General features: G+C 34.9%; 8 protein-coding genes and 1 pseudogene across 9 annotated transcripts; 4 read left to right on the forward strand and 5 right to left on the reverse strand.

The window, feature by feature from the left end:
* Positions 1-4,157: 4,157 nt before the first annotated feature.
* On the forward strand, positions 4,158-5,871 carry LOC111009425 (akuammiline synthase 2-like). Its single transcript, XM_022282500.2, has one exon. The coding sequence runs from the start codon at positions 4,316-4,318 to the stop codon at positions 5,717-5,719; it is 1,404 nt and encodes a 467-aa protein (XP_022138192.1). The 5' UTR covers positions 4,158-4,315; the 3' UTR covers positions 5,720-5,871.
* An 8,186-nt stretch (positions 5,872-14,057) lies between these two features.
* Positions 14,058-15,392, reverse strand: LOC148211199 (uncharacterized). The gene is made up of 2 exons (XM_088123909.1): positions 15,081-15,392; positions 14,058-14,999 (listed from the first exon to the last, which is right to left on the reverse strand). The coding sequence occupies exons 1-2, from the start codon at positions 15,390-15,392 to the stop codon at positions 14,058-14,060; spliced, it is 1,254 nt and encodes a 417-aa protein (XP_087980035.1).
* Positions 15,393-15,573: 181 nt separating this feature from the next.
* Positions 15,574-17,561, reverse strand: LOC148211200 (uncharacterized). The gene is made up of 2 exons (XM_088123914.1): positions 17,020-17,561; positions 15,574-15,712 (listed from the first exon to the last, which is right to left on the reverse strand). The coding sequence occupies exons 1-2, from the start codon at positions 17,559-17,561 to the stop codon at positions 15,574-15,576; spliced, it is 681 nt and encodes a 226-aa protein (XP_087980040.1).
* Positions 17,562-19,987: 2,426 nt separating this feature from the next.
* LOC111009162 (akuammiline synthase 2) lies at positions 19,988-22,329 on the reverse strand. Its single transcript, XM_022282125.2, has 2 exons — positions 21,483-22,329; positions 19,988-20,727 (listed from the first exon to the last, which is right to left on the reverse strand). The coding sequence occupies exons 1-2, from the start codon at positions 22,294-22,296 to the stop codon at positions 20,168-20,170; spliced, it is 1,374 nt and encodes a 457-aa protein (XP_022137817.1). The 5' UTR covers positions 22,297-22,329; the 3' UTR covers positions 19,988-20,167.
* A 1,755-nt stretch (positions 22,330-24,084) lies between these two features.
* Positions 24,085-25,410, forward strand: LOC111009295 (uncharacterized). The gene has a single exon (XM_022282346.2). The coding sequence runs from the start codon at positions 24,085-24,087 to the stop codon at positions 25,408-25,410; it is 1,326 nt and encodes a 441-aa protein (XP_022138038.2).
* A 230-nt stretch (positions 25,411-25,640) lies between these two features.
* LOC111009294 (uncharacterized) lies at positions 25,641-26,484 on the reverse strand. The gene is made up of 2 exons (XM_022282345.1): positions 25,938-26,484; positions 25,641-25,735 (listed from the first exon to the last, which is right to left on the reverse strand). The coding sequence occupies exons 1-2, from the start codon at positions 26,482-26,484 to the stop codon at positions 25,641-25,643; spliced, it is 642 nt and encodes a 213-aa protein (XP_022138037.1).
* Positions 26,485-43,064: 16,580 nt separating this feature from the next.
* On the forward strand, positions 43,065-45,942 carry LOC111009175 (epi-neemfruitin B 7-O-acetyltransferse L7AT). The gene is made up of 2 exons (XM_022282142.2): positions 43,065-44,048; positions 45,129-45,942. The coding sequence occupies exons 1-2, from the start codon at positions 43,193-43,195 to the stop codon at positions 45,707-45,709; spliced, it is 1,437 nt and encodes a 478-aa protein (XP_022137834.1). The 5' UTR covers positions 43,065-43,192; the 3' UTR covers positions 45,710-45,942.
* A 7,658-nt stretch (positions 45,943-53,600) lies between these two features.
* Positions 53,601-58,231, reverse strand: LOC111009443 (akuammiline synthase 2-like). Of its 2 annotated transcripts, none has more exons than XM_022282523.2 (2): positions 57,406-58,231; positions 53,601-54,277 (listed from the first exon to the last, which is right to left on the reverse strand). In XM_022282523.2, exons 1-2 carry the CDS (start codon positions 58,205-58,207, stop codon positions 53,724-53,726), a joined length of 1,356 nt encoding a protein of 451 aa, XP_022138215.1. In that variant the 5' UTR covers positions 58,208-58,231; the 3' UTR covers positions 53,601-53,723. The 2 variants fall into 2 exon arrangements, with proteins under 2 accessions (XP_022138215.1, XP_022138214.1); XM_022282522.2 differs by having other exon boundaries at positions 53,601-54,280.
* Positions 58,232-65,905: 7,674 nt separating this feature from the next.
* LOC148211201 (uncharacterized) lies at positions 65,906-69,466 on the forward strand (annotated as a pseudogene).
* The last annotated feature ends 2,341 nt before the right edge of the window (positions 69,467-71,807 follow it).

The raw sequence follows: 71,807 nt of genomic DNA on the forward strand, positions 1-71,807 counted from the left end.
AATAAAATATGTAAAACTTAATTTCTTTTTTCTTTTTTCTTTTTTTACACAACTCATTTTATAAAAAATATCAAGTTAAAAGTTTAGTGACTTATTAATTACCCTGTCACTTTTCGTTAAGTAAACTAATGATTAAAGAATATTGGGACTATTTAGAACATTTTTTCAAATTATAGGAACAAAAAGTTTATATTTTGAAATTTCAATGAACAAAAAGATACCTACTCCAAACTTTAAGACCAAAAGTATATATTTTGAAACTCCAGGAACACCAAAAATGTATTTTTTTTCCTTTTATTTAAGATTGTCAACAATTTTCTCCCACCACACTGATTTCAAAAGTGACTTAAGGTAAAATATTAAATCCTATCTATTTATAAAAAATAAAGTCAATGAACTAAATTTAAAATATATAATTGACATAATATTTAATACTTTTTATTACATAGTTAATTCCAATTAAAAATAATGGATTAAAATATATGCATAAAAGAAGATTATCAAAACTTTTTTTTGAACTACGCAGAGCATAACTTAGTAGATAAAATATCTATTATCATCTTAAAAAGTAGTTGGTTCGATTTCTTAAGTTCTACCTCAAAATCATTGAACTCAGAAAATAAAAAATCCTTTTATAGTCTGTTTTCTTATTATTATAAAATTTTTGCAAAAGCCTCCTCTTTAGTATTAACTAATTTAACTTTATGTGGTACGTACTCAAAAAGAAAAAAAAAACTAATTTAACTTCAAATCCTCATGCTTGAACTAAAAAGTAAAGTTCAATGCATGCATTTAGTTGACTATGCTTTAATTGATTTTATGCCAATACCGTTGTTTAAATATCAATAAATAATATATTGGTTATATATTTAGTATATTAGCTTTATTAAATAATAGTATTTGAAACCAATCCCTTGTACATTTTCTTAATTTTTTTTAATTAAGTTTATCAATACCATGTACTTTCACTTATGTATTTTTTTTAGCTATATACTTCCTCATGTGTTTCCTAAGCCAAATTTTGGGAAAAAAAAATAAATTAAAAACTTGTTTTTATTTTCAAAATTTGGCTAAAAATTCATGTATATTTATAGAAAATTGAAAAACATTAAAACATGTTGAGGAAGTAAGCATAATTTTAGAAAATAAAAAATTTAGAAGGAAGGGTTATCAAATAAAGTCTAATTTAAGAGTCATAAAAAAAATTCTTAAAATCAAAGAAGGGTTTTAACACAATTTCAGCAGCTTTGATTTCAAGCGGCGACCATTCCCAGCTCTCAATTAACCTAAATCCCTTTGAATCTTTGAACCCATAAGAGTTATTATTAATTGAGTTAGAAATATCATATGTTCTATAATATGATAAAATAGACATACACACACTAGATGGTTGAGAAAATAATTGAAATTTACTAGGCCCAGACTCGGGACCGAGGAGGAAGGGCATAATTAAGCAGGGTAAGCAGATCACCATACCAAATATCATTTTCTAATTATTTCATGAAGTATTTGGGGAAACTATTAATCATAAATCTATATTCGATACAACCAGAGAATCCCGAAATAATTAATATCATCCATAAAGCTGCAGTTTTTCCGACTGAAATGAAACGCGCTCACAATCATTTGTGACATTTTTCGTATGTCATAGATTCTCAAGATGGTCTAGGTAACTGTCACCAAATACTTGAATTTTTTTTTAATTTTTCTTGACAATTATAAAATGTCATCAAACATGGAAATTTTTGTATATCACCGTTTTTTCCCGTCAAAATCGCGGCTCCACCTTTTTGTGACATTTTTTAACTGTCATTGAAAATTCAGTTTTCGTAACAAATTTTAACTGTCATAAAACTTACAAAAACCGAAAAGTTTCGTTTTTTCCCGCCAAAAATGCGTCCCAATTATTTATGACAGTTTTTTTTTAATCCAAACTTTTTTACTGTTCACAATAATTTACCTACTTAATAAGATATGAATACCAATAGTAACTTAATCTAAAATGACTTGTTGTAATAGAAAATAAACCATTAAAAATGCTACCACACTCACAACAAGAAGTTTCAACCTATATAAAAAAAAATTACTAATGTCTTTATTTATTTATTATTATTATTATTTTTTTTTTTTGCAGAGCTAAATATATTAAAAGCGAAAAGAAAAGAGGATCTCACAACGTGATGCGATCAAGGCACTACTCTATAGGATTATGTGAGATCAAGGTACTACCCTATAGGACCAATCCCACATATTAGGATCAGAATGAACTAATTAAACAATGACGAAACAAAAGTATGTAGAACAAAAGAAAAAAACACACGCTCACAATCCGAGCAAGGAGAAAACAAATCAATGAAGAAACAAGTGTTAAGTCGAAATGAGCGCCAGCTTAGGACTCGAACAACAACTCCCTCGCCCATATGGTGCACCTGTAATAAACCTCGCTTTTAAGAGCCTGAAGAAGAACTAGAGTTAACTATTTTGCTAAGCTTAATAATTCACACTAATGTCTTAACTGTTAGTTTTGATTATGCTGATAATATAAAATGTTAGTTATCAAGAATAGGATCTCCCAAGAATATAATTTTTTTCTTTAAAGAGATCTCAAAGCATAAAATTGTTTATTTATTTCAATAAATAAATAAGTAAAATTAAGCCAATTGAAAATATAAAAGGAAAATAAACGGAAGGTGAAAGCTTCTACAAGAGCCATTGAAAAAGTAGGTTTAAAAGCAAGGTTACGTGATACCAACTGCAAAATTAATTAATATATGTGCTTTTGAGTCATAATTAGATAATTAAAACATTAATGTTTCTAAAAAAAAAAATTTAAAATATTAATGATGTGAATGACTTATCAAGATTAACTAACAAAAATAAACATTAGAGTCCTTATTTCGCGAAAACTAGTATAGTTCTGCGGTAATTAGCATATATCTCCAACCACGAGATTGTGAATTGATCTCCCACCCCGACATGTTGTACTTAAAAAAAAATTAAAGTAATTATTTCAGTGAATGACTTTAGGTTTAAACTTAATATAACTGATCAATTAGTTAAGGTATATATCTCTAATTAAAATCTCATGAATTCGAATTCCCAATAACCCCGAATGTTATAATAAAAAAGATGGTTTTAAGGTTTGCTGCATAACCCTATTTTCTCTTATTTTAATATAAGTTAGTAAATTTAACCTTCACACATACATTATATTAACATTGTACTAAAATATATATATATATATATTAACATTGTTTATAAGTATGAAAATTGTTAACAATTCTAGTAGAAACGTTTGTTGAATGTTTAAACAAACCATAAATGACTATAATGACATACATGTCAATTTGTTGGGATCAAAATTGAAATCAAACTCAAATTATAAAGATTAAGATGGATACTTTAACCAATATTTTATTTCTTAATATAGCATGATTATAGAGTAATTAATAAAAGTTAGGACGCTACAGGCTAGGCGGGTTACATTTTAATCTCCACAAGAAAAATGAGAGTTGAATTCTAATACTACGTGGATATCTTCGATCTAGAATTTAATATACCTGTTTTCTTGTTATTCTAACTTAACGCGTCCGAACTAGTTATCTGCACCTTTGTTAATCTCACAAAACAATAGTTGGATCTTACTATATTTAGTTGGCAAGAAAACTCGTAGAATATATTAAGGAGCTGTTTGTTTAGTGGGAATCTAAAATTCCCATTGGATGGGCTTTGGATTCCCACATTTGTTCGACAGAAATGTAGGATACTCGGGTATCCTAAGATACTCATACGGTAGACATCTTACTTTACATTTTTGCCCTTTATTTTTTTTCTTCACATATTTTCTTTCATCAATTTTCTTTATTTTTACCTCAAAAAAATTTTTTACTTTTATTTTTAAATTTCTAATTTATAAATTATAAGAATACTCGTAAGGCATTTTTGGAACATTTCATAAATTTAACACCATCCCAAGAATAAATTCTACAAGACAAATGTGACTATCCAAATATTTACAGATATCTTTATAAATTTTCCTAGAAAATAAACATGACTATATGACCATCTAAAGTCTCGGGGATCTGAAATTCAAGTTTTCTAAATTCTCCTCGATAAACAAACGGTCCCTAAATTCTAAGTAGCTGGCCACCATGCATACCCTCATTCCCTTTTAAATCATTTAGTATTTACCTTGGCTCTTATTTATCAATGCGTCAAGCACCATGCTTATATATGTTACTATCTACCGGTTGTGATTTTATAGTGCAATTTTTTTTTTTGAAACTTTTGTGTTTGTTATTCGAGAAAAGCAAAGATGGAGGTGAAAATTTTGTCAAGAGAAACTATTATGCCCTCTTCCCCAACTCCCCCTCACCTTAAAACCTTCGAACTTTCACTTATCGACCAATTGTCTCCTCCACTTTATATTCCTCTTTTATTTTTCTACCCCATCAAAAACAAACATGATCTCGAGACCCACAACCAAAAGAAAGCAATCGCAACACTGAAAAATTCTCTATCAAAAACTCTAACTAATTTTTTCTTGTTGGCAGGAAGAATCACCAACACGTCCATTCGTTGTAGCAACGACGAAGGAGCTGTCTTTATCGAAGCAACCGTTAACTGCAACATTTCCGACATCCTCAAAGAACCAAACAATGAGGTTTTAACGAAACTCCTCCCGTGTTCTATTCAATGCACTAAACCAACAGAAGAATATGCTCAGATTGTTGCTCAAGCCAACATCTTCAACTGTGGTGGAATTGTGATCTCTCTTTGTTTGTTGCACAAGCTCATGGATGGGATAAGTTTTAGTTGTTTTCTCAAATCTTGGGCATCCATTAATAAAGGGTCTTTGGATAATTCTTCTCAAAATTTGGTATGTTCCAACTACAAAACATTCTCCTCGCTCTTTCCCCAAACAAACTTATTGTCTTTTCATCACCAAATACACGAAGGAGTAGACGACATATGCTCGAGTTCCAAACCGAACCGTTGTTTGCAACGGTTCGTGTTCGGAGCGAAAGCAATATCAGATCTAAAAGCGAAAGCAAAATCCACTGAGGTTCCAAATCCAACCAGTGTTGAAGCATTAACTGGATTTATTTGGAATTGTGCCATGAAATTGAAAGCTACATCTATGGGAAATGATGATGATTCTCAAAGGCCATCCACTTTGTCACATGTGGTGAACTTGAGAAAGAGAATGGAGCCGCCATTGCCTGAAATCTCAATAGGGAACGTTTTGTGGGGTATGGTTGCTCATTATTGTTCATCAAATTATGAAACTCAAGTGGAGCTAAGGGATTTAGTGGTTTTGTTGAGACAATCATTTTCAAAAATCAACAATGATTTCATAAAAGGGTTGATGGGAAATGACGGAAATAGAGCTGTTTTGGAGTTGCTTGGTGAGATAAATAAGTTTCCATCTAAAGTTCCAAATTATTACTTTTTCACAAGTTGGAGAAATATGGATTTGAATGAGGTCGATTTTGGATGGGGGAAGCCTATATGGATTGGCATTGCGGGGAATTCAAATGTTATAACCAAGGATTTTATTCTTTTGTTGGATACCCCATCGGGCGATGGAATAGAGGCATGGATGGTACTCGATCAAAAGAAAATGAAACTTTTACAACAAAATCCACAATTTCTCGAGTTTGCATCGTTGAATCCGAGTATCTCTATAAAAGGCGAGGTTGAAGATTTGAATCTCTAATCTTTAACCGAAGCGTTGTTCATGATGTATTAATTAATTGAATTATGTTGAAGTTCAATAGCTTCCATTAAAATTGAATTAAGTTGTTAATTGAGACTGGAATAATAATTTCTTAAATAAAAAAAAATCCACCTCTTCCTTTGTTTAATCCACCCATATAACTCCATCTCTCTCTCATCTTCATAACTTTCTCCCCTCTTCCCTAGCTTAAAACGTGGAGATATTTATGTTAATCTAAACTGATTTTGAAATTCTAAAAACAAAATAATATATTTTTTGAAAAAGTATTTAATTAATGTTTATTCCAAGCTTTCACTTAATAACATTTTTTCAAAAATCTTCCTAAACTCATTCTAAATTTGATCTCTTTTCTTTGATTTTTTTTCAACAAGGTAAGGATGGAGGTTCAAACTCGACTTTGATCAGTATATATCTCTTTCTTTGACCTAACCATTAAATAATTTTTATCTGGAACTTTCTCTTCCTGATATTGAATAACACAATTCATCAAGTAATTACTTATTTCTCTGAGTTCCAATCTCATGTCTCTCGTTATACTTAAAGAAAAAAAAAAAACTTCCTCTCTCCCTCATTTTTCTCATTTTATTCTTTTTAGAATAAAAAAGATATTTAAATTGAATTACCCATTGAATGTGGATTTTATTTTATTTATGCATTTTTTTTCATGTAATGATACATGCACAATAATAGCCAAGATAATATTATCTATACTATATTAAAAAGGTAGGAGATAGGAAAAATATTTTTTGGTCAAAGATAGGTACCTTAACCACTTGAGTTATGCTCGGTTTCACTAAATTTACTAATTTACAAACCATACCATTAATATATTATTATAACATTAAATTAATTATTGATGATTAATTTAACAATTCTAATAAATACATAGGATTTAAAAGGTTACCATGCAAAAAAAAATTCCACAACATAAAATTATTATTTTTAATTATAATTCATACTAGAATTTCAAAAGTTTTTGTAACTTTTTATCTTCTACTACTATAAAAATAGACTTCTTTACTTTTGGTTCCTTAAAAAATCTCTCAAAGATTATTCAATCTTAAAAATATTTTGAGATGTTGGTAGCACGTTGATCAAGTTGCAAGAGATATACGTATCAAATCTATATATCTTGAGTACTAGCTTGCGACATTACCGTTCCATAATTTTATGAAGTTTAATTATAGTATTTGTCAAGCAATTATCAACGGTAAACATATGTACTCTAAGAGGCCGTTTGTTTTGTGGGAATCCAACATTCCCGTGAGACACGCATCTGGATTCCCACGTTTGTTTTGTAGTAATAATGTAAGATACTCGGGTATCTCGAGATGTCCGGGTATCCTCAGATGCCCATTTGAAAGGTATCCGAGTCGATTTGGGTGCCTTTTTGAAATATGGGTTTCCATAATTCCCATGTTGATGGCATCCTATGTTGACATTTTTACCCATTCCTTATTTTTTCATATATTTTCTATTATCAAATTTCTTTGGTTTTATTTGTAATTTTATAGTTTAAATAAATTAATATACTCTTTGACTAATAAGCAATTAAGTATATTTATGTATTACATGTACGTATAAATTAAACTTCAATTAGATTATATAATATCTCTATTTACTTTTAATATTTTGAATGAATTATTATGAAAAATATCTATTATCTTAAATACATAATTTTAAAGCAACATTTTTTTAACGATCAGTTTACCTTTGATATTTTTCTTCTTAAAAGAGTATAATTTGATAATATAATAAATGAATTTTATCACATATAACATTAATTATATAATTGTATTTTAAAAAAAAATATCAAAGTTGAAAATGAATTTTATATTTAATATTAAGTAGTTTTTAAAAAGTCTTATATTAATATGAATTATACCTAATAACATACAAAAATTAATACATATACGCAATTAATATAAAAAAACCTAAAATATTAAATTAATTTTGAGAAAATCTATTATATAAATGCAAATTATATTAGATTAATGTATAAATTATATGAATATTCATAAGGGCGTTTTTGGAACATTATATAAATTTAGAACATTCCCATGAATAAATCCTGCAAAACAAACGTGACTATCGAGATATTCCTCGACATCCTTATATATTTTCCTACGAAACAAACGTGCCCATCTGAAGATGTGGACATCTAAAATTCGGGACATCTGAAATTTCCGGTATATGCATTCCCAAAAATTAAACGGCCCCTAAAAGACAAGTGTATAGTTACGATTTTGGGTTTTTGTGTTACTATTGTTTTTTATTGTTCTTTTATAATTATTGTATTTTTTTTATTTATAATGTTTTTAATTTGAGCAATTTTATTTAGAATATTATAATTTCATAAGTTATGGAATTCAAAATATTTATAACTTTTTTTCAACCTCTATTATAAAAGGATGTTTTCTTCCACCGTTTCAGATTAAAATTGAAGTAGCTCAAGACTTATGTGATACATTTAAGTCGCATGAGATTAGTCAAATCTATGTCTCAAATCTTTTTTTTTTTAGTACCAACATGTTGGGGTGAAGGATCGGACTTACAACCTCTTGATTGAATATATATGCTAATTACCGTTGAGCTATGTTCGCTTTGACCGGTAAATTTTTGACTAAATTTATAGTGTCCCATGCAATATAGAATGAAAATTATATATTAAGGTGGGAACACAACAAAAACATTCCTCGATTGAAATCTAAAACATAAAAAGGAAAGATGTAAACAACAACACTAATGTTATGTTTGGTAACTTAGATTTCAAGAAATTTCACAATTAGGACGTGTTGGAAAAATATATATTTTCCCCTTCAACAGTTCAGCCAACCACAATAATACGAGAAAAATAGGGAAAGCACAGAAACGACACAAGCAATTTATATACTGGTTCACCCTAACTATGAGCTACGTCCAGTCTTCCGCGACAACGAATTTTACTATGATATTGAGATAAATACATGAATCTCACAAATGCTCTATAAAACTTTCTCTAGATGTCACAACAATGGCCACCTAGCTTGTAAGCACTACGACAATAGCTCCTTAAGAATACATAATGAAAAACTTCACTAACCTCAAGAGAATGGACTGACGACGATGCTACAGACCAATTTCTCGTTTCTTCATTCTTTGCCAAAACAACCACTGCCGCCGCACTCCAAATTTTTTCTCTCTTCAGCAAAGCTTCTGAAATTGAGTTAGGCAGCTTAAAAACACATTTTGTTATAAAATAAAACCTAAAGACAAAAATGTTTATTTTAGGAGTTTTGGGTCCACAATTTCCCAACAAGACCGTACTTTAAATGAATAGGGTTATTTGGTAACTCATCATTTTTTTTTTTACAAAGGGGAAATAACTTTATTAAAAGAAAGTACCTCATCATTTATATTTTGAATGAAGTTCTGTTTTATGATACTCTTGAATTGAAAGGACATGATGTGGCTCCACGTGGCCCACACCCATCTCACAACAATTTTCACGTGGTCTTGCTTTCTCCACAAATGAATTTATTACTTTGTACTACATTTTATCCTTTTTTTTTTATTACCCTATCATAAATGTCATTGTTTGGTGCACAAAGAACAGTAACCAATTTATTTAAAAAAAAAAAGCTTTATTATCTTATTGGTGCAATGCACGAGGTGTATAGCAAAATACACTGTTTATGCAGGAATCCGCACAACGGTTCTTCACGAATTGAGCTCGAACCCGGTCTCCGATTCCGACCTGTACACTAGAGTGGACCTGCACAAGAGGGTGAACACTTCGACGCTCAAGTCAGTATAGATCGAACTCCTTATTTAGTTCGAGGTGAGACTCGATACCTGAGCGTGAAATGAACTCCTCTATTTATAGGTAATGGGCCCGACAGCACACACGACCGGCGGTTACATGTCTTTTCTCATATCGGACCTGTCGGGTTCCGAGCAGGTCGGACCACGGTCAGGTCGAGCTTTGGTGCCCATACTTCATCTTTTAAGGGGCAAACTCGGTTCACCTCGGCGGGGCCGAGGTGGACCTAAGCAATCCTTTTTATCTAATTTCTTCCAACACGAATAATGGTCCTCCACGTGTCCCGGGTAAGTTTACCCCCAAACATTGGCCCCTCTCTGTTAGGTTCGATCTCGACCTGACAGAGAAGTTCATTCGAATCTATTTTGGACACGTGGCGACTTTCTACTTGTGGAGGGAATATGACCGTTGCGAAATACGTTTCGACCTGCCAGGTTGTCGGAGTACTCAAGCGTTCGCCGTTGCGTATCCCGAGGAGATCTCAGCCGCTCGTTGATTACACGAGTACGGCGCAGAGGTTTTTCCGATCAGCTATAAATAGTCCCGAAACTTCAGGTCAAACCTTACGTTTCCTGAATTTCTGGAGTTCAATCTGAAACTAGCTCGAACCCTCTCTCTAGGTCAGTCACTCTTCTTTGCTCTTACTCTTCTTTCAAAAAATGGTAGTTTTCTTATCTTCCCCCTCCAGCAGCGATAGCCTGGGTAGTGTAGATCGGACAATAAGTAGTTCGCCCCCCAAGCCAAGTGACTCTGGGGAGGTCTTAGCTCGTAGGTTAGAGTCTGAGCTAGAAGAAATAGAGAACTTTAGGTTCTCAGATGATGAAGAAGATAGCGATACCTGCACCTCGGGCTAGGGTCTGGAGTACCCTTCTAGGATGCCCGAGCACTACCTTGGACCCCTTTGTAGGGGGTTTAACATTCCAAATAACATCCTCCTTAGGATTCCGGAGGAAGGGGAAAGAGCTGACAATCCTCCAGAGGGATGGGTCACTCTTTATTTGAAGATGTTTGAGTACGGCCTCAGACTTCCCCTTCATCCCTTTGCTCAGGAGTTCTTAAACCGAACCGGACTGGCACCTGCTCAAGTGGCTCCCAATGGGTGGGGTGTCATTTTTGCTTTAGCCATTCTTTTTTGGTTGCGAGCTCGGGATGAGGATGAGGCCGAGTTGCTAAGTGTCGACCAGCTTCTTGGGTGTTTTGAGGCTAAGAGGATAGCCAAAAAACCAGGTCGGTACTACATGTGCACAAGGAAGGGCGCGGGTGGCATAGTTAAGGGGCTGACCTCCATCAAAGGATGGGTAGACAAGTGGTTCTTTGCCTCTGGAGAGTGGCTGGCAAGGGACGAATCAGGTCATGCGTTTTTTGACATGCCTGCTAGGTTGGGAACCTAGGTATGAAGTCTTCCTTACTTTCTTTTCCTTTTAGTTTCTTGGTATTCATGTCTAACTCTGACTTTCTGTTTACTTTGTGCAGTGTCGATCAAACCGATCCCCGAGCTCGATCAAGCCACTTTCGACACACTCAAGTTCTACAAGGAGAACTTCCCCAAGGGCAGGAAGATCGGAACCTTGGTCACCAACAAGCTTCTCTTGGAGTCGGGGCTTCTTGACTACAACCCTCTAGTTCGGCCAATCGAAGCTTCAAGGCCGAACTCTAAACTCGGTAAGTCGTGCTCGACCTAGGTCTTGATCTCATTTTTCCTTTGATCCTTAATTTTATACTTGTTTATTTTGCAGCAATGGTGTGCGGATTCACTGGAAGTGTTAAGCGCAAGTCCAAGGGCCGTGCTCACGCCCTCAAGACCGTGGTGAGCCCCGAACCAGTGACGCCTTCGGTGCCACGGATTGAGGCTCAGGGTAACTCCGGGCCATCCTCTACAGTTCCCACCCCCGTGATCGAACTGGACTTGTCTGGGGGCCGATCTGAAGAGAAGCGTCCAAGGGAGGAGTTCGAGGCGCTTGACGTATCTCCCCTGAACGAGGCGAGGGGAGAGTCTCCTTTGAAGAGAAGAAGAAAGAAGAAGAAGACCTCCTCCTTCTCGGAGGTTGGGGCTCGTGGGACTCTGCCCGCGAGCCATGCTAACCTCGTGGACGACCCCGCAACTCGGATGGGGGGAACATCCGACGTGCGAACGCGGTTCAGGATGGAACCGTCAAGCTCTGCGGTGAAGGACCAGGTGTCCCGCATCTCTGCCACATGCTTGGATCGCTGTCTGAGGAGAGCATCCAAGTTCGTGAGTGATCCTGGGTCCGTACTGCAGAGGACCATCGACAACGCTGCCGAGGTAAGATCTGCTTTGCATCACTTTTTATTATTATCTTTTCTTTTCTCGATTCTCAGCTTGATCTAATCATTGTGTTCCTTGACTTTCACAGGCGTTTGTCGCTTCCATTCATTCAGCTATTATGGTCAAGGCTGAGCTGGATGGAAGGGAGGCTTTGACACCAAAGGAGAGGGAGAACTCTTCTGCTGCCTTAGAGGCTACCACCACGCTGAAGAGCGAGCTGCTAAGGGCCCAAGGCGAGGTGGGTATCTTAAGGGCCGAGGTGGATGCCAAGGCCGAACTTTTGAAGAAGGAGGGTGAGAAGCACAAGGCCCACCTCCGAGCAGCCCATGCGATCACCAAGGGGCTGGAGAAGGAGAAATTTCAGCTCCTGAAGGAGAAGGACGATCTCGCCCAAGTTCTTGAGGAGAAGGATGCCTCTATTGGGCGCCTCACAGCCGAGCTCAAAGACCTGAAGGAGCGCCTTACCAGTGGACCACTGCTGGAGGAGTCGTTCCGGCAACACCCAGACTTCGATGGGTTTGCCAAGGACTTTAGCGACGCCGGCTTCAAGTTCTTGATGAAGGGCATTGCTGCCGACATGCCTCACCTTCGGATCGATCTCAGCGACCTCAAGAAGAAATACTCTGAGAAGTGGGCTTCTGGGCCTAATGGGACTTCTGGCCCCCAACTGCTGGTGGACAAGTACGTTAGGGAGCTAGACTCTGACTACTCCGATATGGAAGAAGAGGACGCTCCTAGCCAGGAGCCCAATGAGATCGGCACAACGCAAGAGGAGGTTCCTTCCCAGCAGGATGGGTCTCAGGAGGTTAACCTTCTAGGCTCCCAAGGCGAGCTGTCCTCCCACCTCGGAAGTAGCTGAGACTCTCTTTCCTTCTGTCTTTACATATATTCTCTCTTTTTGGGCAGAGCTGCAAGGTCTATAAGCCTTGGCTCTGTCCTCCAACTAATGAATTCCTCCTTCCATATACTTAATTGCAGTTCTGTATCTAGCTCTGACTCTTCTATTGCTTTTTCCTTGAACTTTTTGAACTCACTTTTGTAAGCTGGAACTTACTAATGAATAAATTCATCTCGCACCTCTGACTTAAAGGATCGCACCTTTAACTTAACTTTGGGCTAAGCTTCAAGATAACTCTTTTCACACCGTACCTCTTACCTAATGTTTGGATTTGAGAGTTTCTTTTATTAACCTTTAATATTTCTCCTCAAACTCGGAAGTCCGAAAGAACATGAAGCAATTGGAACTTTTCTACATCGCACCTTTAACTTTTACGTTCAAAGGGTTGATTTTTGTGTCCATTGTTAATATTCACATCGCACCTCGAACCCGTAGGTTTAGAGGTTTGAATTTCTTGAACCTTCAACATCGCACCTTTAACTTAAGCTTTCAAAGGATTGAATTTTGGTTTGTAATTGATTTTGACATCGCACCTCGAACCCGTGGGTTTTGAGGATCGAATTTGATCAATTTTAAGTCTTATGGGAGTCCGTGGCCCCCATTTAATTTCTAATCGAAGTCGGAGTTGTGAAATTAAATAACTCGATTTATTGAAAGTTCCGCCCCTTGAAAATTTTGACAAGCCCATTTTGGGACGATTTTGACATTTCAGGGCTAATAGCGCTTTAAGTGCTCCGCGTTCCATGGATGCGCAAGCACTCTTCCTTCCAGGTCGGCCAGCATATAAGTTCCAAGTCGGACTATGCCTTTGACTTCAAACGGTCCTTCCCAACTTGGGTCAAGGGTGCCAACATGACTCTGAATTTTTCTCAAGACCAAATGTCCAACTTGGAAGCTTCGAGGTCGAACTCGGGTATTGTAATGTCTGGCCATTCTGTTCTGATACTCTGCTAAGCGCAGTTGAGCCATTTCCCTTTTCCCTTCCAAAAAGTCCAGGTTAAGGAGTAACTCTTCCTCGTTCCTCGCTGGCTCATACTGTTCTACTCTGTCTGTTGGTACGCCGATCTCTACTGGTACCACGGCTTCGGAGCCAAAGGCTAGTGAGAACGGAGTTTCGCCAGTTGACTCTCTTGGGGTGGTTCGATATGACCACAAAACTTCAGGTAGCTCCTCGGCCCACCTTCCCTTTTTGGAGTCCAACCTTAGCTTGAGTCCTCGCTTTATAATCTTGTTTACTGCTTCAACCTGCCCATTTGCTTTTAGATGTGCAGGGGACGAGCTGAGGTGGCTTATGCCTAGCTTTCTGCAAAAGTCCTTGAACTTTGCATTGTCAAATTGTTTTCCGTTGTCTGTCACGACAGCATTGGGTATAGCGGCACACAATGTTTGTCCATATGAACGACGTGACTCTGGACTCTGTGATGTGGGACAGTGCCTCGGCTTCAGCCCACTTAGTGAAGTAGTCCACAGCGACCACGGCGAACTTCGTTTGTCCTTTGCCCAAAGGAAAATGACCTATGATGTCCACCCCCCATTGGGCAAATAGCCATGGGGTCGAGATGGGGGTGAGCAGTTTGGGAGATTGGTGGATAATGTTTGCGAAACGCTGGCAGTTGTCGCAAGCTTTCACAAACTGCCTTGCATCCTGCTCGACACTGGGCCAATAGTACCCTTGTCGAATTACCTTAGCCGATAACGACCTGGCGCCAGAGTGGTTTCCACACACCCCTTCATGAATTTCCCTAAGAATGTAGAGGCCTTCTTCGGGAGTCACACACTTAAGGAGAGGCAGGGAGAAGCCACGTCGGTACAACATTCCTTCTCGGAGCGTGAACCGAGCTGCTCTTCGCGTCATCTTCTTTTGCTCCTTTGGCTCTTGCGGTGGGTTTCCTTTGATGAACTCCACGATTGGGTCCATCCAAGTGGGTGATGGAGTATCAACCTTTATCACATCTAGCTCCAAGATTGAAGGTGTGTCCAAGATTTCGACCGGGACCGATCTAGCCAGGTCGGTCTCGTATGCTGATGCTAATTTGGCTAAGGCGTCTGCATTAGAGTTCTTAGATCTTGGAACTTGACTTACCTCATAAGTCCTGAACTGGGCGAGGTGCGATCTGACCTTGCCCAGATATTTTTCCATCCGGGGGTCCTTCGCTTGGTACTCCTCCTTGATTTGATTTACAATTAGCTGGGAGTCACTAAAGACCTTTATGTGACTGGCCCCCAGTCCTTTGGCAACACGCAGGCCTGCTAGGAGTGCTTCGTACTCGGCCTCATTGTTTGACGTCCGAAAGTTAAACCGCAGAGCATACTCAAATCGCTCACCTCCTGGTGCGAGCAAGAGGATTCCTGCCCCGCACCCCTTCTCATTGGAAGATCCATCAACGTAGATCGTCCAAGGGAGATCGGACTTGGCCAGCTGAGGTGGTGGAGTGAGCTCTGCGATAAAATCAGCCATTGCTTGCCCTTTCATCGCAGTTCTGGGCTCAAACTGGATGTCGTACTCGCTCAATTCCATTGCCCATTTCATTAGATGGCCTGACGTTTCAGGCCTACTGAAGATGTTCCTCAGGGGCAAGTTTGTAAGTACTACGACCGTGTGCGCTTGGAAGTACGGCCTAAGTCTTCGGGCCGCGGTAACTAAAGCGAGGGCCAGCTTCTCCATTTGGGGATATCTAGTCTCGGCCTCGGTCATGGCCTTACTGGTGTAATAAACGGGGCTCTGGTTCGCACCCTCCTGCTTGACCAGTGCCGAGCTGACGGCACTAGCAGATACCGCCAGGTACAAATGGAGTTTTTCCCTGGTAATGGCTTTGCGAGTAGAGGTGTCGAGCAGAGATAGTCTTTCAACTGCCCCAGCGCTTGCTCATACTCTTCCGTCCATTCGAACGGTCCCTTCTTCCTGGTCCCTTCTTCCTAAGAACTTTGAAAAACGGAAGACACTTGTCCGTCGATCTTGACACGAACCTGTTCAAGGCTGCAATCCTGCCATTGAGGCACTGAAGCTGCTTTAGAGTCTTGGGTGCCTCCATCTCGAGCACGACCTTTATCTTCTCTGGGTTAGCCTCAATCCCGCGGTTATTTACCATAAAACCAAGGAATTTTCTCGAGGAAACTCCGAAGGCGCACTTGGTCGGATTGAGCTTCATTTGGTACTTCCGTAGCACTCCAAAGGCTTCAGTCAGATCGGAAAGATGCGACTTTGATTGCTTGCTCTTGACAAGCATGTCGTCCACATACACTTCCATATTCCGACCGATCTGCTTGGCAAGCATTTTGTTCACCATCCTTTGGTAGGTCGCACCCGCATTCTTTAGGCCAAAAGGCATCACCTTGTAGCAGTACAGACCTTGGTCTGTTATAAACGCCGTGTGATCTTGGTCTGGTATATGCATTTTAATTTGGTTGTATCCGGAGTAGGCATCCATGAAGGTGAGTAGCTCGTGCCCGGCTGTTGCGTCCACGAGCTGGTCGATCCTCGGAAGGGGGAAGCAATCTTTTGGGCATGCCTTATTTAGATTTGTAAAGTCCACGCACATCCTCCACTTCCTGTTGGATTTTTTAACCAGTACAACGTTAGAGAGCCACTCAGGATACAGAATTTCTCGTATATATTCAGCTTTCAAGAGATTGTTTACTTCCTCAACAATTACATCACTCCTCTTCTTTTTTGCTTTACAGGTCGGAATGATGGGTCTATGTTGAGGCGATGCACCATGATCTTCGGGTCGATACCAAACATGTCCTCGTGAGACCATGCGAAGACGTCTGAGTTAGACCTGAGGAAGTTGATCAGTTTTTCCCTGTCAGTGGCCCCCAGCTTGGTTCCTATGCTTACTTGTTTTTCGTGGCTAAGTAAAGGAACAAGCTCGAGCTCTTCTGTTGGCGGGGAGAACTGCCTTTTGCCTTCCTTTGGCAGGTCGGTCTCTAACTCCTGCTGCTTGCCACGATTGATTTGTTCCTCCAGGGCACATACCGACGATCCCTTGAGCGCGGACGCGTAGCACTCTCTTGAAGTTTTTTGCTCACCTCGGACCGTGCCCACTCCATTAGGGGTTGAGTACTTCAAGACTTGATGCAATGTGGAAGGAACAACTCGAAATGAGTGGATAATGGGTCTCCCAAAAATGGCGTTGTAGGCCGATTTGCCGTCGACTACCACGAACTCGGCCATCTGCGTTATCTGGGTAGCATCTTGCCCGATAGTTACCGGCAGGTTGATGCACCCTTCTGGGGAGACTGATTCTCCAGAGAATCCAACCAAGGGTGTTGGACTCTTCTTCAATTGTGACCTGGTCCATCCCAATGCTAAATATGTTGGGAGGGACAAGATGTTCGCAGATGCGCCTCCATCAACCAATACTCTTCGGACCAGGACGTGATCAATGAGAGGGGCGATCACGAGCGCGTCATTGTGGGGCAAATGGATCCCCTCCAAATCGGCATCGCCGAAAGTGATGGAGAAAGTAGGTTTCTGCTCCCTGATGATGCATACCTCGCGCCTGGCCTTGTGAGCTAGCTCCTTCCTCTTGTTTCCGGACTGGCCCCCGCTCGGACCTCCGAAAATAGTGTTAATGACCGCAGGTCGGTCATTCCGGCGAGGCGGCGTTCTTGAACGCTTCCTCTCTTCTTTCTTTTCGATCGAGTTAGATTTCGGTTTGCCCACAAATTTTTTGAAGTAGCCATCTTGAATGAGATCTTCAATCTGACGCTTCAATTCCCAGCAGCTTGTCGTATTATGGCCGTTGTCGCGGTGAAAATGGTAGTACTTATTTTTGTTGCGCTTCTCTGGGTCTCCTCGGAGCTTCTCAGGTCGTTTGAGGAGCTTTTCCATCCCACTTTTCTAGATGTTCGTGAGTATCTCGGAGATGGAGATGGTGGTTGGAGTATACCGTTCATAAGGTCGGCTCCGGATGGAGCCGCCCTCCGACCTTCGGTACTCTGTTCTGCCACTGGAGGAGGATGGTCCCTTAACTTTGGACTTGACATCGGTCCTCCTCCTCTCCTGGCTAAGTTTCTTCTGATCGATCTGCTTTTCAGGTCGGCCAGTCTTGGTTCGGAGGAGCTCCTGCCCATCAATGACTTTCTTCGCCTTCTGTAACACTTCGGCGAAGGTGGCTGGAGCTTCCTCTCCAAGTTTTACGGTTAAGGTCTCATCGGCCAGGCCGGTGAGGAAGTAGCACATGGCCGAATCGTCGGAGCAGTGCACGACCTTAAGCTGCTCTTCCTGGAACCATGTGACATATTCTCTCAGCGTCTCTCCTTCCTTCTGCCTGATGGTGGCAAGATGAGTCGCTGTCTTTCTATCATAATGCCGAAAGGAGAACTGACTGATGAACTCCTTCCTCAGCTGGGAGTAGGTTGAGATCGACTTGGCCGGCAGTCTTCGGTACCGCAGGCGCGCGCTACCGGTAAGCGCTATCTAGAAGGCGCGACATTAGATCGCATTTGTCGCCGCTTAAAAGTCCATGAGGCCCTCGAAAACCTCAACATAGTCTTTAGGGTCCTTAGACCCGTCATAGAGCTTCATGGCGGGAGTCTTGAACTTCGGAGGGATTGGAGCCTCCAGGATGTCCGCGGTGAATGGCGATTCTCCCAAGTCGCCATCGTCGAACGAACAGTCTTTCTTCTCGCACCTGGCCTTAAGCGCCTCGACCTGCTCATCGAACTTGTGCTTCATCAGGTCGATCTCTTCCCTCGGGATCACAGCTTCTGGTGCCATAGGCTTGTATTTTGATTGAGCCTTTAGGTTCGAGTTGGAGAATTCTCGGGAGTAGGAAGGAGAGTCTTCCGGCTCCCGAGATGCTCTCTTCTTCTTTTCAGTGAGATGCTTTCTCAAATCGTTATCTCGCAAGCTGTAATCCACTCCCCCATCGTTGGGAATGGGCTCGCGATCGCCAGGTTGGATAGATGGAGCTCCCTTTTCACCGGGTGCGCCCGGAGCCATAGAGGGAGACGCAGTTCGGTTAGCACGCGTTGCCTCGGCGTACATTTCTTCCATTGTGCGCAATCGATGGCGCATATCATCCAACTCGCGCTGGAGAGTAGACAGAGCTTCGGGGTCTGCTTCCTGATTGGCCCTTTGGGAGGTTTTTCTCGACGTCCCTCTTCGGCCTCTGTTGGCTTTTGAGGGTTTTGGGTGAGCAGGTGGTAGCTCTTGGTTCGCATGGCGGGCAGATCTTCGCGGCAGATCTCCCTCTTGCCCTGCTCGGACATGGTCCTCGACTATTCTTGCACCGAGGTCTTGCTGAGGGCCATTGTCAGCGTTCACACCCCTCTGTTCTGTCGTATTGGCAGAGTTTGCTGGATGCACCATCTTTGCGTATATATATATTTTTTAGATCGGGATGACTTTAGATGTCCTTCCCCACAGACGGCGCCAAATGTTTATGCAGGAATCTGCATAACGGTTCTTCACGAATCGAGCTCGAACCCGGTCTCCGATTCCGACCTGTACACTAGAGTGGACCTGCACAAGAGGGTGAACACTCCGACGCTCAAGTCAGTATAGATCGGACTCCTTATTTAGTTCGAGGTGAGATTCGATACCTGAGCGTGAAATGAACTCCTCTATTTATAGGTAATGGGCCCGACAGCGCACACGACCGGCGGTTACATGTCTTTTCTCATATCGGACCTGTCGGGTTCCGAGCAGGTCGGACCACGGTCAGGTCGAGCTTTGGTGCCCATACTTCATCTTTTAAGGGGCAAACTCGGTTCACCTCGGCGAGGCCGAGGTGGACCTAAGCAATCCTTTTTATCTAATTTCTTCCAACATGAATAATGGTCCTCCACGTGTCCCGGGTAAGTTTACCCCCAAACACATCACATTCGATTTTATCTTTAATAATAATACAATAATTTTTTTTACTATTTTAATACTGTAATTTGTTTTATGTTTGGTTATTATTCACATAGTTTTTGTCAACAACATTAAAAGATTTTTTTTATTCCGATTCCAAAAGTTTTATAGTAAATAACATCAAAGGAATAACATTCTCGTTTCGATTGATTTCCATTCTTATCGATTTTCATTTCGATTGGGTGCAAGTAAACCATGCCTAACTCTTCTTCTCAAGTTTCTTTCTTTTTCTTTTTCTTTTCCTTTTTTCAAGTACCTTCTTATTCTCAGATCGGTAATTACAAATTGATATCATATTTATATATTCATAAGGGTGTAAAAGCTTAAATATAATTTTAGTAAACTATATAACATTGCGGTTATTCACAAGTAGTACTCACAATTGGATAGAAAAACAATCACATAGAATCACGAAACCTTTTACTTGCCAAAACGTTAATATTTGTGACCACATGCACCATAAAGGCACTTATTCATTATTAAGGTGGAAACAAAACACAAAACTACTTAATTGAAATCTAAAACAAGTTCATTATATCTAATCTTTTATTTTTTGTCCCTTCACAAATCTCTGGGATTCAAGCAAATTTTACGCTCGGATTGAGAGACGCAAACTTGAGAAATTCAGGGTCATTTTCCAACAAGTTCATTGTTTCATCATCGAGTGTAATCCATACTTCTAATCCTTCACCGATTGGTGTGTCAATCAACACAATTACGTTCCTTTCGATAGACTCGCCAAACGTTCCACCGCATGCAACCCATGCAGGCCTTCCCCACCCAAAATTGACTTCATTAAATCCCATGTTACGCCAGCTTGTAAACAAAAATGTCTCCGAGCTTTTTGCATAAATTTCATGCAACTGTTGTAATGATTTCAAAAAAGTCTCGAATCCATCATCTCCTGTTACTTTCTGTATGAAATCATTGTTGATTTTGGACAATGATTGTCTCAGTAATATTACAAGATCGGCCAGCTCCATGTCTGAACTTGATGCTTCATAATATGTTGAGCTTCTCCATAAAATGTTGCCAACTTCATTTTCCGACAAGGGTGGTTCTATTCTTCTTCGCATGTCAACAAAATGAACCACGGCTGATCCCCGTTTTGGGTCTTCACCACAAGCTAGTTTCTTGTCTGTTATTGTCACATAATACCATATTATTAATACAATGGTTTTAAATATCCGTCACATGTCGACATCTCCATCGACATATTCATATTTTTATAGACTCGACATTGAGATAATAGGTAAATTGACATTTCTATACCATAGTACAAGAAAATCGATAAAATACGACAAATATCAACAACATGTCACTAATATATACATAATATTAAGATAATTATTTCTAACTAATTTAGAAACATGAAAATGTTTATTTGTCCATTTAAATATTTTTTTATATTTTTTTTTAATTTTTTAATTTTTCTAAACTTTTATAGAAGTATCTATTGATATTGACATGTTATCAATATTTCTATGAAATTGAGACCTCAACATTTTTATCAATATCGACATTTAAAACTTTAGATTAATAACATAATTTTAAATATTCGTTAACACGTCAGCATTTCTATCGACATAGACATATTTTCATGGATTTGACATTAACACGAAGAACAAATTGACATTGCTATTATAGTACAAAAAAATAGACAAAATATAAAAAATATCAACAAAATGTTACATAATAATATTAAGATTAATTATTTTTAATTAATTTAGAAATAGGAAAATGATTATTTTTTCATAATTTTTCTAAATTTTTATAGAAATATCCATCGCTAGTGACATTTCCATACAGTTGAGAACTCGACATTATCGGCATCCCCATTTAAAACCTTGATTAATTAGAAACAGTAATTAAACAAATCCAACGTGTTCTTACCGGATGATGTACATGATCTAGATGCTTTCAGGGCATACTTCCAAACCAAAGAAGTTACAACTTCGACCCTGGATGGATATGGAACACTTGCAGATTTAGCTTTGCCTTTCAAATTTGCTATTGCCATAGCATCCAAAACAAACCTTCTTGTAGTGCTACTTTTTCCTTTCTTCACCACAAATGGAGTTTCTTCAGAACACACACCATAGCCATCCCAAATTTCTCTCCTTGGGAACAGAGAAGAACCCAAACCAAAACTACCACACACCAATTTCCCTGCTCTCCCTTCACAAGAGGCAGCCCAAGATCTGATAAACGCACTCCCGGCCGTTCCATCCATGACTTTGTGCAAAAAATAAGCACCAATTGCAATGCCACCACATTCAAAGACATTCACTTGGACTGTGATTTGGAAGGCCTTCTCCGATGGCCCATTTGGATTAGAGAGAGGAAGGAATTCTGCAAGCAATTGCAGATTTGGGGCTTTGAGAAACTCAGCCATGGAGATTTTGGCTTTGGCCTCCACAAACAGAGCTCCCACATCCTCTTCATTGGAGCAATGGATTGAGTCTCCTTTGAACTTTCCAGCCACCATTGGGAAGCGAACCAATGCTTGTGAGAGAGAAAGCTTCAATCTTGAAGTTGCATTATGAGAATGTTGTTGATTATTGTTGTTCATGGAGTAGAAGAATATGATGGGATTGTAAGAATTAGGAGCCAGGATGTCGAGCATTGAGACTTGGAAGGATTTGAGGCCATTGTTAAGGGATTTTGAGGGCTTGATTATCTCTCTTGAGATGATTTCCACTTCCATAAATCTAAATTTTTCTCTCTTCAACTAATGCAAGTGAGTTTGTTGTTCCAAATGAGAGGATATATATAGAAAGAGATGATATGTCGGAATTGAAAGAACATGATGCAGCCACGTAGTCCACAACTGTAGTCCACAACTGTTGTCTCACAACAATTTTCACGTGGTCTTTGTTTCCGACCAATGTATTTATTACTTTTGTACCTCGTTTTGTCTCTTTGATTTTTTTCTACTACCAATTCTCGTATGTATAAAGCGTTGTCATGTCATCGCCGCACAGCCCACCAACGTCATATTCTAAAAAGTATCAGAAAAATTGGGATTTTTGACCCACCAATAGTTCAAATTGGATAAATGAACCCATTTCAAAAAAACCTAATTTTTGACCCCACCTCTACTTAATTTTGAACTCACCTTTAGTGAAAAGACAAATATATCCTTATTTATGATACATTCACTTCCCCATTAACTTCCACCCAACCATTTCACCAAACTTTTAACCTCATATTTTACTTATGTTTTGAGTTTGAAACAATCCAAAATTTTCACACCATCCAAACTCCTCACAGATCACGTTTTTTAAAATCCGGGAAAGAAACATTGTCACGTGTTTGATCATTGTCCCCACACTATCTAAAATCGTTGTCCCCACATTTTCACATTTGAAGAGTTAGAGGTACGTTAACATAAAAATTTCTGAAATGATTTGAAATATTTTCCATTCATACATTTTCACTTGGCTTCTTGGAAAAAGAAAAAAAAATGCAGTCGGTATCCCGGACCAAGTATTGTTCCGAGATTGAAGCTTCGAGATCCGGGATTGAATGTTCAATCCCGGACAAATCATGTTCAATCCCGGATCGAAAGATGGTTCGGGAGTGAACCGGGATACATCCCAGACCAATCTCGAAGCACTGTGGTCCAGGATATGTCTCGGACCAAGACTGGTCCGGGACGACATGTATTTTGTTATTTTTTTACCACTTTTTTTGGACGATATTCTTATCTCACTTGATTTTATCTATTTGCAGAATGCCTCGTGTCTTCATAACATTTGGTGGAGAATGGAACGATAGTGAAAAAGATTACGTTGGTGGTCGCACGAGAGGATTGACAGTGGATAGTACAACCACGTACAGAGAATTTGTAGGTCACGTGTATAGATTGAGTAATATAAACCCCCTTCAGTTCGATATTATAATTAGACGCATATATCATTTTAAAACTAAAGTTTGTGTAATGGAGATAACTGATGACGATGACCTGAATTTTTTTTTAACTGGTGAATTTTTCTGAATTGCCTATATACATATCTACTACGCCAAAGCAGGTACATGAGAATGAAACGTACATGCCTTCTTTCCCATATCATGTAGGCCAAAACGTGTCCTCGAGTTGTATGCCCACAGCTTGTATTCCCCCATTCCAGAGACCCACAGATTTGGTACATTCATTTCCTTCCTCATCATCGAACCCCTCTTCTTCCCAACAACCACACCCCTTTTACGGGCATTTAGGTCATGATATAGCGGGTTTAACACCATTGGAATCAGATGTTGTTTCATGTAACCTAGGAGATGACAGGGTATGTGATTGGAATGTGCCGGGATTACTGAATGATAATCAAGATGAAAGTGATGAATCATATGACCCGTTGGAGAGTCAGAAGAAGGAGACTATGAAGCAAAATTTGTGAATGATGACTATGACGATGCACTTGATGAATAATCTGAGCCCGATGTGGAATAGGTACATGCTGAGATTCGTAGGGATGAAGCAGCGGTCCAACAAATGGGGTGTGATGGTTTCACTGGACAACCTAATGATGAGAAGTTGCAACTCATAGTACAGTCTTCTGGAACAAATGATGTTAAGGAGGGCGAAGTATTTGATACGAAGAAGGAGCTGAGTTTGAGAATGCATTTAGTTGCAATGCGGCTGAATTTTCAGTTTAAAGTAAAAAAGTCGACACTGGAACTATATATACTACGCTGCGTTGATACTAGTTGCACCTGGAGACTTCGAGCTACAAAGCTGAGGGACTGCAATCTGTTCAAGCTAAAAAAATACTATAGCATCCATACATGCAACGGTGGAGTTTTGAAACAGGATCATAGGCAAGCCAAGAGTTGGGTGGTCGGACATCTTGTCCAAGCGAAGTTTACAGACGTCTCCCGCACGTATAGACCGAAGGACATAATACAAGACATGAGGAAGGAGTATGATGTGAATTTAAGTTATGACAAAGCTTGGCGGTCCAGTGAAGAAGCACTTCGACTTATTAGAGGGGATCCAGCATCGTCATACGGTCTACTACCAGCTTATGGTGAAGCATTAAAAATCATGAACCCAGGTACTATTTTCGAATTGGAACTGAAAGATGGAAAATATTTCAAATATGTCTTTATGGCATTGGGTCAATCGATTAGAGGGTTTCTGGCTTGTATTCGACAAGTGTTGGTTGTCGACGGGGCCCACCTAAAAGGGAAGTTCAGAAGGGTATTGTTAACAGCTTCTGGTGCGGATGCGAATAACCAAATTTACCCTGTTGCATTTGCTATTGTCGACGGTGAGACTGTAGCATCATGGTTAAGGTTTATGACTCAATTAAAAGGTGCGCTCGGCGTAGTGAACAATTTGGTTTTCGTTTCCGATAGACATCACACCATTTGTAAGGCAATTGACAAGGTATTTCCCACTGCATTTCATTGCTTTTGTATACAACATATTAAGATGAACTTGTTAGCAAAATTTAAAGTCGATGCAAAGGCACTCGAGGAACTATTTCTAAAAGCTGCGAAAGCATATCGAGAGTCTTATTTCAACTCAATCTGGACTCAACTTGGTGCGTACCCTAGTGTGAGGGAGTATCTGGATGACATTGGAAAAGAGCGTTGGGCTCGTTGTTTCCAAATAGAATTGAGGTACACACAGATGACCAGTAATAATGCGGAGTCCGTGAATGCCCTCTTTAGACACGCGCATAGGTTGCCAGTAACTGCGTTATTGGACCATATCAGAGGTCTGTTACAGATTTGGTTCTACGATCAGCGGACGCTTGCCTCTTCCCGATCAACCACATTGTCCGACTACGCAGAAAATAAGCTTGCTGAATAATCGGACAATGCCAGGAGACACGTTGTAGTGAACATCGACCAGTTTCATGTCCAGGTACGTGATGGTAACCTTGACGGGATTGTTGATTTCAACTCTAGGACATGTAGTTGTCGGGAGTTTGATTATTTTAAAATTCCATGCTCTCATGCTATTGCCGGGGCAATGATGCGAAACATAAATCCGTACACTCCGTGTGACGAGGCATACACAACGAACTCTTGGGTAATGGCTTATGCAGAACCAATATTTCCAATTGGCCATGTCTCAACGTGGAACAGTTGTCCAGTTTTTGTCGATACACCGGTAGAAGCACCAGATATGGTTCCTAGAGTTGGCAGGAGGCGGACAGTTAGGATTTCTTCCACGGGCGAGGTGCGCTAAACACGTAAGTGCGGTCGGTGTGGTACATCGGGGCACTATCGCAAAACATGAAATGAACCTCTTAACACAGCGTGAATGTATGATTTATTGGTAACTTATTGTTTTTTCATAAATTTGTATGGTAACTTGTACCCCAAGCAACCAACCATGCATGCATGCATCCACAACCCCTAAAAGGGTCGTATCTATAAACTGCTTCCTCTCCTTCCCCATCATGGAAAGCTCGACGAAGTAAACTATGCCAACCTTGACAGCATCCTCATCATCGTCAAAAACTGCCTCCATAAAAATCTTCTCTAACTCACTACACTTAACCCTGACACTATCCTTAAAGTAACGTGCTCGAAGTCGTCGGCCAGGAATATCGTTATCTACCCTAATCATCCTATGACTGAGGCCGGTGATTAGGTCAAACTCCCGCTTACCAAAGGAGACCCTTTTCCCAAACAGGTCGAAACTAATGATGTCCTGCCTAGGCTCTTCAACCACTCTCAACAATAGATGATGTATTAATGGACCGTTAAAAACTACGTCCATGTCCAAAATGGGACCGAAACACGTTTGCCTAAACATGTCTAACTGGGTTGAGGTTAACCTACCTTTCAGCCTAGAAGTGGTTTTATCTACATGGGCAAGGTTGGTCAACGTGACCAGAAACCAATCATCACGGTTTAGAATTAGTCTCAAATCCATTATATGTCCTATACAAAGGTAAAAAAAAATTACATAAAGTAGCAAGGAAATTAAAAAAACGTTCAGTGCAGACCAACTTAAAAAAAAAAATTCGAAGTGTCAGCATTCTGCCTTCCATCCCACACCTTATCCCGAACCATTTCGCCTCCGGGATGAAAGGCAGAAAATGGGGTTTCATTCTCTGCCTTTCATCCCGGAACGAAACGGTCCTGGATAAGGTCCGGGATGGAAGGCTTTCACAACATAATGCATTCTGCCTTCCATCTCGGACCTTATCCCGGACCATTTCGACTCCGGGATGAAAGGCAGAAAATGAAACCCCATTCATCCCGGAATGAAACGGTCCGAGATAAAGTCCGGGATGGAAGGCTTTCACAACATAATGCATTTTGCCTTCCATCCCGGACCTTATCCCGGACCATTTCGACTCCGGGATGAAAGGCAGAAAATGAAACCCCATTCATCCCGGAACGAAACGGTCCGAGATAAGGTTCGGGATGGAAGGCTTTCACAACATAATGCATTCTGCCTTCCATCCCGGACCTTATCTCGGACCGTTTCGTTCCGGGATGAAAGGCTGAGAATGAAACCCCATTTTCTGCCTTTCATCCCGGAGGCGAAATGGTCCGGGATAAGGTCTGGGATGGAAGCTTATGTAGCCACTTCGAATTCGATCCCGGATTCAATCCCGGACTCTATCCCGGACCAAAATCATCCGGGATTGAATCAGAGATTGATTTTTTCCCCAAATTTCTCAGTTCTGCAAGCACAACATGAAAATGACCCTAGATCTACATGGCTGCTTCAGATAGCGCCGATAATGAAATCAGAACAACAAACGTTTCTAAAAATTTTGTTATAATCTACCCGCCACTAACCTTGCGATCGATGACTTCGTAGTGCGAAACAATGGAAGAGAAACGTCCGAGATAACTTCGTAAGGTCCGGGATGGATGAATCGTCCAACGTCCTTTGTCCGAGATAACGTTCGAGATGGGTTTTAGGGTTTTAGGACAAATGAAACGTTCGAGAAAGGGTGAAAATTTTCGTTGGGCCAGGAAACGTCCGAGATGGGGTTTAGGATTCCCATGATTTTTAAACATGAGGGTACTATGGTAAATTGGCTTTGGGGAGAGGTTTAAAAAGCTTTATTTTGAAACAAAATTGTTTTATGAAAGTCAACTTTTTATTTATGTTGCATTTAAAAAACATTATTTAATTTATAACAAAAAATTTCTAAAACTTATTTTTTATTTATCTAAAAAAAATTATTTTTATTTTAAAAGAAATTTTATTTATTAAAATCTTTTAATTTATTTTCCAAACTTATTTTAAAACTCCTCTTTTCTACATTAACTAATTGAATTATGATACGCAATTGCCTATTGAAATTTGAATTCAGCGATTGCCTATTGAAATTTGAATTCTAAGTGTTATATTAGATAGAGTAAGAATTTATCTAATATCTTCTATAATAATTTTTTAAATTATAAAAAAAACCCCTCTCTAGCTTTTTCAATCCAGCAGCAGATATTTATATTAATCAAAGTTGATTTTGAAATTTTAAAAACAAAAAATATTTAATGGATGTTCATCCCAAGCTTCCACTTAACAACATTTTAAAAAAAATCTTCCTAAACTTATTTATGAATTTTCTCTTTTCTTTGGTTTATTTTGAGTTCAACATAATAATAATAATACGTAGGAGTGGAGGCTCGAATTTCTTACCTTTGGTCGAGTATATATCTCTTTCTTTGATCCGATGATTAGATAATTTTCTTCCATAACTTTCTTCTTTGTCCATGTGAATAACTTAAAACTTAATTGATCAAGTAATCAGTTATTTTTCTATTTCAGATCTTCCATCATTCATTGTACTTTAAAAGAACGACCCTCTCTCTCATTTTTCTTAATTTATTTTTTAGAATAAAAAAGAAATTTAAATTAAACTAACCATCAAATGCGAATTTGATTTAATTGTTTTAAAAAATTAAGGTAGATTGAGCTGTAATTAATTACTTGTATATCAACAATAATGTTATGTTTGGTACCTTAGATTTGGAGTGATTTTGAAATTTCAACGGATTTCAAATGAATAATGTTATGTTTGGTACCTTAGATTTGGAGTGATTTTAAAATTTCAAACGGATTTCAAATGAATTATGTTATTTTTGGTATCTTAGATTTCGAAATTAGGACAGATTTCAAATGATCGACATCAAATGAAATCTTGTTCTTAGATGATAGTTGGGAATCGGAAGGACATGACGTGGCTCGATGTAGCCCACAACCATCTCACAACAATTTTCACGTGTTGGTACTACATTTCATCTTTTTGATGTATTTTTATTACCCTGTCATTGTTCCGTGGATAAAGAACAGTAACCAATTTGACCAAAAGCAAGAAGAAAAAGTTGCTTTATCATCCATCTTATTGTGGCACGAGGCGTATCTTTTTTTCTAATATTGATTGATCAATTATTGTTTAATTTATCAATAATTAATTATCAATTAATTAGTCGTTAACATTGATAATCTATAGTCTATCTGGTTGAGGAGTCGAATTGCTTTGATTAGAGGTAAATTTTTGTTTTTTTTTATATATGTGGAGATCGAACTTATAATGTCGTAGTTGAAGATATATATCAATTTACCACTATGTTCGCTTTGGCAGGTAAATTTTTACTTAATTTATAGTGTCATCCCATGTAATATAGAAAGACTAGTTATATATTAAGGTGGGAACACATCACAAACATTCATTAATTGAAATCTAAAACATAAAAGGAAAGATGTATAGATCAAACACTAATGTTATGTAGATTTGGAGAGATTTCAAAATTGTGACGGATTTAAAATGAATTTCATTCTTTGGTATCTCATGAGAGGATTGACAGTGGATAGTACAACCACGTACAGAGAATTTCTAGGTCACGTGTATAGATTGAGTAATATAAACCCCCCTCAGTTCGATATTATAATTAGACGCGTATATCATTTTAAAACTAAAGTTTGTGTAATGGAGATAACTGATGACGATGACCTGAATTTTTTTTTTACTGGTGAAGATGTTTCTGAATTGCCTATATACATATCTACTACGCCAAAGCAAGTACATGAGAATGAAACGTACATGCCTTCTTTCCCATATCATGTAGGCCAAAACATGTCCTCGAGTTGTATGCCCACAACTTGTATTCCCCCATTTCAGAGACCCACAGATTTGGTACATTCATTTCCTTCCTCATCATCGAACCCCTCTTCTTCCCAACAACCACACCCCTTTTACGGGCATTTAGGTCATGATATAGCGGGTTTAACACCATTGGAATCAGATGTTGTTCCATGTAACCTACAATTTTTATTTAAATGAAATGTGGAATAAAAATTGTCAGATTTTGCAGGATTTCATAAAATTGTAGAGAAATTATCATATTTAACCTTGTTATATTTTAATTTATAATTAATAAATTTAGATTAAAAGTGTAAAATTTTTGTTTTCTTTTCCTTTGCAGCGAAGACAAAGATTTTTTTTTCAATTTAATTTATTTCAAATCATATTATCATTTCAAACAAGATAAATGATTTGATCCAATTTCAAATAATAGAATTTGATTGGGCTCCTCATCAAATTAGAAATTCTATTATGGTATCTATATATTTTGTTCATGATCATTTTATAATTATTTAGTTAAACCAAAACTTAAACATAATTTGATATAACTTTATAATTAATTATTTATTCCCACACCTTTATAATTACTACTTTAAGATCCATTATTTTTTAATTAATTGCATTACATTTTTATTATTTTATTTTTATTTGTACTGCTAATAACTTTTTAAATAAAAATTTATATAACTTTATTAATGGATGATATTTTATCATAAAATATTTCAAGTTTCTATTCAATTTTTTAATTAATTAATTTAAATTGTTATTATTAATTAAAATCAATACATTTCTCAAATAGAAATTCTCTCTTTTTTTTAGGAACAATAAAGTTTAATAATATTTTATAATAAATAATGATTGTTTCAAAAAAAATTATTTTAGTTGATTTAATTTAATTATAATTATAATTATTTATTAATATTATATAAATTGTTAATAAAAAATATTTACAAATGGTAATAAAATAATTTTTTTAATTTTATTAATAAACAACATCAAAACATGTTTTATTTCTATTTCAAAAAATTTATGGTAAACAATATAAAACAAAATAACATTATCATTTTGATTATTTCTTTCAAATTTCGATTGCGTGCAACTGAACAGGACATAACCATTCTTCTTCTCAGGTAGATAATTACAAATGGATCTCATAAGGGTGTAAAGTATAATTTTAATAAACTAACATTGCGGTTAATTATTTACGTATTATGATCACATGCACCATTTAACCATAATGTATAGAAAGACACTTATACATTATTAAAATGGGAGCAAAACGCCAAAGCCAGCATAGCTCAGCGGTAATTGACATATATCTTCAACTAAGAGGTTGTGAATTCGTGGAATAAATTCTTTTTTTTTTTTCCTTTTTTTTCCCTTCACAAATCTCTCGAATTTAAGCTACGTTCACGTTTGGGTTGAGGGATGCATGCAAACTTGAGAAATTCGGGGTCAGTTTCCAAACCAGTTCATCGTTTCATCATCTAGTGTAATCCATACGTCTAATCCTTCACCTGTTGCTGTGTCCATCAACACGACTAGGTTCCTTTCGATAGACTGGTCAAAACTTGCACATCGTACGTATTAATTAAGATAAGAGACCTAACAAAAGTTGATAATATAAATGAACTACTTTATCTCATTGTCAATTGATTTTGAGATGGAATCCATGAATATTAATAACCCATACAGGCTTTCTCCATCCAAAATTTACTTCATGAAATCCGATGTTACTCTAGCTTGTAAATAAAAATATCTCGAAGCTTTTTGCATAAAATTCATGTAACTGCTGTAATGAATTCGAAAAAGTCTCCGAATCCATCATCTCCCCGTTTATTTATTTATTTATTAGAATTGATATTTTGTATTAGTTAGTTACTGCTTAGTTACTTTTGGTATTTTGTATAATGTACAACTGCCTATTTAAAGGCTTGATATTGTTGAATTAAACGAGCCGATTTATTTACTCTCAGATTAATATGGTATCAGAAGAGTATGAGTTTTGTGTTTGAACCTTTTCCTCCTATTTATTATAATTTTTCCATTCGTTGGATCTTGTTGGAGGGGAGTGTTGGGATATCCAATATATGAATTAAATTTATCTAATTCATCGACTTAAATTTTTGGATTGAAGGGTGATTTATTCACCTTGAAATCATTGTCGATTTTAGACGATGATTGTCTCGGTATAATTACAAGTTCAGCTCGCTGATTCGTGTCTGAACTTGATGCTTCGTAACTTTTATTAAACTGGGCTCCTCCAAAAAATGTTGCCAACTTCATTTTCCGACAAAAGGTGGTTCTATTCTTCTTCGTATGTCAGACCAAATGTGTTTGGGATAAAGTGGAGCCAAAAAACCACAATGTGGCCTAAATACTCATTAAAGCCCAATTTACATCATTTGTCATTAGGTTTTGTCTTATAACAAAATATTGTTTCGTAGCCGCCTAACTCAATTAAAAACTTGGCCGTGAGATTAAAATACAAGCAGGGGAGTGGCGGCTGGTTGGTCGTGATCAGTAGTTGCTCTGTTTCAGAGGCGTGGCAGCAATATTTGGCAGAGTTTCATTGGCGAAGTTTCGAGGTTGTAATGCACCGACAATCTATTCTCATGGGTATTTGTTGACAAGCTAGCTAGTTGGATTTTGTCGAGCCCTCTAAGTTTGAGAGATTGTATTGTTCATTGTATTTATCTCATCATAGTAGACCTCGTTGTCGCGGAAGACTGAACGTAATCATAATTGGGTGAACTATATAAATTTGTTTGTGTCGTTTTTGTGTTTTCACTATTTTTCTCTTATTATATATTGTGGTTGGTTTATTTTCATGGACGAATGTGGAAAAGGGAGATATTGTTGATAAGTAATTTTTCCCAACAAAATGAACTAAGGCTAATTCCTAGGATATACAAAATTTGGCTCTTGACTAGTTACAATAAGTTCTTTCTTGTCTGTTATTGTCACATAATACCATATTATAAATAGAGATAAAAATTTGAAACAACTAGGTACAAATATAGAATAACACATAAAAATTTGACATACACAATGGCAATAAAATAACGAGCAAACAAGCATATTGTATCCATCAATCATTATTCTGATTATATGTCAATTAAACTAAATTACCAATTATTGGAACCAATAATGATTAGCAAGGCTAAAGCCCAACCAATAAAACCCAAATATCAAATGGGCACTTGAGAACTTGGAAAGGCAATACTGGAGAAGAAGAATCTACACACGAACTAAGAACCGAGGCCAACTGGTGGCTAACTGGTCAGCTCGGCTCCAACCCCCAGCTTGCTGCCAACCTGGTTGACTCGGCCACATCCTTGCAGCCGACCTGGTCAGCTCGACCATGACCTTGCAGTCGACTTGGTTGTCTCGATTTGGTTGGACTACAAAAGCTTCTTCAATTTTGTTGGCTGACTCGACCAGCATAGGTCACTCGCCCTATGTTCAATCACAGACAAGTCACAGGCTAATTAATCTGGAGTTAGTAATTTAACAGAAGCATGCCAGGGAAGAGGATCTTCAAATCTGCGGAATTCAAATTTTCCTTATTTAAGGAATTCGGAGGAGATGAGATACTATTGAATCTAGGTTTTCTATCGATTATAGGTTTTTTTTCTACCTATATATAAAGAGAGAAACCTCATAGTTAATGTACGTTGAGAAACCCTACTTTTAACTAAGCTTCACATAAAACTGAAGTCTAACTTAAGCATCAAAGTGTGTGTGACTAGCAGCGGATCGGTGTGTATTTTATTTGTTTTGCAGGTCATCTCTTCTTTAAATTGGTGCCAGTTTGGCAACTTAGGAAATCCAAATTTACGCATCAATAGCAAACATTAAAAGCAAACTCATTATTATACATAGAAAATCATACCATGTGACTTACGTTAAGTGGATCCCTAAAATCAAGACACATTACCTAAGTTGAGCAACATTGTGACCAATGCAAGGCTCGAGTACAAGACCTCGTTGTAAGTGATACCACAAAACCTCATGTCCTATCAATGCACCATCCTCCAAAAAAAAAAAAACTCATTATTATATATTTAAGCCATTAATTTCTAAAAAACATATTTTTACAAATATATTTCAAAAAATATAAGTTTGAATACCATTTTATTCCTATACTTTCAAAACATTTGTTATAATCTCTATATCTGTAAAAATTGACCAATTTTTGGTCCTTATTTACAAAAGTTTAACATAATTTTATACACAGTGGAAACTTTTTAATACAAATTTTATGGCTACAATTGAAAAAGTTTAGGATCCGTTTGATAACCATTTTCGTTTTTCTGTTTTTAGTTTTTGGTTTTTGGTTTTTTGTTTTTTATGTTTGATAACCTTTTTTTGTTTTTTATTTTTAAAAAACAGAAAATCAAACATATTTCGTAATTTTTCTGTTTTTAAAAAGTTAGAAAATCGAAAATACATAGAGAGAGAAAATTCTATGTAGAATAGAGATGACAATGGTGTAGGTACGAGTGACGATGCTCTCCCCGTGCTCGTGAAAATTTTTAATCCCCGTCTCCACCTCGTTCTTCGATTCAAGAGATGTTCTCGAGAAAAATTATTGGTTTTTATAATTGATTTTAATGATTTTTAGAATTTAAAAAATAAAAAAGTTTAATAAATATATATTAATTATTATTTAAAAAAATGGAATAGACGACGGGGTCGGGATATGCATTTCCCATTTTTGGGGGTCGACTCTGCGGAAATTTTTATCATCCGTAGAGACATGAAAATGCAATTTTAGAGATATGTAAATATACTTTTGGAAGATAAATTTTAGAGAGATAAATAAAAAGATTTAAAAAAAAAACGAGTGAAAGAAAACTAAAGACAAAAAGAGAAAAATTTTTGAGAAAAAAAGTAAAGTTGAGACGAAAAGATATGTTAAAGAAAACAAAAGAAAGAGAAAGAAAGAGAAAAATTACCGTGGAAAAAAATTTAGAGATAAAAACAAAATTCAAAATATAATTTTTAGAGAAAATAAATAAATACAGAGATAAATAAAAGTTACTGTGAAAGAAAATTGAACGAGAAAATAACATATAAATTTTAGAAGAAAAATAGATTAGGAAGAGAAATAAAAGTAATAAAAGACAAAATTCTAGAGAGAAAAAAGTTCGAAACAATATTAAATTTCTAGAAAGAAAAATGAAGCTGAACTGTAAGTAAAAAATAAAATTTCATATAGATAAAAATTTGGAGGGCGACAAATAATAATAAATATTTTATTCAAAATATAACATTTTAAGGAGAGAAAAATAAATTTTGTAGAAAGAAATTTAGAAACAAAAAAAATTTTAGAGTGAAAGAATTTTTTTAGAGATAAATATGAGAAAGAAAAAAAAGTTGGATATAGAAATCTATTTTTAAAAACTATTTTTTTTTTTTGAAATTTACATGGAATTTCAAAATGATTTTTGAAAAATAAAAAAACAGAAAATTGAATTAATTATCAAACAACCTTATTTTAGAAAAACTAAAAATCAAAAATAAAAAACTAAAAACGAAATGGTTATCAAACAAGCTCTTAATAAATGAACTGTTATGTAAAATTTATGATTGAAAGAATTACATGAGACAAAAATAAAAATTAAAAATTAAGGGATAAAAACGGTCACATTTTATAAGTATAAAAATCATTAAAATGAACGTTTTAAAAATACATAGATTTAAATCAACAAAAGAGCGAAGATACCAAAATACCAAAATAAATGTTTTGAAACCAGAGAGATTGAATCAACCAAAACTAAAACTAGTCCAACTAAATGAACTAAAAATTGTTATTTTTCTTAAAAGTGGTGGTTTCATCTATGATTTTGTGCAAAAAATAATAAGCACTAATTGCAATGCCACCACATTCAAAACCATTCACTTGGATTGTAATTTGGAAGGCCTTCTCTAATGGCCCATTTAAATTTGGAAGGCCACCAAATTTGGAATAGAGAGGAAGAAATTTTGCAAGCAATTCAGCCATCGAGATTTTGCCTTTGGTCTCCACGAAGAGAGCTCCCACACATCCTCTTCACCGTAGCAATGGATTGAATTTTCACAGCTTGGAAAACATGACTCTGACGATTTCCTCCCTAAATTCATAACTGTTGTAGAAGCCCAGTTTTTTAGTAGTGTCTGAAAATGTCGTTCTTGTAGAAAGAAACAAATCCCATTTCGCTCAAACTTGTTTTCCTCTTTTCTGTCCACTTAACTTGCAATTTCCATTGACAGCAATGTCTGCCGCCTTCGACCTCGAGTGCCTCCCTATAACCCCTTTTATATATATAGAATAGATTAGAAGCTGGATTTTGTTGTTGAAGTTGACAAAGAGCAATCCCGAATTCGGGGAAGAAGAGACAAAGTGACGGTATCAGATAGGTTCACTTTATTATAGTTCTCAATAGTGACTCAATGTATACTTATTATTTTTTGTTTTTCTAGAACTTTCTGTATGTAAAAGACTTTGTTGAGTTACACTACATTTCAATTGGTTGCAGGACTCGTTTATCTCTCTACATCTACCATCCATTACTTTATGTTTAATAAAACAGGCAATGCCATTAAGATTTAGAAACTTTCATTGAGTTTCAAAATTATACTGCTCCTTTCGTATTGGCTCTCTTCTTAAAGGTATTGGTGCTCCTTATATGATTAGGGGTGTTCTGCTCCTCATGTTGTAAATAACTTTCACGCTTCTTAATTACGTGATCAAGTAAAGGTGAGCTAAATTAATGGTTTTAAACTACATGTAATTGCTATAATTAGTTTTGAGTATTATTAAAATATTGTGAGCTTGACGGAGGTCTTCATCTCTTTTGCCCAAATTGATCCTTCCGTAATTTCGAGAAAATCCACTCCCCGACAATGGCCGCGAAACCTTACTTCAGCTAGGTTATTGAAATTCGGGCGAAGCCCTAGGTCCCTGAGTTGCCTCCATCGCCCCATCCTTCTTTGTCAGTAGCTGTGACACTGCAATCTTTCCCCAGCAGCGTTCATCGGAGTTTCCTGAGCTCGTACAATGATGGACATTATCGTGGAGTGGAAGGATGAGATTTAGTCAAGTTTGAACCGACCCTTAAAAGTTGAACCGACCCATTATTTTGGATGGCATTTAATTTGTACACATATATCTTAGTTGACAACCATATCACTTTTCTATTAAATTTTAACCTAGCTTTTAACGGCAAGGATTAAATTGTAAACAACTTGAAAGTACAAGGACTGAATTGTTACTTTTGAAAGTTCACGGACTAAATCCTTACTTTAACTAAAGTACAAAGTGTTGGGTGTGTTGCCCTAAACTCGTAGTTTGTAATTAATGTAAAAAAAATTTATATTCAATAAAATTTTATTCAATCAATTTGTTATTAAATTCATAACAATGCATGGTCTAAATCCAATAAACTAAACATCCAAGGTTATTGTCATGTAACTGGGACAGTATATGTACTGAGTATATATTTGATATACTCTCGATATACAAGTGGATAATATCTCGGGAATAACCTAAAGGGTCTATAGTATATGGATAAGGTTGGGTACCTTATTCTGGCAACACTATGGATATGACCCACTTTGTAAATATTACAGATGACCCAATCTCGATCGTTCGTGTGGAGACATTCGAGTGGGGGTATCCTATACAATGAGTTTATATAAGACCAGACCATCAAATAGTAAATCTTTAGATGTAACGCCATTAACTAACAGATTGCTATTTCATAGGATGACCAGGACAACTCATTCTCAATCCTGAGTGAGTTATGGACTCCTGCTCGTGAGAGCTCGTCCTTTGATTTGAATGGGTGAGAGTTGCCCGAGTTGCCGACTCAATATTCCTACCATTTTGGAGACGAGATCGAGTGGAGAGCTGGGAACATAACTTCATGAGATGGAATTCACTCCTTCTCGACTTTCGGGGAGTAGATGAGTGTTCTCTTGAATGTTAACTCCAAGACTTGAACAAAAGGCCCTACCCTTTCACTAGCCCGAGAGGGACTTCCGATTATTGGTCGGACCATAATTAGGTTGTTCATTAGAGGAGCAGTGATATTTAAGGAGCATGATGTAACACAGGGGTAAAATAGTAATTTGACTCATCTGTGGTTACGATCGCTCGTGAAGGATTTACTTGCCATTAATGGTTGTATATTCGTGGACATGAAAATATTCTACAGTGAGAAGAGTGCAACTGCGGGTCTTTAGTGGAGTGACCCGTAGTTAACGAATGTTGATTAACTCGGTCAATGAGTTTGACCGATTAATCTCATATCGTTGGAGCTTCTGATCAGTAGGTCCATTAGGTCCCCTTGCTAGCTCACAACGGGTAAAACGAGGATCAAGAATTATGAAATAATTTGAAATGGTCAAATTATATAAGGGAACATATATAATGTATATTGATACATTATTATATATATTAATTTTGGATAAAAATTTAAAATTAATTATGAGAGGAATTATTTGAATGAGATTCAAATAATAATTAATATGAATTGGATTCATATTAAAACTATAGGTTAAAAATAACGTGCATAAGATGTACATTACAACTATAGGTTATACGAGAGAAATGTTTTAGAATATGATTCTACTTTTGTAATAAATAATCAAGTGTTAATTATTATATATATATTAATTATTAATTAGATTAATAATGAGTTAATATTAATTAATTAATATGATTAATTAATATTATATATATTAATTATTAGTTATTAATATTAATACTGGGGGAGGGGGATAGTTATGACGTGGGGAGTCTGGTTATTATGCAGAAAAGTTCTGAAAAACAGAACGATGGATCTCCCCCTCAAGTGTTGATTAAGCTCTCTCTCTCAATCACTGTATTCACTATCGGTTCCCACACAATCGGATCTTTGCCGGAGTCATAACAAGGAAGGTCGTGGTGCTGTTCACTTGTAATCACTAGAAGAACGGTTCTTCAAAAATGAGTCTCTTTTCCCCTACATTTTCCTTTTTCATTTGTATATATGGTTATGTTCTTCAAGAATTCAAGAACAAGATCCGTTGCGGGATTAACGTCCTTTCACAAGGACCAAATGTGTTTTTTAACCGATATAAAAACAATCAAGTTTGGATGGAAGCATGACACCTTTTTACTTTGCCAAAAACGTTAATTGCTATTAGAACTGAAGGAGAATTTAGATGAAAAGAATCATTGTTGTATCGAGAAAAAAACAACTGTCTTGAAAGCAATTTCGGCACAATCACGGTGCTACGTCATATACTTGTCGGTTGCTCCCCAAGGTTAACACAACCTTAAACTCAGGCATGCACTCGTTGAAACCGAATGAAATCGAAGAATATGCTCAAAATTTCTTGTAGAAAACAGTGGAAAACTAACGAGGGAGAAAAACTCGAGTTATCGTAAAAGCTCTAGAAAAAGACCCTTTTAACTCTTTCATAGAAAAAGGCAGACTATACCTTCATAATCATGTTATTGCTTCATCAAGTCTATCACAAATAAACCACTCAAAAACTGCACTATGAAGATTTTACACATTATCCATCAAGTCTATACAAGACCACCCAAATAAAAAGTTATGGATTCTCATAATACATCTCACAGCATAAGTGTATTATCCATCAAGTCCATATAGACCACCCAAATAAAGGGCTATGGATTATTCATCACGAACATTAGAGTTTTAGTAGTCCCGTACATATTGAAGACTCAAAAATTACATTTTTGATAGACCTTTGGTGAGAGGATCTACTAAGTTTCTCTTGAAGCTCACATACTCCACTGCGACTCAATTTGTCAGGGCGTATATGCATTCTCTTGCCATTGTACACACAATTTTTTGCAATTTCTATGCATGACAGCTTGTAAATCACAATATAAGATAATCCTTATGGCAGTTTGCTGATTTCCATGGAATATAGTTTCCCCACCGAGAAGAAACATATATTCGCTAGTGGACACCTCATCGTTATCTATAACACTGTTTACATCACAATAATCTTCTAACACATAATGAAACTTGTTAAACTACAATAATCCAAATGATGAAAAACAATCCAATGGTCTTTACCAAGATATATAACGACTATATCTATTCAATATACAAACAATATATGCAATATCAAGTCTAGTATAATTCATCAAAAGCATAATAATATTCTTAATTTTTGCATATCCGGATGGAGATATACTATCCCCTTTATTTTCTTAAGAACGGTGCTATGATCATAAGTTGTTCTGATAGTAGATCATCAAAGTAATCAGACTTATCTGGCACCTTCTCAACATGGTGTGATTAACCAATCTATCTCCAACAATAATTCTAAAGGATAGAAAGTAGAAAGATTATAAATTTATATATATAATATATCAATCACACAAGCACAAAAAGTGTTCAATGGATATGCAAATCCGATTCACGATCTGGTTCATGGCCGATCAATGAGTCGTTCACAGCTAACATCTTCTCAACTCTCTTGGATTTAAAAGCTAATTTTACTCTTGGATTGAGGGAAGCAAACAAAAGAAATTCAGAGTCAGTTTCCAACAAGTTCATCGTTTCATTGTTGGGAAAATAATTGGAGTCAAAATTAGGAATGTAACTGGGCTAAGAAACTTGAACAAAAAAGGCCCAAACCTAAAACCTAAGTTTGCCATATATATACATATTGTGAAGCCTCCTTGTTTGTTTTGGTTTTTCTAGCCGCGAGTGATAGAAACCAAAAAGAAACAAACGAGTGGCCGCGTGTGTTGGTGCACAAACGTGGCAGTGGCGGCAAATTGGCAGAGAACAAAAGGAGAACAAGGGTTTGTAGTGCTATGTCGACAACCCGTTCTCGTGAGGTTAGTGAGATTTTTCATTCTGTATTCCTAAATAGCTATTGTCGTAGTGCTTAGAAGCTAGGTGAGCATTGTTGTGGTATCTAGAGAGAGTTTTATAGAGCGTTTGTGAGACTCATTGTATTTATCCCAAAATCATAGTAGAATCCGTTGTTGTGGAAGATTGGACGTAGCCCATAGTTAGGGTGAACCAGTATAAATTGCTTGTGTCGTTTTCTGTGCTTCCCCTATTTTTCTTAGTATTGTGTGTGACTTAGTTTTCACTGACGAACTGTGGAAGAGGAAAATATTATTGGTGAGTAATTTTTCCTAACAGGTTTGAATATTATTTTGGTCCTATATTTTCAATTCATCAAATCCCTATACTTTTAAAAAGTGATCAATTTTGGTCCCTGTTTACAAAAACTTAACACAAATTGTATATACAATGGAAACTCTTTAATACAAATTTTATAGATATACATTTAAAAAAAAATTAGTGAGTGAAGTGTCATGCAAATAATGACTAAAAGAAATGAGATAAAAATAAAAATTAAGGGACTAAAATGGTAACATTTTAAAATTATAGAGGTTATTAAAATGGACGTTTGACAAAAGTCGAGAGTACAGATACCAAAATAAATTAATGTTTGAAACTACAAGAACCAAAATGAGATAAAGCTAAAAGTACACTAACCAAAATAGTATTTAAACCAAAAATAAATATTTGTCACCCTAATCCATGTGCATGTTCGCAAACATTTAGGTGAGCCTACCCATCGAAATTTTGTCTCGTGTACTCGATTTGAACTTTAAGGACTCGTTTGGTAACGTTCCCGTTTCTTATTTACGTTTTTTTCATTTTTAGAAAAATAAAATTACATGGCCCAACACTCATGAATCTAATTAAGAATTATCAAACAATATTTATATTTATGTACGGTAATAAATTGGAAACGCAAACAAGAAACAAGAAACTTATTTTGATTGCTTACAAAATTTATATACAATTTTGACTTTAATTAGTTGCAAAATACTTAAGTTTCTTAATGAAATTTGAAAACGAGAAACAAAAAATGAGAACGTCACCAAACGAGTCTAAATTTACCCTTCAACATCTTAAAAGTTTCAATTCAATAAAAGTTTCATAGTGTGCTACGTTTTCCTTGCTTCACCACAAATGGAGTTCCTTCTGAAAACACACTATACCCATCCCAAATTTCTCTTCTTGGAAGAACCGCAACTAATTACCACACACCAATTCCCCTGCTTTCCCATCACAAGAGGCAGCCCAAGATCCTTAAACTTTAGTATCTAATCAATTATACACGGTACTTTCAAATTATTAACAACTTAATCCCGGAATAATTTTAGTATGTAACAATCTAGTCTTTATAGTTTAAATTTTGTTACAATTTAGTCTCTATCATGCAAAATCTCACTAAAATTAAGTATCGTTTTTTATCATATAACGATTTAGTATTTATAATTTATAAACACACTTGGTTCCCCATCGATTTATTGATCTACCTATATTAAAATTCAACAAAAGTTTTCACAGCTATAACTAAATTGTTACCGCTCCTAATTATAAAAACTAAATTGTTACGTACTAAACTTTAACCACCAATTTGAAAGGACAAAATCTTAAACTTTACGAACTGAAAGTATTTTTTTTTTTTTTTTGACTTTTATAATGGTCACCACGTGAATGATGGAGAGAGAACTAAAAAAAAAACAAAAAAAAAAACGAAAAGGGAGGGAAATAACATAGTGTGAATTATGACGTGAATACCCATTCACATGATTCACATGATTGGCATAGGAAATAAAGAAACGTTGTCGCTACTCAAGTAGTTACAGTAAAAAGATAATGAGTTCGAATCCTCATCCCTACATGTTGTACTAAAAAAAATTAAAGTTGGTTTGTTACGACGTTAGTTCGATTCGTTCGGTATTTTAGGTAGACTTGTACACCCCTAGTATGGGATGCCTTGGTGCGTTCCGTCTTTTATGACTCCTCTTTGACTTGATCCACGTAGATAGACAAAGCTTGCGGCGCGTGGCACCTCATATGTTGTCAATTGATAAATTTATATCAATGTTTATGGATTCCATCTCAAAACCAATTGTTAATAAAATGAGTAGCTCATGTTATTATAAACAGTTGTTAGGTCACTTATAATCTTTTCAATGTGGGATGCTTAACATGCCTTGTCCGAATCCAAATTTTTGGATCTGATTTTCGTTTGAGCTTTTTGAGCTGTGATGCCATATCAATATTCATGTCAAAATTAATTGACAATGAGTGGAGTAGCAAAAGTCTATAATAAACCTTTGTGGGTTTCACAGATCTTAGTCGAATTTTAGTTTTGGATCGAATATTCGTTTGAGCTTGTTGGGCTCTCATATCATATTAATATTCAAGAATTTCCGTCTCAAAATCAATTGGCAATGGGAAGAGTATCTCATATTGTTTATGTTAAGTCCCTTATCTTTTTAACGTAGGATCTTTAAACGAGTTTTACGGCTAACAATTTCTATAAATTACAAAGCGACCTCAGCAATCAATTTGCTAAGAAACTTTTCTTTCCCACCTCCTAATCGTACTTCAAATCATTTCCTTCCTAGCAAAGCAAGCATCGTCCACTCAAACTCCATTATTTCCGTTAGTTGAAGTTCAAATCAATTGACAAATCATGGAAGTTGAAATCATCTCAAGAGAAATCATCAAGCCTGCAACCCTAGAGGAGATGCCTCAAGATGACCCAAAAACCTTCCAAGTTTCACTTCTAGACAAGGTCTCCCCTCATGCTTATATTCCCATCATCTTCTTCTACTCCATGAAAGAAGAAACTGATAATAGCCATATTTTCTTCAAGGAAAATACTGCAACTAGATTGAAAATTTCTCTATCCAAAACATTGGCTCACTTCCCAATTCTCACAGGAAAAATCAAAGGCAATTTGATTCATTGCTCCAATGAGGATGATGAAGTTGGTGCTCTATTTGTTGAGGCCAAAGTCCAAAAAATCACCATGGGCAATTTCCTCAAAAACCCAAATCTCCAATTTCTTGCCCAATTCCTTCCTTTCCCTGCTGCCCCAAATGAACCATTAGAGAGAACCATACAAATTGGAGCTCAAGTTAGCTTTTTCTCTTGTGGTGGACTTGCAATTGGCTTCTCTTTCTTCCACAAAATTATAGATGGAACCACTATGAGGGCCTTCATTAAATCTTTGGCAGCTGCTGCATCCAATTTTGAAGGGATATCAAAAAACTTGGTGTGTGAAGGTTACCAATATTCAACTTCTTCACTATTTCCAGCCAGAGAGATCTCAGCTGATTACAATTTGTTTTCTTCCAAAACCCCATTTGTTGTGGCTCAAGGAAAAAACAGCACTTGTAGAAGATTTGTTTTTGATTCTATGGCCATATCAAATTTGAAGGCTAGAGCTAAATCTACTAGGGTTCTCAACCCAACAACCGTTGAAGTTGTAACTTGCATCATTTGGAAGTACGCCATGAAAGCATCCCGAAGACGTAGATTATCGGGTAAGAAAATGGTCTTTATTTTATGTAATAATCAGTGATTTACATAATTAATTATTTTATGACCCCAAAGCGAGCATAGCTGTAATTGACATGTATCTCCAACCAAGGTTGTGAGTTTGATCCCCATCTCCACACATCATATTAAAAAATATATATATTTTTTATGGCAAACTAATCTTATTAAATTAAATATTGTTTGAAAAAAAAAAGTGGTTGAATGCAATAGTAATCATTTATTAATTTAAATATTGATTGACTTTGGTCATGATAAACCTTGATTGTTGTATGTGTGGTTCTACTTTTCTATGAAATGGTGTCACCTATCAAAAAAAAAAAAAAACATGTGTGTGGTTCTACCATTTTTCTATTTTAACAGATTTTTCTTTGCAAATTATTGATTATACTATGTATGCTAGATTTACCAAAACTTCTAAGAATAATATGAACTCTTTAGTTGTAGTATTTCCAATATGTATTTCTTATTTAATGTATAAAATATAATTATATATATTTTTCCATTTCTTAGTTTCCTTGTTTACTCTAAAAAAATTGTTTTTTTTTTCTTATTATATATATTATATCTACAAGTTTCACTTACAAAAATTAGTTTTGACAATAAGCTTATCCAAAGTTTGTACCATTTTTAAGTTTTATATATTATATATATGTGATTTATGGATACAAATAGTAAACATATATAGCATTTTCGTTATTAACCTTTTGAAAAATTGGAAATAAGCAAACAAGAAACAAGCAACCAGAGACAGTTTTACTTCCAAAATTTATATGCAATTTTAGGAATATTTTTAGCTAGTTAGAAAAAAAAAAGTTTATATAATAACTACTCACGAAATAAGCGAATGTGTTTTCAACTTTTACTTAATTTACCTAATTGTTAATTAATCTATGTTGTTTAAAGAATATAATCATAAAGATGCATGGCCTAAATTTTTTTAGATTATACATGCTCTCTTTTTTTGCTATATTTAGAATTATGATTTTTAATTACCATTTGTACAATTTCAAACTTCTATTATATTAATACTAGCAGTTACCCAAATTATAATTTTGTCTTTACAGATGGTGGAGAGCAAAATTTTGTTAATTTGAAATGGAGGTCAACCTTAATTCATTTGATTAATATGCGAAGAAGAATGCATCCACCTTTGTCTGAAAATGAGGTTGGCAACATTTATCGGAGAAGTTCTACTTATTATGAAGCATCAAACGACACAGTGACAACGTTGGACGATCTCGAAAGTCTATTGAGACAATCGTTGTCTAAAATCGACAACGATTTGTTACATAAAGTAATTGGAGACGAAGGATTCGACACTCTTTTGAGCTCACTCGAACAATTGCATGAACTTTATGAAACGAGTGATGAGTGCTATTTGTTTACGAGTTGGCGTAACATGGGTTTAAATGAAGTGAATTTTGGATGGGGAAAACTTGTATGGAATGCATGTGGAGCAAACACGTTCAACTCTATGTTGAAAAATGTAATTATTTTGATGGATACAGTGAAAGGTGAAGGATTAGAAGCATGGGTGTTGTTAGATGATGAAACGATGAACTTGCTAGAAAATGATGACGAGTTTCTCGAGTTTGCCACTCCCAACCCGAGCATATCTCATCCGCGAGGGGATCAAAATAGATGAATATAAGCGTGAGAGTAATAACTATGCTCGTTTTGGCAAATTTGACGGTCTTTTCTGTCCCATTTAAGTTTTATATTCATGTAACTGAAGTACTATCTAGTTGGTTGTGTATTTTAATTGAGTTGTTAAGCATGTTTGTTAGTCAATATCTAGAGTCTAATAAAATATATAAGACTGAGGTTGTATTTTTCATCTTGAGCTATTCATATAAAATTACTCTCAAATTCTCTCTATGTTTGCTATGGGATTTTTGTCCAAAGTTTGTTTATTGTATCTAATCCAATGGGTGTTATTCAGCCATGAAATTAATGGATCTTGAGTGGTTTACACGACACACATAGTTGAGAGTGACTACTTTTGTATATTTAATATGCGTATTATTTTAGGGATATAATTAAATGAGAACCACGAACATTCCTATAGGAGATGGAGAGAACAAATGGCTCACGAAACTAGAGAGTTTTTGTTTTCTTTGAAAAAAAAAAATACAGCTTCATTAAAAAATAGGAGAACAATCTTGAGAGACGAAGATAGTCTGTGATTGGATAAGATGAAAAAATAATATTGTAATAATTTGAAACATATCTATGCATTTAATTGATAAAACATGACTAGTAATTTTAATTTGGCTATGATTAAATATTTAAGGATTAGGTTGATAAATTGATAAAGGATTATTAAAAATAAAAGATTTAGAAGAAAAATCAAACCTCTGAAAATTCCTATTTAGAAGTTGTTTATGGAGTTGTAAAAAAAGGTGGTTTTCTTTAAAAGGATTCGGATTCTTGATCTCTTAGTTAGAGACATGTGTCAACTATCGCTGAACTATCTTTTGAAAAAAAAAAAAGAACAAGTTTATGATATGCAGGGTTTGGTGCATGTTTACTTTGCAAGATAAAATTAATTTTATATATATATATATGTTAGGAAGTTATTGAAAAACTCAAATTTATGGAAACTTACATATTTTTCTAAAAGTTCATTAAAAGTATATAAATTTTAGATAATTATTTTACACTTTTTAAATAATTTTATAAATTCTGGCTAGTAATATTAAATATTAATGATATTTTATTAATATTTTTAATAAAAATATCGACTGTTTTTTCGTATCAATGTCGAATTTCATTTAACATTAGACATGAGCTTTCTTTTCTAAGAGGATAAAGGGGTGCACATGGGAACAGAAGTTCTTTAGTTTTGATTATGGGTGCTCGTGATTCGGTTTGGTTCAGTTTTAGAGCCAAATCAAAATCGATCTAAATTTTAAAAAATAAAAAACACAGAAATCGTACCGAATTGAAATTAGTACTGAAATTGCATTAAACTGAACTGAAAACCAATAGTTTAGTCAGTTGGTTTGTGGTTTCACATGTCGACGGCGTAAATGGGAAGTCCTAGCAAACAATTGGTGCAAGGCGAGTTGATTTGAAGAGGCTAGCCAAAATGAAGAACGGGTTATCTGGGGAGGGATCTTGCTCGTGGATTACCGTTGGTGTTTCACGAGCCCCAAGCAACAAGGTCTACTGCTGTTGTAGATATGGTGTGGAGTTGTCGTAGGGAGAGGGGAGAGCTTCCTTCAGTCATTGTCAGTCGAGTGTTGCTTGTCGGAGAAGAACGATATGGAGGAGGGGAAAAGGTAGTTCGAAAGGGAGATGGGGCAAGCTTACACAAAGGAAGTGGCTGAATGGTGTTTTTCAAAACCAATTAGTAATGGGAGGAGTAACCCATTTTGACTCATCAATATTGGTCAGATTCCATTTTTAGAATATTAGTTTGAGTTTTTGGACTTTAATACCATATCAATATTTATAAGATTTTATATCAAAATTAATTCATAGATAGGAGTAATACATTTTATTAGGTCCTTATGAGTGTAGGATCCTCAACAAAACAAATTATAAAGCAAATGTTTTGAAGGAGAAAGAGACCTCTTGAAAGAACATAAAATAAAAAAAATGTTATAAAAAATGTGGAAAATACTTGCGTGTGTGGATGGATTTTGGGAAAAGGAAGAGGTGGTATCAATGGGCAGGCTAACCACAAGCAATAAATGAACCATGTCAAAAAGATGGGATATGTTTTAAATAATTAAAAAAAATAAATAAATATGTTTTGGTTCGGTTCGATTTGAGTTCAGTTTTTTCTAATTCTAAACCAAAACCAAACCGTAGATTTCGGTTTTAAGTTTGAGAAATCGAGCCAAATTGAAAATCGTTTAAAATTGAAAATTCAGTTCGATCTCGATTCGATTTTTAATCTTTTTCAATTTCAACAATTTCGATGTGCACCCTTAATCTTAACACCCTCTTATATGGAGCGTGCGACGTGATCTAATTAAAAGTGAATGAAGATCGAACATTAGTAATTTCGTAAATTATAAATCACTCGAGCTCAATGGAGGTTTGGTATCCATCCTTGCATATATTTATCCAAATTGGTGTGTGCTTTGGTGATTCTTCAGCAATCTTTGCCAAATTGTGGTCTCTACTTTTGCCACAAAAAGTTAAATTCTTTATTTGGTGTGTTCTTCATAGTTGAAAAGTTGCAATCTAGCTCCCAAACCATCTTCTGAATCCTAGTATTTGCCTTCTCTGTCACCAATTTGGAGAATCTTTGGACCACATCATGGTCCATTGTCCATACACCACATCTATTTGGGACCATTTGGGACCGTCTGCTTGGCGCTTTGCCACTCCATGGACACGTTGAGGCCTTTATCAAGGAGACTCTTTCGCCCCCTTAACCAACCGACCAAATGTCTCATGGTCAAATGTTGTGGGATCTACTCTCTCCTGCCGATATTTTTTAATGAATTTTTTTTTTGAAAGAGCGTGGATTTTGCAGTATATCAGCATGCATATATATATATATATTATAGTTATATCAATATGGTAGATTAAATGTAAATCAATAAGGTAGATCAATACATATATATAGTAGGTATATCATAACTATATCATAGGTATGTAAAAATCAGATAATCATATCATAAGTATATAATAATATAGATATATATATCAGTAGAAGAATCACAACATGTCAAGCATGTGGACGAAATACAGAATTCAAAAATTACTAAATTACTTCTGTCCTAATCAATAAGGGAAAAAACACAATATATTATCAATAAATTGGCAAACACAAGATTGAATATAAATTACTTTATATATAAATAAGCTCATTGTCATAACATTTAAAATATAAAAGAAGTTGTATTACAATCTGAACATATAAAAATTAGAAGTAGATACAAGTTTTAAATCTAAAATAGATTGTATTATAATTTAAACAAAAAAAATCTAAAAGCCATTGTATTAAATAAAAGTTTTAATTCTATTTCAGAAATATTTAAGTCAAAATTAGGTTCTTGATCGTTATCAGCGTTCTTTCTTGGTAATTGTCGTATCTTTTGAGGACCATATATATCTTCGCTTTTTGTTTCAAGACCTTCGATGTCGGTTCAATCTGTCCCTTCTAGAGGATGTATTAGTAATTCAATGGTATATCAGTGGTAAATCAATAGTAAATAAATGGTACATAAATAAATAGTAAAATTTGATAAGGTAAATCAATAGTAAATCAATTGTAACCCAATGGTAAATCAATAATAAATAATTGGTAAATCATTAAGGTAGACCAGGACGTACATATTGCAAAAATATCATAGGTATATTACAATAAGATAAATTATATTAGAAGTATATATGATATATATTAGTGGTACATGAGCACACATATATCATATAGCTAGTTACATCAATATGGTAGATCAAAGGTAAATCAATAATGTAGATCAGAACATACATATCGCAGATATATAAAAGGTTTATCAAGTTTTGGGCTTCAAAGTATATTTGACATTTTATTATTTAGACCTTCGTACTAAATGTGTTATTATTCTTTCTTTTTTTTCTTTTTTACCAGCAAGTGTATAACTTTTATCAATTTATGTGATTTTATTATAAAATATTTCAAAATTCTATTTAACTTTTTAATTAATTAATTTTACTTTGTTATTATTAATGAATATCAATACACTTTTTAAAACAGGAATCATTTTTTTTGTGAGAAACAATAAAGTTTAATAATATTTTATATACGTTGTGCTAATAAAAAATTATTTTAGTTGATGTAATTTTTTTTAATTATTTATTATTTTTAATATTAAATAAATTAAAAATATTACTATTAATAAAATAGTAATAAAATAAAACAATTCTGTTGTTATTTTGATCAAAAATATCAATATAAAGATGTATTTGTAATTAGTTAGAAATAAGGAATATGTATACCAGTAATCGTTATATATCTTATTTCTTTTAGTAAATAATATAAAAAATTTATTTTGATATTCCAGAAAATTGATAACACACAACATCAAATGAATACATTTCCATTTCAATTAATTTTTATTATGTGATTCCTTTACACTTCCATTGCGGTGTAAGTAAACGGGGTATGTAATTCTTCTTTCTAAGTTGGTAATTATAAATTGTTCTCATATTTATATATTTATAAGGGTGTAAAAGCATAATTTTAGTAAACTAACCGTTATTTACGTATAGTACTCTCAATTGGATAGAAAAACAATCAACTTTGGATAGTATATCATGATACTTTTTTTATACAACAAGTGGATTGGTAGAGACATCTGTCAATTACCGTAGTTGACAACCATGACACCTTTTTAATTGCGAAAACGTTATTTTGTGACCACATACCCCATTTAACCATATAATATATAGAAAGGCACTAACATATTATTAAGGTGGGAACAAACAAAAACACAGAATTCCCCAAATATCTTTTGCAGAAACGCAACCGATCATTTGAGCCAAAATTTCTTCATTCATTGAATCAATAGCCAAGAAGATAGAAGTTTATCTTGTCGAATCCAAGAAAGATATTCAGGATTTTCTTATGGAATTGATGTCATGCCTTCTTCATTTCCAGTGGTTTGTAGGAATTGCAAAGGAATTGTCATTGTACCTTTGATGAATTTTTCCAATCCATGACCTTGAATTGTTGTCAAGATCTGAAACTTCCACAACAGATAGTTGCTATCTCTTAATTTTATTAGAGAAATTTGATTTCCTGAATTTGAAATTAGCGTATTCTACCTTAGGATTGTCGTGACTCCATTGTTCGTCTGTGTGGAACTTGATGATGTCATTTGCTGTTAAGTTAAGGTGCTCTTAATAAATCACCACCCAACCCAAAAGCTCAAACTGATGGATTGGATAAATTTAATTCATTTATTGGATATCTAATATCCTTGATTGAAATCTAACACATAAGGGAAAAAATGAAGTAAAGGGAATAAATTCTTTTATCTTTGTCCCTTCGCAACTCTCTCCGATATACAACCTAGCCAATTTGGAATAAAGAACCAAATATAAGTTAGTCCTTGTTTTTGGTGGATCTCAAATCTTTGGAAAGATTCAATCTAATCCTTTATGCATTACTTTTTTGGGTTGAATATACCAAATTGGGTACTTCTCTTCTCATTTTATTGGTCCTTAATTTTCTTTTTAGAATTCTCACTTTTACTCCTAATGCATTAAAAATTCTCAACTAGATCCCTCCATCAAAATAATATGTTAAAATTTGTTAATAGAAAGCTATGTGTCATTAAATTATTATTTTGTTTACATATATTTGAACACGTGGACGCCATTTGGACATGCCACTGGGAAGAAATAGACCTTTGTTTTAGTTTGATTGAATTTTGTTAATCAACAAGTTGAGTTTCATGTGTCAAAGTAGCATCCAAATGACATATTTACATGATCAAATATGTTAAATAAAGTAACAACTTTTAATGATACATCAACTTTTTGTTAACAAACTTTAACAATTATTTTTTAGGGAATGACATTGAGAATCTTTTATACATTAGAGGTAAAATTAAGAATTTTAAAAGATCGTTGACCAAATTCTTAAGCTAGTGGATCCCTATAATTGGGGGCTAGGAGATCCCTTAACTGGGACTAAGCAATGGTTTGAACTTAGACCTCAAGGTAAGTGGTATCCTAAGGTCCAAGTCCTTGCCACGGTGGACAACCCCTTGTTAAATATTAAAAGAAGGATGTATAGAAATGGAAAAAATAAAAATAAAAAATCTCTTCATTGATCAATAACATTTTAAATTATAAATCGACCAATTTACTCTGAGGTATCAATACTCACAGGATTCTATCTTGAAATCAATTGACAATGAGAGGAGTACTCATGTCTATTATAAACTTTATTAGGTCCTCTTAATTTTTCAATATCGAATCCTTAACATGTTTCGTCAGGTCTCTTTTGGTCTCACCGATCTTGGCACGAATCTCATTTTTAGACTGAATACTTGTTTGAACTTGTTGGACTGATACCATATCAACATTTATGAGGTTCCATCTCAGGGCCAATTAATTTTCAAATAAAAGACCTCATGAATACTAATGCAAGGTGTGTCCATAATTCGAGAATAGTGTGATATATTAGGGTTATAAAGCTTGTATGAATTTGTTTCGTGTTTCATTCAAAGATCTCATCTTAAATGGAGAATTCTATTTTAATTTCTTTTATTATATATATTTTTTTATGTACTACGAATCTTCCCTATTTTGATTGATCTGAGACTGTATATTTGGATTTAATTTCTTCGCAGTAATAATCTTGTTGTACGTCAAGCATGTCAATTGTTTGTTGGGAAATTTTTTGTTTCATGAATGTATATATCAATTCATTAAATTAAAATAATTAGTCCATCTGAATATAGCTGAATGAATAAGACACTTGTTACATCTTTTGAAGTTGAGGGTTCGATCTCCGATTCCCCTATTATGTTGAACTAAGAAAAAAATATAGTAATTAAATAGCTTTTGCTAATTTAATGTATTTTATATAAAGATGTAAGCATCATAAAATTATCTTCTTAATTTATTTTAGTTCCACGTTGTGTGCATTAGTGCTTTAATTAATAATGTATATTAAGACGAGGTGATTTGAAGTTATTATCATTGATGTCGGTATCAATATTAATGGAGTTTCATCTCAAAACCAATTAATAATGAGAGAAGTAGCTAATGTCTATTATAAATCATTATTAGATTCCTTCTTTTATCAATGTGAGATCCTTAACGGTCGGATCTATGTTTTAAAAAAATTTGAGATATGTCGAATTATTTATTCATATAAACATGTACAATAAAAAAAAGGTTAAGTTGACATATCGCAAGGGACCAAAATAATTTTAGAAATTTTAAAGACAAAAATGATACGACGAATTCTTCTTTTTCGTCGCTTTTTATGAGACAAAAGAGTATTTTGCCTATCGTTGAATCACTATTTCTCGTAGTGTAACTTTTAAAATATTCAAAATTTTGATCTAAACTTTCAAAATATATAATTTAGTTCTTGAAATTTAAATAAATAAATATATATATATATTAATTAGTATTTTACCTTATTTTTGAACAAATGAATAATATGACTGACGTATGTGTATTAACATGGGAGTATACGTTTGAGCTACGTAGGCTAGTTGAGGAGAGTAATTGGTGAGAGCAAGGTAAAATAAATAGTAAAGATTTTGCAGGATGTCAAAATTTTTTTTACCTTGGAAAATTTCTGAATCAAAAGGGTCAGATTTTGCATCATTTCATAGAATTTTAGAGAAATTACTCCATTTAACCTTGTCATATTTTAATTTCTAATTAATAAATTTAGATTAAAACTCAAAATCTGTAAAATTTTTATTTTCTTTTAGTTTTCCGTGAACATCCCGACAGAATAAACTAATTTAATTCAATTTAAATCCTTCTGTTTCCAAACAAGATAAATTAGAATTTAAAATCATTTATCGAATTTCAAATCACGAAATTTAAACCATTTCTTGAACTTTGATTCCTTGGCTTTACAGAACATGGATTAGCATTATTCCTACAAGCCATCCCCAAACATAGGGTAAAGTAAAGGCAATAAATCCTTTTTTATCTTTGTCCCTTCCACAAATCTCTTGAATTTAAGCTAATTTTACGCTCGGGTTGAGAGACGCAAACTCAAGAAATTCAGAGTCATTTTCCAACAAGTTCATTGTTTCATCATCTAGTACAATCCATGCTTCTATTCCATCACATGTTGCTGTATCCATCAACACAATTCCATTCCTTACTATGGATTCACCAATACTTCCACCGCAGGCAATCCATGCAGGCTTTCCCCATCCAAAATTCACTTCATTGAATCCCATGTTACGCCAACTTGTAAACAAAAATGTCTCCCAACTTTTTGCATAGAGCTCACGTAACTGTTGTAATGAATTCAGAAAAGTCTCGAATCCATCGTCTCCTGTTACTTTTTGCATGAAATCATTGTTGATTTTCGACAGTGATTGTCGCAATGTATTTTCAAGATCAGCCAATTTCATGTCAGTATTTGATGCTTCGTAATAGGCTGGGTTCATCCAAAAAATGTTTCCAACCTCGTTTTTGGATAGGGGTGGTTGCATTCTTCTTCGCAGGTTAATGGCATGAACTAAGGTTGATCCCCATTTTGGATCAACAAATTCTTTCTTGTCTGCTGTTTGTCACATGAAACATCATATTATTAATAGAACACAACATATTGTATCCACCAATTATGTTTATTATGATTTTAATTATCTCGATCAAACTAAATTATCAAATAACTTAATTCCAATGATTGCTGCAAACGTTTGGTTAATCGTGACTTGTTTGGTAACGTTTCTGTTTCTTGTCTATGTTTCTCCATTTTTAGTAAAAAAAAAAAAGAAAAATTGAATTGAATGGCCCCAACCTCTATGAATTCAAGCATGATAAACCGTCTTTTTATTTATGTTTTGGAACAAATTAGAAATGGAACAAGAAGAAAGAAACTTGTTTTAGTTGTTTTTAAAATTTCTATACAACTTTTAGAACATTCCCAAAAAAGGAGAAACCAGAGAAACATAGTTAGTTGCAAAATATTTAGATTAAGAAAATTGGAAACGATAAATGAGAAACGGAAACGTTACGCAACAGGGCCTTAATTTCTTTAGAAATCATACATTCAAACCTATATTTTTGTATATTTTGGTTATTGAATTTTTTACTTTAGTTAATTTTGGTTTTCATGTGTTTTGGTTAATTTTCACTCACTAAATTTCAATTTTGGTTTATAAATTCTAGTTTTTTAATTTTGGCTTTAGTTAATATATATTTTGGTTAATTTTCACTCAGTAAATTACAATTTATGTGCAGTTCAGTCATGTAATTTCAAAAGGTATGTTTTGGACCATGTATTTTTAGAAAGGGATCAATTTGGTCACTATTTACAAAATTTGAACATAAATATAATTTTGTACACAATATAAACTCTTTTATAACTACATTTTAAAAAAATTTAGTAAAGGTAGTATCATGCTAAAATTATTATTGAAAAAAATGAGATAAAAATAAAAATGAAGAGACAAAAATGATCATTTTTTTATATGTACATGGATCAAAATAGACGTTTTGAAAGTACAGGAAGTAAAATGGTCAAAATTTGGGAGTAGAAGGACTAAAACGAACCAATATTTAGAGTATATGGACCAAAATGAATATTTTAAAAATACATGAATCAAAATGAACTAAAATCGAAAATACGTAAATCAAAATAGTATTTAAACCAAAATATAGTATTTATTCACAAATATTTTGCATCCACCCAACAAACTCCTGGCCAAAACAGACTTCATGAACCGAGTTCATAATGAGTACACAATTGAGGCAAGAATTAACTTATGTACTCTGTTTCAACTTTAATCGACCCTTTTAAAGTCTTTAAAGTTTCAATTCAATGAGAATTTCTATTGAATTAAAAGCTCTTAAACATGATTAAAATCTATATCTATACTATTAAAAAGTGAGAATCTTGAAAAAAAAACATCTTTTGACTATCATGCCCTTCCATAACAATTAACTCGAATTCAAAAAGTTGGAATATGGAAAAGGTTGCTATTTAATTTATGAAAGCTTAATTATTTTTATTAATAATAATAAATAATAGAATTTAAAAAATCGTATAATTCCAAAAGATTTATAATTTTTTCATCTTTTATATATATATATATATATTAATGATCCCACATTGAAAAGAAAAGGACCTAACAAGAGTTTATAACAGACATGAGCTCTCCTCTTGGTTGGAGATATATGCCAATTACTGCTAAACTAGGCTCGCGTTGTAAGCATTATATTAGATATTGAAAAATATGTTTAGACTATTATAATATTTTTTAATTTATAAATTTACAAAACATGTCAGAGAAAAGTAACAGTAAATAGTAAATTAATTAATAAATAATAAATACCAACCATAACAGTTGTACCGAATCTCAAAAGTTTGTTTTTTTAGGATCATGTAACCTAAAAAAATTAGAATATGTAAAACGTGGTTATTTAAGTTATGGAGAGCTGAGTCATTACATTAATAATAACTAATAATAGAATTTCAAAAGTTTTGTAAATTTTTATCTTCTATTACTACAAAGAGGTATTTTCTTATAAATTAATAGTAAACAATAAATTAATTAATAAATTATAAATACTAGATATCAACCCTTAATAATTGCATGGAATATAAAAAGTTTATCTGTTTAAGATAATATGAAATCTAAAAAGTTAGAATGTGTAAAAGGTTATTTTAATTAATTTATGAAGAGGTTTATTATTTTCATTATTGATAATAGATTTCAAGAGTTTTAGAATTCTAAAAGATTTGTAACTTTTTATCATCTAGACATTTTCTTCTATAATTGTTTACCAATACTTTGAGCTACACTTTTTCTTTATTTTTAGTTTTTTAGAATTTTTTGCTTTAAAGAAACTCAAAAGTCAAGATATATATGTGAAGTTCAAATCGGTACAAAATTTATATATTAAAGCTATATTCTAATTCCTAAGTATATGGAGTTATAATTTTACTTTTATAAAATTAAATAATTATTTATGTCTAACCAGATAAATCTATCTCCAAAGAATGTATGTATTGATAGTTTTTTTTTTTTTTATGTTTGTTACTTTTTTTTGTTATTATTATTATATAATTGCTATATTGTTGTGTTTTTTTATTTATTGATATTTTTTTTATAATTTGTATTATAATGTTTTTTATTTAAAATTTTTGTGTATGTTTTAATTTTAATTTGGTAACTCAAATGTTCAAATTTTATAAAATAATTTAGTATCTTTGTTAAAATATTTCTCATATTTTTTAGTAACAATAATTTAAATATATTAACTTGATTCTTTTTTTTTAACAAAATTATATAATATTTGGGGTAAGTATTAGAAATATTTATCTCAAAATGAAATATTAAAAAAAAATTATGAGTTCATTAAGATTTCTTATAAACTACCTAAAATTTCTAATTTCTAATATAATAATTTTTCTTTTCGTGAAAAAGTTAAGAAAAAATATATATATTTTTAACCCTATACTATAATTGTGATTTTTTAATAACAAAATAAGATTGTATGCTGATATAAAAGATTTAGAATGAAAATAAGATAATTATAAATTGTATCATATTAGAGATATAAATGTGCATACCACATAGCAACAAACTAGTGAATCTAAAAGTTTAAAATTAATGAATTAGGATAAATTTAATCATGTATATCTCAACATACGAAAATGCTATTTTCACAACTTATTCTTACCGGTTGATGTACATGATCTCGATGCTTTGATGGCGTACTTCCAAATGAAGCAAGTTACAACTTCAACACTGGTTGGATTTGGAACACTTGTAGATTTAGCTCTGCCCTTCAGATTTGCTATTGCCATAGCATCAAAAACAAATCTTCTGGCAGTGCTACTTTTTCCTTGCTTCACCGAAAATGGAGAAAACAGATTATAGCCATCCCATATTTCTCTTGTTGGAAACAGAGAAGAGCCCCAATTAAAATTACCACACACCAATTTCCCCATCTTCCCTTCACAAGAGGCAGCCCAAGATCTAAGAAACGCACTCATGGTGGTTCCATCTATGATTTTGTGCAAAAAAGAAGCACCAATTGCAATGCCCCCACATTCAAAAACATTCACTTGGACTGCAATTTGGACAGCCTTCTCTAATGGCCCATTTGGAATAAAGAGAGGAAGGAAATTTGCAAGCAATTGGAGATTTGGGGCTTTGAGAAACTCAGCCATGGACATTTTGACTTCGGCCTCCACAAAGAGAGCTCCCACATCCTCTTCATTGGAGCAATGGATTGAGTCTCCTTTGAATTTTCCAGCCACCATTGGGAAGCGAGCCAATGCTTGTGAGAGAGAAAGCTTCAATCTTGAAGTTGCATTATGAGAATGTTGCTGATTGTTGTTCATGGAGTAGAAGAATGTGATGGGAGTGTAAGAATCAGGAGAGAGGATGTCTAGCATTGAGACTTTGAAGGTTTTGAAGTCATTATTGAGGGGCATTGGGGGCTTGATGATCTCTCTTGAGATGATTTCCAATTCCATAACTCTCTTTTTTTTTCCCCTTCAACTAATGAAGTGGTTTTGTACTTCAAAATGGGAGAATATATAATGGGAATCTTGCTGAGGTTGGGCTTTTTTATTTAGTTGGATGAAGTCAGATACAACCTACCCCAATTGGAATAAGGAGTGCATACATGCATGTGATTTGTGTCAAAATGAGACAAAATATAAGTTAGTTTTGTGTTCTTGTTTGATCTAAAATAATATTTGAAAATACTCGATCTAATCCTTTTGTATTATTGTTTTGGGTTAAATATATCAAGTGGTAACTTCTTCTCAATTTGGTCCTTGATCTTTTTTAAAATTCTCACTTTTTTTACCCTCGATGTATTGAAAATTTTGAATTAAATAATTAATTCCATAAAAACTGTTTAATAGAAAGTTGATGCATGTATAATTAAATTATTATTTTGTTAACATATTTGTACACGTATATATGATTAAATTTACCTCAGTGACCTATCAACTTAAACTTTTGAGTTCATTGATTGTTTAATCACGTTTAATGTGGTATCAAAGTTCAAAAAACTCAAATGAGCATCAGTCAAAAATGGGGCTCGAGCCAAAATTAGTGAGCCCAATTGAGCCACTATTTTGAATTGGGGCATGTTAAGGACCCACATTGCAAAGATAAGGGACCTAACAAATATTTATAATAGACATGTGTTATTTCTCTTATTTACAATTGATTTTGAGATGAAAAAACAAAATTTTCGAATGTATACTGATCACACCCTTTCGAATGTGTTTTGAGATGAAAAAACAAAATTTTGGAAAGTATCATCAACAATACATTTCTTTTAAATAAGCTATTTCTCTTAGTTACAACAATACATTTCTTTTAAATAAGTTACAAATAAAGAAAAAACCAAAATTTTCGAAAAAAAAAAAAGAAAAAACAAAATTTTAGGCCAACTTTTATACGTTGATGCAGAAATTTGGTCTCCTAAGATTCCATAAAATTCGCACCAATCCTCTGAAATTAAGGGATTGACGAGAGTTGCAAAACATAAGAGCAACTAAAAACCAGTGTGGCTCTTGCCACATGCCACACAGGCTCCGATGCTTAAATCAGAATCAGAGTAGTCGAGTATGGAGAGTATGGTGTTTTGGCGTAGCAAATAGTAGAGATTTGTAGAGTACAGCTTCATTATGAGTATTTACCTTCTATTTATAGAGGGAAAATCCTAAGGCATCTGGATATTTTCTCTTTCGAATAAAATAGATATTCTCCTGAATCTAGGGAAATCCTAAGCCCATCACCGTATCTTCTCCTTTTGAATTCCTTAAATAGGGAATTTGAATTTAGAAAAGGAATTTGAATGGTAGAAAATTGATTTTCTCACCCATAACATTAGCCCCACCCTCAAAATAGAATGCAATAGACATAAACAAAATGCGCTTCTATATTGAGAGTACTTGTCGCTTGGTCATTTTATGGATCGCTATGAGCTCTGCCATATAGTTAGTTTTAACTGCTTAGGTGTTTTGTTGGCATTGGGATTAACTTAGCTGAGTTGTTTGCTTGCCTTCAACACTCTTGAGTTTATAATCTATTTGGCTTTTTGCCAATGGTTTTATACCCTGGGTTCGTTGATTGGCTTATCTCACTCGCCCCCTTTCTGTTTTAACCTTGCTGGGCTCGTTTGCATGCCTTTTTCAGCATTTTCGGGATTTTTTTACCATTTAGGCTTAATCTGCCATTTATTCTTCCCTGGTTTCACTGACTGCTTCTAACTTATTTGCTTGCTTCTCTAGTTCGTCCCTATTCGAGTTCTTGAACCGTTGTGTGTCAATTGGGTCCCATTTGAGGAGGTTTTGTTTGGGCATCAAACAAAAAATTTTCTCAAGTATAAACATAGGAAATAATTTATTTACCTCAAATTTGAACATCATAGTAGAATAAAATATTACAGAAAAATCACATATCATGCTTAAATAAAATTGAAAATAAACAAATAAATAAACAACATGCTTAGATTTTTTATTTAATGATTCATCACCTTCAAGCCTTGTTATTTCTTTTATGTGGCTTTCTTCTATCCCAAATTTGGGGTTTGTTTAGTCAATTTAACTACATCTTCATTAGTCAAAACGTTTACCTTTCACACAATTGTGAATCAATGGTGGTAGGTCCTGCTCCACTTGTGGTTGGCTCGGACCTATCCTTTTGTTGCTTATGCTCGAGGATATGGATTGTCGCTTCTACATTCCAACGGTTTGTGATCATCTTCTCCTCAGATGAATGTAATATTTCACCAGAACACTAATCATGCAAAATAATTATTTAAAAATGTATTAAACATACATAACTAAGTAATTAAAGAATATTTTACTGACATATTTTTCGACCAAAAAGTTGGAGTTCGAATCATTCATCTCCACTCCCCCTGTTGGTCTTCTAAATAGAGAGAGATTAACATTTTTCCTTTTTTAAGCAACAAGTTGGGACGGAGAATTCAAACTCATGACCTATAGATTATATATCGGTGTCATTTACTGTTAAGCAAAGCTGGTGAGAGTTAGTTTAACCTATTTTACTGTCAAATGTGCTTTATTATAAATTTCTAAAATTTAACTAGAAAATAGAGATTTGATTGGAAAATGTGGGATCTTTTAACGTGCTTTGTTATAAACCATTGTTAGACCCCCTTTTTTTTCAATGTGGGAATCCTTAATATGTCCTCTCAAGATCGTGACTCTTTTGGCTCATCGATCTTGGTCGGATCTCATTTTTGGATCGGATGCTCGTTTGAGCTTTTGGGCTCTGATACCATATTAAATAGATCAAAACTAGGCTAGAATTTCTTGAAGCCTTACAATCTATTTATGACAAACGAGATGGCAAAAGAAAATGTTCTGTTATTCACTAGCTTCAACAATGAAAATAAAGAAAAATATATTTCCAAAATTGCTGCTGCTAGAAGGAGAAAACCTATGTAAATATACAGTATGGTAGTATACATTCTTGAGCTAAATAAGGTAAACTTGCAACGGTAAAGAAGAGTAAATATAATACAGCAGAATTGTGATCCTTTCCATATAAAGTTTAAATAATATATCCAAATATGAGCCTGCTGTATAAGGTAACTAATTAAAGCTGCTCATAGGGAGAAATCACAGATTTTCTAGGCAAGGAAGTTTGATTTAATTGTTGATTCTACTGGTTTTGTAAGGTGACGGATGATTGAGCATTTGTTGCCTACTGTGTTGAGAATGTAGCTACTGATGTGGCTTTTGTTGTATCCTTTATTTTATCATTCTTCCACAAATTGTTTGGATCTTAAATTGCGAAATGGTGTTTTGGCAAGCAGCTTTGTGAATATATCAGCAAGTTGTTCAGTAGATGGTACATACTGTGTAATAAATGATCTCAGTGCTACTTTTTCTCTTACAAAAATGATAATACATCTCCATGTGTTTGGTTATAGCATGGAACGCCGGGTTGATGGACATTTGTAGAGCACTGAAAATAGTTGAAGTGGTTGGAGGAGTTTGATGAATAAATCCTTGAGTATGAAGGTGATCCATGTGATTTCTGCAGTTGTACTTGCCATTGATCTATATTCAGCTTCCGAACTTGATCTTGCCACTGTAGATTGTTTCTTTGACGACCAAGATATACAATTTGCTCCACGAAAGATACAAAAACCTATTGTACTTCGCCTTGTTTCTTTGCATCCTCCCCAACCTGCATCACAAAAACCATATAAAGTTAGAGGACTATTTTTACGAAAAAGTATTCCATACTAAATTGACCCCTTGATGTATATCAAAATGCACTTAACAGCTTAGAGTTGTTGTTGTATAGGTTTTTGGAGGTGCTGGCAAACTTTGTTGACTGCTTAGGTGATATCGGGTTGTGATAAGGTTAAATATTGTAGTGATCCAACAATACTCCTACATTGTGTGGCATCAACGGGTTCTTGGTCATTTGGAAGGTCAGCTGAGCTTATGGCCATTGGGGTATTGAAGTGTGAGGCAAACCACATGTTAGCTTTTTGGATGATCTCTTTGGCGTACTTGGTTTGAGAGAGGAAGAGTCATTGTTTAGTCTCCTGTACCTCTATTCCAAGGAAGTAGTGCAAGTTTCCCAGGTCTTTGATGGCGAACTCATCACTGAGCTTGTTGATTAGGTGTTAGATTGCTCTATTAGTGTTTCCAGATGATTTCATCAACATAGATAAGCATGACTAATAGTGTAGAATGCTTTTTGAGAATAAACATGGAGGAATCAGATCTACAACATATAAAGCCAAGATGTAGGAGGCATTGGGAGAGTCTTTCAAACTAGGCTCGTGGGGCTTGTTTTAGGCCATATAAGGATTTGTTGAGTTTACACACGTAATGAGGAGTGTTTTGGTCTTGAAAGCCTGGCGGTTGTAACATATACACAGTTTCCTTAAGCATTCCGTGGAGGAATGCATTCTTCACATCTAATTGTCTTAAACTCCAGTTTGAGCTAGTAGCAATGATAAGTATGATTATAATTGTGGAGGCCTTAACTACAGGACTAAATGTTTCTTCATAGTCAAGTCCTGGTGGCGCCAACTCTAACGGTTGCGCGACAACACTCTGGCCACGACGTCCCAAAACATTTTCCAAGTAGCCTCACACAAACTCTGGCGAACTCCATCATTTCGGAGATTCGATTTTTTTAGTTTTAGAAAGGAAGCCTTTTAATAATGTTTAAATAAATTTTGAAAAATAAAGTAAATTTTTTGGTAAATAACATTCGTCTTAAAAATAATATTATTTTTTACTTGCAAGTTTTAAAAAGGAGATATTAAAAAAAAAGAAAAAAGAGAAAAGATGTCCTTGTAAGATAAAACTTAATTCAGAATTTTGAAAAAGAAAGTAAAAGATTTTGTAAATAAAATTTATTTAAAAAAATAAATCGAGCTATTTCTTTTAATAATTAAGTAAATAAGAAGTTGATTTTTAAAATAAAAGAATTTGTTTCATAAAGTTTGTTAAATAGTCTTTAAAACAAACAAGAGAGTAATAGTTCTTTCTGGAAATGAATTTCTTTAAACTGTGGCTTTCAAAATTTGAGTTTAAATAAGAAAAAATTTCGTTTTAATAAAGTTTCAAAGATTTATCTTTAAAATAAATCTAAAATTTTAAATCTATTACTTTTTAAAATAAACTTTATTAAACATGTTGAGAACTCCGATGATAGAGATTGAAGTCCTCCAACGTTCTTGAGGCGAATAACTTTCTTAATGGTCTTTTGTTCGTGCATACTAATAATAAAGTATCAATTAATAAATATGGAACATTTTAAAAAATAAAATAAAATAGTCATTTTGAACCAATAAAATAATGGGATTATTTAAGATAAAATTTGGTAATCGTTTTGGAATGGATATTGTAGGGTGCTTTACACACTCAATTGACTCCCTCACCAAAGATTTATTTTTTGCCTACCATTTTTTATTTTTAGGTGACTAATATCACACCTCGTTGATGGTCAGTAGTGACTCACTACAAGAATTTCAAGTTTCGGCCACGAAACGTTTGGCGACGATATTTATTTCATTACCAAAAGTGGCCTACAGCGACGAAATTCCATTTCGTCGCTGAAACTTGGACATTCAGAGACGAAAACTATTTTCGTCGCCGAAAGTCTAATTTTCCGCGACGAAAACTGGTTTCGTCTCTGAATGTCCAAGTTTCAGCGACGAAATTTTCGGCTGACTTTCGGCCACGACTTTTAGACATCGTTGCTGAAAGGGAAGTATTGGCGACGAATTTTGAATTCGTCGCCAAAGGATGGGCAGCAAAAAAGCCGCCCATTTTTCCCTAAAGTTTCGGCGATGAAATTAATTTCGTCGCCGAAAGTCAATCAAATCCCCAAATCCCTATCTCTTTCATTTTGCGATTTCAGAACACAACACCCCCCCCCCCCCGCATCGTCTGCTCCGCCACCGAGAAGTCGCGAGCTTCCGTCTGCCGCCGACGTCAGACGATGCGTCCGGTCTGCCGCCTTCGCCCGCCGACGAGTCCTGTCCTCCGCCTTCGCCCGCCGACGCGTCCCGTTAGTGCCTCCGCCCAAAAAGAGACCTCGCATCGCCCCCCATTGCGTTGTCCGCCCCTTTCCCTCGCGTTGTCCGCCCCTTTCCCGCGCGCTGTCCGACACTGCCGCTGCCTCCCTCTCATTCTTTGGTATATTTTCTTTGTCCTTTTGTTTTGTTTTTTTTTTTTGTGTGTAAATTCTGGTTTAAAGTTGTTAATTTCTTTTTTGTTTTAGTTTTATTGTATGTAGATGATATTGAATTAGTTACGATTTGTTCTTCGAGGTTGTGAAATTAGTTGATAGTTGGTTTTGAGTTTGTGGAATTATAATTAGTTTGAATTTATTTTTTTAGGAGTCTATGGAATTATAAATAGTTTGAATTTATTTTTTGAAGAGTTTGTGGAATTATAATAAATTTGAATTCGTTGTTTGATGAGTTTGTGAAATGAGTTTTGAGTTGTTTTTGAGTTTGTGAAATTATAATGAGTTAGAAGTTGTTTGAGTTTGTTGAATTAGTTGGGAGTGTTTTTGAGTTTGTGGAATTAGTTTGGAGTTGTTTTTTTAGTTTGTGGAATTATAATTAGTTGGAAGTTAATTAATGTTCGAGTTTGTGGAATTAGTTGGAAGTTTTTTTTTAGTTTGTTGAATTATAATTAGTTGAAAGTTAATGTTCGAGTTTGTGGAATTAGTTTGGAGTTTTTTTTTGTTTGTGGAATTATAATTAGTTGGAGGTTAATGTTTGAGTTTGTGGATTAGTTGAGAGTTTCTTTTTTAGTTTGTGAAATTATAATTAGTTGGGAGTTGTTGTTTGAGTTTGTGGAAGTTAGTTGGAAGTTGTTTTTTAGTTTTGGGATTTATAATTACTTGGAAGTTTTAGTTTTAGTTGTAGAATTAGTTGTGAGTTTTTTTTTTTTAAAGTTTGTGGAATTATGATTATTAGTTGGAAGTTAATGTTTGAGTTTGTGGAATTAGTTTGGAGTTAGTCGGGAGTTTGTGAAATTATAATTAGTTTAGAGTTGTTCTTTGAGTTTGTATTTTTTAACTTCATTTTGTGAAATTAAATTGGTAGTTTGATTGTGGCTTAAATGTACCTATAATCCTAGTTAATTATACGTTTTCCTTTTATTTTTATTTTATGCTTTGTTGTTAGGTTTCAATTATAAGCTTGACTTTGAGCTGTATCATACTATTTCCCGAAGTTCACAATAACTTGTGCTAAAGGTATGTTGTTAATAATTAATTTTTAATTAGTTTGATTTGATGTTTTTTTTAATGTGAACGTTCTAATGTTGCTTGTTTAATTTACTTTATCGATTTGATAATGAAGTATTAACTATTTTAGTTTCGAGCATATATGCTGGTGTCATTGTGAACTCGTTAATTAAGCTGTCAGCGTTATTTTGGTTGTGAGCGTACTGATTTTATTATGAATTCGTTATTTTGATTGTGATCATGTTGATAATGGTTTAGATTTCAAAAATCTTGAAAAAATATATGCAAAACATAGAAGTATGTAGGTGAGCTCTGTAATTATATCGTAGTTCTTTACTTAGTGACTATATCTTAAGAATTGACATTATTGCCCTATCTGGTTATTTTAGGAATCGACATTGCCTATTTATACTGAATTGGAGGTTCTTTAAAGAGTATTATCATTAAGAATGAATAAGGATTGGATTAAGGTTAGAGATAGATTCTCGCCCGATTATGTAGAAGGAGTAAAACAGTTCATAGAATTGGCAAAACTTCACGTCAACAATATGGGAAAAACAAGATGTCCATGTAGATATTGTATGAATTTGAAGTGGCATTCAGTTGATGGAATAGAAAGACACTTGTTTATAAATGGAATATCACATTCCTATACTCAGTGGATATATCATGTAGAACAACTAGCCCCTTCAAGTAATCATACAAGACACGAAACTCCTTTGCATAATGATTTAAGTAGGGAATCTAATGTTACGAATAATGAGAATGGTGAAATGTATGGTATGCTCAATGATATACAAGCCTCCATTGTAGAAGAAAATGTAGAAGGGGAACAATTTTGTTTTGATACGCCTCTAAACAAACGTGGAAGAGACACGTCTAATACTTTCGAGCAGTTGTTCAACGAAGCACGTGGTCAGTTGTACTCAGGTTGTACAAAATTTTCATCATTGAATTTTTTAGTAAAGTTGATGCATCTCAAGGTCATTAACAATTGGAGTAATAAATCGTTCGATATGTTACTCGAATTGTTAAAAGAAGCATTTCCGACCGGTGCATCCATACCTATTACATCTTACGAGGCTAAAAGGAAACTGCGTGATTTAGGACTTTCATATGAGTCCATCTATGCCTGCAAGTACGACTGCATATTATTCAGGAAAGAATATTCTGAATGTCAAAGTTGTCCAGTATGTGGCAAGTCTCGTTATAAAAAAATGAATGGAAAAGATTCACAAGTCCCACAAAAAGTTTTACGACATTTTCCGTTGATACCAAGATTGAAACGGTTCTTTTCTTCCACTCATTTTGCTTCTGAAATGAGGTGGCATAGAGAAAACGAGTTGAGACCGAGGGTGTGTTACGACATCCAACTGACGCATTGGGGTGGAAACATCTAGATAGCACATTTTCTCAATTTGCTTCATACCCACGAAATGTTCGCTTGGGACTAGCTTCAGATGGATTTAATCCATTTGGGAATATGAATTCGTACAGCATGTGGCCGGTAGTACTTATTCCGTATAATTTGCCTCCTTGGAAGTGTATGAAGGAATCTAATTTATTAATGTCATTGCTTATTCCTGGGCCGAAGTCACCTGGAAGAGAAATCGACGTTTACTTACAGCCATTAATCGAAGAGCTGAAAGAGTTATGGGATACTGGGGTTCGTACTTACGATTGTGCAAGTGGTGAGTACTTTCAACTACATGCAGCTCTTTTGTGGACTATTAATGATTTTCCAGCATATGGCGACTTGTCGGGATGGAGTACAAAAGGATACCAAGCATGTCCCATTTGTAAAGAGGATAATTCGTCGTTTCGAATAAGAAACAAAATTTGTTTCATGGGACATCGACGTTATCTTCCTCAAAATCATAGTTGGCGTGGGAGTAGACTGCATGATGGAAAGCTGGAACGATGACCCCCACCAGTGTTAATGGATGAAGATGCGATTCTTCAACAAGTAAGTACGCTGAATTTTCCAAATTTTGGTAAGAATCCAACCAAACAAAAAAATAAAAGAAAGCGAGATCTAAACTGGACGAAGAAAAGTATATTTTTCGAACTTCCCTATTGGTCGAAACTTATGATAAGACATAAGTTAGACGTGATGCACATCGAGAAGAATGTATGTGACAATCTAATAGGAACTTTGTTAAATATTGATGGGAAATCAAAAGACACGATCAATGCGCGTTTAGATTTAGAAGATTTGAAGATTCGGAAAGATTTACACTTACAAAAAGAGGGGAATAAAGTTGTAAAACCACATGCTCCGTATACATTAACTGCGGCTGAGAGGGTAAAGTTTTGCAGATTTTTGAAATCAGCTAAGTTTCCAGATGGATTTGTGTCAAACATATCGAGATGTGTGAGCGCAGAGGATGGAAGAATATGGGAGTTGAAAACTCACGACTGTCATGTTTTGCTACAACGACTCCTACCCGTTGCCATTCGAGCATATGTACCGAAGTTTGTGGGTACGGCCATCATTGAGCTATGTAACTTCTTTCATGATATATTTGCAAAGACAGTACGCATCAGTGATTTAGATCAATTGCAATCGGACATTATAGTCATACTCTGTAAACTAGAGAGAATATTCCCACCAGCATTTTTTGATATAATGGTACATCTTGCAGTTCACTTGCCATACGAAGCAAAAATAGTGGGGCCGGTTAGTTACAGTTGGATGTACCCTAGTGAGCGAAGTCTCCAGACATTAAAACAATATGCACAAAGGAATAACAGAGCTCGTCCTGAGGGTTCAATAGCCAAATCATTCATCATGAATGAATCTTTAACTTTCTACTCATTGTATCTGACTGGAATTGAAACGAGATTCAATAGAGACGAACGCAATGATGATACTATTGCTGGTGATAAAAATTGTGGACATTTTGACGTGTTCAGGCTAAGTGCACGTCCTTTAGGGGCATCAACTTCAAAGACATTATCTGTCGTTGAAAGAAAAGTTGCACATTGGTATGTACTGAACAACTGTGCAGAGATAGAGTCGTATCGAGAGTAAGTTTGACTTATGCTAAGTACATTTTAAGTGCACACTAGCGAGTACATAACACTAACTTTGTTTTTCTCCTTCTTCGGCATGATAGTCAACATTTAAGAGTAATTCGACTTCTAAGAGATAATGTTTCTGCCTTATATGAACGACACAGTACTCAATTTCCTGATTGGTTCAAAGCACAGGTAATATTGCATTTTTAGGATTAGAATTTAGATGAACGTAAAACGAAATTATTAAGTATTTTGTTATTATCTATTACAGGTTTTGACATTACGGGAACAAGGCGAATTAGATGACTATCTTTATTCACTTGCATTAGGGCCCTCACTAACTGCACGCTCATATAGCGGTTGTATTGTAAACGGATTGCGTTTTCATAATACCATTCGAGATAGTCGTCGAACGACACAAAATAGCGGGGTCATGGTATGTGGAGGAGAAGGGGATGACATGAATTTTTACGGTGTCTTGGATGATGTTTGGGAGTTAGATTATGCTAATAGGAGACATGTCGTACTTTTTAAGTGCAAGTGGTTTAATACAGACTCTAAGAAGAATAAAATTCGAGTTGACTTAGGTTTTAAGTCGATTAATACGTCTAATTATTGGTATGCAGACGACCCATTAATTCTTGCTGGTCAAGCACAACAAGTTTTTTATTTGGATGACCCCAAACTTGGTAATAATTGGAAAGTTGTTCAAACAACTCTAAATAAATGTGTAAGAAGACGTTGGAAATGATGATCATATTTCATTGTTAGAAGTAGGACCCAGGATCGAAGTAGATGAATCCACTCAAGATAGTTCATTGCGTCGAGATGGTGTTGATCTTGTTGTCATTGAGGGTCAAGAACAATCAGATAGAAGCATACATACGCGCGATGTGGATGATTTTATAAATGACGAATCAGACAATGTACTGGACGCGTCAACTGACAATAGTATTGATGATGTTGATGATGAATACAGTAGCGAATAAATAATCCTCCAAGTACGTTGATTTAATTATATGTTAGATAAATTAGGCATGAAATTGATTTATGTTCAGTATTTGTTTAGTCAATATGTAATACTCATTGGTTGTCCGTCTAAGTTTGTAGAAAAATGAGGCCAGACTAAGCAGGTCAGTCACAAGAACACATACAGGGTGGTGATCATCCACCAGCGAACTCGCCTGTTCCAGTTCTTCCTCCAGGTACGTCAATTTAAATATATGGAAAAAAATAAGTTCTTTTTAAGTAATTAGTTTAATGTTTGACAACATACAGTTAGAACAGACGTGCGAGGATACACCCGATTGATAGATCTAGAAAATCAAGTCCGTGCAAATAACACAAAAGTAAGAATCAGATGTGACCTCACAGTGAATAAACCAACTTGTCCTATGGCGACCACGTTTTCTAACGCGATCGGGGTACACACGCGCGAATGTGTTAGCCTAAAACGTAGTAAATGGAGCGAGGTCGAACAAAGTGAGAAGATGGCAATTCTAACCCATCTCAAGGTTTGAGATTAATTACTTAATATGTTTTATTATTTTTTATGATGTAGCAACAATAACAATCAACTTGGTTCGGTGTTTTTTTTCGTAGGGTCATTTCGATTTCGACGAGTCAGACCCAATTATGATGTCTTTCATCGAGCATGAAATGAAACAGACACATAAGGCGTATAGATCAAAATTGCACAAATACTACCTAAGTCAGCCCACGCCTGAGATTGCTCGCAACACTCCGCACGAGCGGTTGTTGGCAAGACCAGATGATTGGAATATGTTATGCGATAGATGGGAGTCAGATAAATGGAAGGTAAAAATCTGATGTCAGTTTATATAATTTATATTCTAAATTCTGATGTAAGTTTGTTTTGTTAGCAAAAATCTGAGACCAACAAACGCACCAGGGCGAAGATGCCATTCAACCATCGTGCGGGGCCGAAGGCGTTTGCTATAATTGCCAAGGAGAAGGTATAATTTAATAATATTTTTATTTCATATACTTATATTACTAATGATCGGTTATAAAAAAGTATGTGTTATCAAGTGCAGAAAGAGGAAGATGGAGGTGATAACTTCAGTGAAATCGATTTGTTCAGAGAGACGAGATACTCCGAATCTAAAGGTTGGGTTGAATGTGCGGAGACAGCTTATGTAAGTTTACCGCTTTTATAATAATTAGTTGAAAGTTACGCTTAAATTTGTATGTGTCAACACTTTGATGTTGTTTAAATATGTATATGCAGCTAGATATGATGCGCATTAGAGAAGAATCTATGCAGGACGGGGGCGAACCCATGCCAGACCCAGAAGTACTGGAAACAGTTCTCGGTTATCGATCAGGATACATTAAAAATGCTGGTTGGGGCCCGAAACCTAAATCTCGCAGAGGTTCTGCTTCAAGTGTACATTCTTCACAAAGGGAACAAGAGTTGTCTCAAGAAATAAGTACACTAAGAGAAGAATTTGAGGACCGTCTCACACGAAAGAACAACGAGTTTGAGGAGCGCCTTACATAGAAAGACAAAGAGTTTGCGGAGTTAAAGGAGTCTCTCGCAGACAAAAAGTCTGATTTTACGGGTCTACGTGGTGAAATATCGGATTTGAAATCCATGATGCTAGAATTTATGGGTCGTTCTGGTGGAGCCAGCTCATCAAAATAGGTACGTCTACTACTTGTTAGAATTGAATAGTTGTAAATGTGGCTATCCTGCAGTTATGGTAGCCATTTAAAACGTATATCACGAATGGATCAGTTATGGTTATGTTTAAGTGTTCTTTGATAATTCTGTTAAATTTGTAAAGTTTATTGGTGAGTATGCGTGTTTTACGTTGTAAGAGGAGGGGGGTGTGTTATACATATACTTGGGGAGGGGTGCTATAATATTTTTTTTCTTTTAGTTTATTGACTTTGTAAGATAGTGTTTGGTGTTGGGGATGCTCTTATACTTTTCTTTTAGTTTGTGAAATGCTTACTTTGCGTTCATGACATAATAAGGATGTTTAAATGCTTCGTCGTTTGAGTTCATATGACATGTAAATGTGGTGAGAGTTAACTTTTAATGTCTAGTTTGAGTTAAAACATGCTTGTGGAGTGAGATAGATCTTTTTATGACTTTTAAATTAGTTTTAAGAAATAGATAAATTATTTTGCTAATAAAAGTTTATTTTTCATTTATTTTTTTAGGTTTGTTCGATCCCTCTATGGAAAGATTTTGGAAATTTGATCCAATTTTATGAACAAACTTTGTAAGATGTAATCGTTTAGTATATGTTTAAATTGTTTAAGTTTGGGACATTTTAGAGTATGTCGGTAAATTTGTAT

The sequence above is a fragment of the Momordica charantia genome (genome assembly GCF_013281855.1).
Source record: "Momordica charantia cultivar OHB3-1 chromosome 5 unlocalized genomic scaffold, Mcharantia_2.0 BLBB01000005.1, whole genome shotgun sequence".
In the NCBI taxonomy this organism is placed as follows: domain Eukaryota; kingdom Viridiplantae; phylum Streptophyta; class Magnoliopsida; order Cucurbitales; family Cucurbitaceae; genus Momordica; species Momordica charantia.

Bases quoted from the DNA above. Each gene is read 5' to 3' on its own strand.
- LOC111009443 (XM_022282522.2), bottom strand. From the start codon at position 58,207: ATGGAATTGGAAATCATCTCAAGAGAGATCATCAAGCCCCCAATGCCC. The intron at 54,281-57,405 runs GTAAGAATAAGT...TGTGACAAACAG, and splicing joins GAGATCATGTACATCAACCG to CAGACAAGAAAGAATTTGTT.
- LOC111009425 (XM_022282500.2), top strand. From the start codon at position 4,316: ATGGAGGTGAAAATTTTGTCAAGAGAAACTATTATGCCCTCTTCCCCA.
- LOC148211200 (XM_088123914.1), bottom strand. From the start codon at position 17,561: ATGGAAAAGCTCCTCAAACGACCTGAGAAGCTCCGAGGAGACCCAGAG. The intron at 15,713-17,019 runs GTCACAATTGAA...CCTCAATGGCAG, and splicing joins TTAGCATTGGGATGGACCAG to GATTGCAGCCTTGAACAGGT.
- LOC111009294 (XM_022282345.1), bottom strand. From the start codon at position 26,484: ATGGATTTGAGACTAATTCTAAACCGTGATGATTGGTTTCTGGTCACG. The intron at 25,736-25,937 runs GTTGGTTGCTTG...TGCCAACTCTAG, and splicing joins TGTGGATGCATGCATGCATG to GAACCATATCTGGTGCTTCT.
- LOC148211199 (XM_088123909.1), bottom strand. From the start codon at position 15,392: ATGGAGAAGCTGGCCCTCGCTTTAGTTACCGCGGCCCGAAGACTTAGG. The intron at 15,000-15,080 runs GCAGGAATCCTC...TCAAACAATGAG, and splicing joins CCAATGAGAAGGGGTGCGGG to GCCGAGTACGAAGCACTCCT.
- LOC111009162 (XM_022282125.2), bottom strand. From the start codon at position 22,296: ATGGAAGTGGAAATCATCTCAAGAGAGATAATCAAGCCCTCAAAATCC. The intron at 20,728-21,482 runs GTAAGAACACGT...TGACAATAACAG, and splicing joins TAGATCATGTACATCATCCG to ACAAGAAACTAGCTTGTGGT.
- LOC111009295 (XM_022282346.2), top strand. From the start codon at position 24,085: ATGGGGTGTGATGGTTTCACTGGACAACCTAATGATGAGAAGTTGCAA.
- LOC111009175 (XM_022282142.2), top strand. From the start codon at position 43,193: ATGGAAGTTGAAATCATCTCAAGAGAAATCATCAAGCCTGCAACCCTA. The intron at 44,049-45,128 runs GTAAGAAAATGG...TTGTCTTTACAG, and splicing joins CCGAAGACGTAGATTATCGG to ATGGTGGAGAGCAAAATTTT.